Raw genomic sequence first — 60,948 nt, forward strand, 5'->3', positions numbered from 1 at the left:
ACGTTGAGTTTGCGTGAGAAGCCTGATCAAAAATCAAAACAGATGGTATTGCTGTAGAATTCTCACGCTAACAGAAACACTCCTTTCATGTTCTCAAGTAAAGAGGCGACGAAAAAATGATTATAGTTTCCAGATTTTGGAAAAGTGATTTTGATCATGTCAAAATGATCGCCTCCTTAAAATATAATTGTCTATGATCATATGATTGTCTTGTTAAATGTATCATAATTGTTTTCACAGAAGGGAGGTTCTTATACATTTTTATTATTGTAGGTCAATTTTTAACAACGAAAAGTAAATACATATTGATTTTTTATTACACAAATTGCATGAAAAATTAATAATGGACGCTAATTTTTATAGTTTTAATATTCTTAGTTTAGATTTTAGAAAAATCGTGTTGATCATACGAAAGTAACGAAATACAATGATCCTATTAAGAATACTATAAATGATTGAACTCAAATTATTGAAATTATTAAAACTATGAAAATTTTGGTAATTTTATATTAATTCAGGTTAGTGTACAACGATTAAAGTTAATTAAAAATATGAAAAAGCATTGAAGACACTAAACACTATAGTTTTAAAATTCTCAGTTCCGATTATTAAAAAAATACATAGAAAATTGGCAAAATGCGAAACTAAAACGTTATCCATTGATTCGATACAGTATATTTATTCAGAAATTTCGAATTGTACAGGATAACTTACGACAATTAGAGTTAGGTAAAAATTTATTTCCCATACTGGGCGCTTTACAAATAATTTATAGGGCCATTGTATTTCCGGATGTTTATGGATCAGAGTGTACCAACACAGGTTTAGCCGGGTGAACGTCTATAGCCGAGTGGGCACGTGTCACACGAACGGAGTACATATATACCAGTGCCGTTTTGCAGGAACCAACAGTTTACTTGCACTGTTTGCCACTACCTTCCTACGAATCGTGAGTCTATTCGTTTCGAAGACGAAGCTATCGTAACCAATTTTCGCCAAAGAGGTATATTAAAGCGGGACCGATCAACTGTCGCGCGGTTTCTCATTCGAAAATCGTTCATTTATAGACAGTCGTGTGCTTTTGGGCTGATAAGTGTATAAGAATCATCTAAAAAGCAAATTTATCGGTAAACGCAGTGTGAACTCTTCCATTCGATTTAGACAATGGTTTTTTAATATATTTACAGTCGTTAAATTTTTGCATGTAATTATATATTTTCGGAAAGCATCGATTCGGATACATTTTGTTGTTGTGATTTATCAGGCTTGATTGGCTGTCGAGTTCGTTAAACAGTTTGAATTTCGCGCGGATTTGCGTGAAACTTTTTGAACTATAAGCAGAAATTTCATCGAGATTTGCAGCTTTTCGTTTTACTCTCACGTCGAAATAATTATTTGGAAACAATTTCTACTTATGAAACAACTTTTACCATACAAATAACAACCCACACAGAAATCTGGTCACAATTACTAATAAAGATATTATTTATACGTGTTTCTTTTTTCTTATTATTGTAGTTTTGCTACATATCGACCTTCGTGAACAGATTTGTAAAATTGAAAATTAGATTGGATTTAGAAGGAAACAAAAATATTGTTAATCTTTGTACATTTCACTAAAAGAGATTTTGAACGGTCAGGTGTATTACAGATTCGTAAAATTTCTTATTCAGTTTCATGTCTGTTAAATAAATTGCTATTGCCTCATCAAATTACGTTGCATCACAATAAAAAAGGATTATGTCAAAAATCCTGCCTTTCTTTTGATCAAATATTCGAATAAGCATTTTTTTTATTAAAGTTTTTGAACGGGCGAGTGGCTGTCGTTGAGCACATTTGATTAATGACGTCGCAAATTATCCTACGTTCTGATCAGCTTGATCACACCAGAACAGAATTTGCTGAGAACTAAAAAAAACACCGTCCTGCCGTCGGGTATCGGTGTTAGTGCGAGAGTAAATTATTCATTCGAAATAAAACATTACCGAGTTAAGGGCCAGGGCAAATAACGGTTCAACTTTTTTCGTTTTCGATACTAACTTATTAGTTCGATTCGTTTCCTCCTAAATGATTATACGTATCGGATGCGAAATAATGCATGGTAGAAATCACATGAAATATCCTTATTAGCAATTATGTCCCCTGTTAGTGATTAATTGTTCCACGTAACGTAAGTCGTAATAGAACTTCCAAGGAATGTTTTAGTCCACAGTGCCACTTAAGCCCTCAAAAGATATTCTTTGAAGCAATCAGGAAACTGTTATGTAAAATATTTGAAAATACTTGATATAATACTAAAAATACTTAATACAATGAAATACAAAATACTAAAAATTGTACGAACTGCGCTTTTCTAAGTAGAATTTTTATAGAAAAAATGTCGTACCGATTGACGCGATTTTGATCGTTTTGATAATCTAAAGCAAAGAATTAAAGCAGCTATTTCATTAATATGATTGTAGTATGAATGTATTTAATATAATATTATATTTGATATTTATAAACATCTCACTTTTGTTAAAACGACGTTTCATGTGATCTGTCTTATTAACGAACACTAAAGTTGCAAGTTTGTTCATGTGATCATTATTGGAATAATCGTAGCATTTTGTGATAACTATAGTTTTCTTTTAAAGTGCAATACATATAAATCTTAGTGAAAAATATATGAAATGATCAATTGAATCATATTGTAGGCGTAACCGAATTCATAAATTTTTACAAAATGGTATCTGCGAGACATCTGTAGGCGTGTATTAGAACTACTGTGGATTTACTATGCTTTTACTTAACTTCTTCGCGTAATACGAAAATGATCATATTATTTTGATTAAAATTCAACTTCACAGAGATATGGTCAAACGTAAAACTGCGTCAGCACCTCTTAAAATAGTACAACTTTTTTAAAACTTCCATAAACAATTCGAACTTATTTTAAAACTAGTCTACTAGACTATAACCAAAATACTTTTTTCTTAATTTTGTTATTGCTTGAAATTACAAAACAAAATAAGTAATTATCTGTTTGCAATTTTAGTGAAATTTTTAACATGCATACAAGTTATCGAAATGCACAAAATATATTTCTTAAATTTTCGTTATAGACTCGGAAGGGGAAGTTGTGAAGCAAGAATTTTTCATTGTTTTGTCATTCCAAGTAAAAGCAAAATTTAATGGAAAATGTTTTAGTAGACTTGTATCTAATAGGTTTCTATCATCTAAAAGGAATCGAATTATCTTCGAATTATGAAATTCCACACGATTCTCATTCCACGGATTACTTTCTTCGCGAACCACATCAAAGTGCACGAATTCGTGCCGCTTAAAAGCGAGAAGATTGTATAAAACGCAGGTTAAGTAAAAAAATTATGGAATAGCTGGTTAGGCAATTATACGTGCAGGAAGTGTCTTGGAAGCAACGCCACCGTGGTCTGGTTCACAGGATGATTAGAAAACAAACACTATCTGCAGAATTAATTATGGTCTAGGAAACGAGTAATTAATAGTTAGATCGCGATGCCGGATGATCTGTGAAAATTCGTCCGCCACGCTTCGTGCATCTTCAATATAAACAATTCAATGAAAAATACTAAATCGACGAATAATATTTCATGTGCGTCGAGTGCACGGGTTATTATCGTTACGCGTAGTTTCCAGTACTCTTTCGGATTAGTGCACACGACACGCTTCTGTGACCTCATGCCCGGTAAATAAATAGATTACTTACCTCGATGACCACGTAGATATCGATCGCATGGTGGCTCGAATGAAAAATGTGATCGAATAAAATTAATCCTGCGCCTTGACGTGCAGAAATCAACGTTGAATAATGTATCAGTTTTTTGACAAATCGTCGACGTTTGAACCTTAAAATGCGTACGAGAGTGACAGTTAACGCTTTCGCTAGCACCGGTAGATGTGTTATCATTCAAGTTTTCATCGAGTTCTTATTGCTGTCTTATTTGCCATGATTAGAAAGTAAAGTTACCACACGATTTTATACACCCCCGCATGGAGCTGACGGGTCACTTATGAAAAATGATGCTGAGATTTGGTCTCATGTACTCTCAATATTTCATAAAATTACTATTTATTTTAAGTATTGATTATTAAGTTATTTATCACGAAGAGTATTACTCATTATTTTATGAAAATAATGATAACGTCATAAGTCATTTCTGTTTCTAGTAAAATCATTTTTGACAACCAGGTGAATGACACATAATATGAACACACTCAATCCATTCATGAAAAATTTCAAAGTGTCCTTATGTGATTGATAAAATTACTTGCAAGTGATCATATCTAGTTTGAAGACTGAAAATTTCAATTATTTCTTAATTTTATAAAGAAGTTTGTATCACATCATTTAAAGAAAAATTATATAAAAACTCGAAGCAAGTCATGATTTGTAAGATCCAGGAAAGAATAAAAACATATTATTAATATTGTGAATGCACAAAATATTATTAATATCATTTAATCATAATGACTAAAAGCCTTTATATTTGGTGAAAGATATCACAATGTTCGCCGTTAACACGTTGACACCGGCGCCGATATTCACGATTTTCTCTGTGAGTCGGCGCCCGAAATTTACAAAAATTAAATAATCATGTTAAGTTTATAATATTGAATTTCCATGTTTTTACTATTGAATACCTGTTTATAATGTTCAGATAAAATAACATAAACCTATTTTGTAGTATCTATTTTGTGAAATGCAACCAAATTAACTAATGTACGCAGCCCACGGGTCTGACACGTATGACCCACCGGTGGGTCAAGCCGTCGTCAACGTATTAAATAAGAAATTTAAGTTACTGTAAATAATAGGCGAATAATACCAATAGAGAGTAAAGAGTTTTCAAGTATTTAGATTTTTAGTACAATATTGCATCGAAATTATATTATAAATAAGATTTTCTAGATTTCAACTATTTTGACATTTACAAGCAATCGTTTCATAATTCTATAGTCTAATAGAATATATTAAATATTTTAATTGGCATGAACCTTGCCTACAAAGTAGCTCATTTTCACTGGAGGTCGTTTCGCGATAAATACAAATATTTTCTGTAACGCATTTTGTATGTATTTAATTTTACCATTACCTGAAATTAAATACGTTGAATCCTTTTTTAGCTACATTCTCGAACTGCTTAAAAACGAATTCAATGCTAAACGACAAATAGACTTGCCAAGATCATTCCATGTTTAAAATCATACGGTGTTCACCTTCGTCACACAACTATAAAGAACATTCTTTTACCATTTACACTTTCCAAGCTAAAAGAGGTCACATCATTCTTTTAAAAGACCACTAAGATTGTCATGAATTTTTGTGCAACACAAGATGCCATATCCGTAACACACTAATAGTTTGAAATGTTTCTTTTATCATACTTTTTATTTATCACAAACACACAAAGTATCAATGCCTATAAAACAATAATTTAGTAAGGATTACATACAGTTATTATTCCAGTATTAGTTAATTAATCTCCTCAATTTGAGATATAAAATTGAAAACAAAACGTAGCATAAAAGCGCACGATTTAATAATTGGAAATTTATTTAACACTTGGACAGTAGGACTAGGATCCATTTGAATCCAGTATATAAATATCGCTATTTAACAATTTAGTTCCTGACAACTAATTTCAATTTTCACTCATTCCATTAAGGTTTATAAAAAAAACTAACGTATACAGAAGAAGTATTACAAAATACGTTGATGCTAAATATCAAACTTATCATATTTTCATAATTAAATGATAAATAAATATAAAATTGGTGCAAATTTTAAACGTTATCAAATTTTTTCTAATTTCAAAGGTACCAAACCATAATGAAAATACATTGGGGATTACTTTGCGTGAGTTTGTTGTGTTTGGGAGCTGGAAAGGTGAAAGGACTCCAACGATGGGGTTCCAAGTACGGAAAAGCTCCTCTTTTGGAGAGATTCTTCTGGAGGGCGTTGGACTTCGCTTATCCAGACGAAGCAAGCAGACAAACGGCAATGATGAAGGGAGATTTTGTACCGGAAAATGCGTTGCCAGTTGGTATCGAGATATGGCGCAATAAACTCTTTGTCACCGTACCAAGATGGAAGAATGGTAAGTTTAAATTGAATATCTCTTTACTTTTATCTTTCTTTAATTAACACTAAATTTATGGAACAATAGAATTTCTAGCATGCATACAACTGAAATGTACAAAACGCATTTTTTAAATTTTCGTTAGAGGTTCTGATGAGAAAGTTAAGAAACGAGAGTTGAAGTAGTTAAGTCATTGTTTAGTATACCAGTCCGTCTATCATCTAAAAGTAATTCAAATAGTTTAGTTGTAAAAAAGTTATTGCGTTTTAAATGGTGAACGAATATTAATTTGAGTCATCGTGTTTCGTACGGATCATATTTTAGTTTACCCTCTACTCGGGAAAAAATCAGATATGAATCTCGAGTAGGAAACCGGAAACTGACGCGAACACAGTGTGTAGAATGTAGAAGATCACCGTGGTCGGTGCATGCCTCGAATCTCGTCTGGCCGACTTCCGGTTTGCGACACAAAGTGCCGAAACCCGCTCGAGCGATTTCAATAAAAGAACTTCTATCTCCCTCTCTCTCTCCCTCCCCCTCGCTCTCTCTCTCTCTCTCGACCTCCGCCTCCTCTTCGACCAAAATCTAGAAGGGAACTTGCGAATGAATGAAGCTTATTCACTTTTATATTCTCGTATTTCCGATTTTTTTTCTCGGTACTCTAAGTTTATCATAAGCGACGGCGCGCGCCAAGTTATTGTCCGCGAAGAACGACCGCCGCCAATGCTCCGCCATAATTATTATTTCGGGACTTAACTCTATACCTTTCCGATTTCCTTGCGTCTTCTAATCTCAATTAATTCTCTTGCAATGAATTTGTAATAAAGAAACTTAAAGCTTAAAAATTATTATAGTTCATCTTAATAAGCACTTGCCTGAATCTAATTAAAAATCGGTATGAACAATAAATTAAAAAGATCAAGAAACAATTTATGAAAAACATTGCAAAATGTCCAAAACCGAACTGCTTGAATAATATTAAAATAGTGCACGTATTTCTAGAGGAGAAGAAGAATAACTGGAATATTTAGTGAAACATGTCTGAGATTTTATTCGATCTAGAAAAAGATTTAGAATATATAGTATACTCTTTATGCAAATCAGTGGAAACTGCAGTCATTTTGAAAGTTTATTGTACCATTTATGGAAGTCACGTGTCCACTTCTGTTTCTAAAAGGTTACTTACGAAATGGAACAGACTAATCTATCTTCCTTCTACATTCGAAACCAGTTTAGATCACACATAAAATTGGTGCAGAATAAGAAGAAAATGAAATTGTGAAACTGTAACCGGAATGTAAGCAATAACCAGTCTTACGTGACTATACTGTTGCACTATCAATTATTTGTAGTCACCCGAATCGATATCTCTACATCAGACATTTCATTTGTAATTAACAATTAAACCGTTAATATGTTGTAACCAAATATTTTAACTTACACGTATCTTATGATAAGACTGAACATTTTATAAATCTATATCGTAATTTGAAGCGTTATATATTTGGAACACTACAAAACAACCGATATTAAACGATAAATTGAAACATTATAAACGATCTTATTGGAGTGAAATAAGAAAAAAAAATTCGGTTTCTGTTTCTTAAAGCCAATGCAGACAATTATTAGTTTGCGAAAAGATCCATAATCTAATTATTATAATAGAAAATTCAGGAGCAGATTTTTAGTAATATCTAATGAACTAACGTACCACTTTGCATGTTCAATTTTAAATAATTTACAACTGCTCGCTTTCAAACTGTTGCAACATTTTTTTCAAACGCAATGAATTCCGTTGGTACAAAGTATTAAAGGACATTTAACAAAGGAAAATTACGTTAAATATTTGCTTGATCATTGCGGTTTACATTATAATATTAAAATTAAAAATTAAAAGTTTTAATTCAAATTTTATATTGAAATGAAATTTTCTAAATTCAGATCATAATGATTCAGATCGCCAAATATCATTTCCGTTGAACGTATCAGCAAACATGTTCCGCTACTATCCATTCCGTGTATTTCGTATAACAGGTCCCATTGAGTTTTCTAAGAAACCTTTCTAAAAAAAACCTTACATAGCTCTGTGCAACTTTCAAATCACGTGTACTGATTTATCGTTGCATTTTAATGTAACTTCACTTTTAGCATAAATGTAAAAGTATTCTGTTCCGTTTTTTTCTCTTTTATCAGCACGAGGATTTGCATCTTAATTTACAACTTTTGCGTCACACATCGGGGTAAATTCACTTTTAAATTATAAATTCGTTATCGATTTATATCTAGAGGTTAATATTCAATGATTATAATATTAACCCTATCGAGCTCTAAAATTGTTTCTTTATAAAAATGACAAGATTAATTTTATTTAGACATTTTGTCATTTTTATTATAACATAAATTACTTTGGATTCCTATAAACGAATCCAGTTATAGAGATTATTTTTAAATTGTTCTAATTTTAAAGTGTTTTCCTATTGGAAATGATTGAATTGAACTTAATTCGGAGATTTTTATCACATAACAGTGACAAATAAATACAGTCTTGTCATCCACATAAATCAGCACACGTCGGTCAATATAATTACTCATTTTAGTGTTGATAAATTCGCTTTTTGCTCAAATTATTCATGAACCATACATAATTCAACTACAAATTCATTTTACCGACCGTTTCGAGCTAACATTCCTTCATTCTCCGTCTCCTTACGTCTCCCGGATAATTTCCACTTCGCTTCCGTTGGTTCTTTTTCACGTTTTTCTCGTTGTTCCGGTTCCGATCTTCCCAGCAGCCTTCTGAAAGTTCTCCAAACGTGTCAAAGACCACGCAGGTCGGCATTGTTTTTACGAGAAGGTTTTATTCGTCCGCGGCTTTGTTTGCTCCACTCTTTCTTCCGACGACAGCTTCTCCCCAAACAGAGGATATGAAATATTAAGAGAGAAAAGAAGAAAGCGGTTCCTGTCACACCGTCCGAGCAGAATGGATTCGGAACGTTCAATGACTTCCTTCCTGAGCTCGGGAAACGAATTGTTTTAGAATTCTGCGCCCAGTCAAAGCGAATACAATTCAATTCGAGATTCCCCGACCTCTGAATACCATTATCCTGGACGCCGGCGACCATTCGGTTCTCTCGAAATTGAGAACATGTTCCATCTTCAAAAGTCGTGCCGATTTTTCCTGAGTACATCGTAACATTTCCACCTAAGAAAAATGTTTGGGTGAAGGACGATTGAATCTAATTCGACCTTTTGATGCCGTTATCGTAGTTTTCGACGACTACATTGTTCTCCCCAGAACATGCTAAACCATGGTCCATTGATTTCATCTTTAAAAGTTTGCTGATTTTTCGATGCTTGCGGTGACATTTTCTTGGAAGTAAAAAGTTTTTGTAAATTACATTCGAATTCGAGTTTGCCACACCTCTAAGTGCCATTATCCCGGTCGCCGACAACCATTTTATTTGGCACGCGCGTTAAATCACGGTCCATTGATTTCGTCTTTAAAAGTTTGCTAATTTTTCCTACAACGAACCTAACGTTTCCTCTAAGGCGAAAAATTTAAGCGAGTGGCATGCCATCGTACACGAGTGACATGTCAAGGAACTTTTTCTTTGTTATCTGGCAATTTTCGATCACGCAACCTTTCCGTTAACCTTTCTGTAGATCGTCTAAATCTGTGTCTCTCAAACGTTAGCTGCCATTGTCAGGCATACACGTTTCCGATAAAATCGAATTGCGTGCATCAAGATTTCGATAATGTTGCTCACGCTATTCCAGGTTCGGAAGTAGCGTGCAAATATTCGGTTATAATTTCACGCGTTTCGAGTACAGATGTTTGACGCCTGGTACTTACGATTTTAGGAATTCCGGCGACTTTGAATTATATATCGCTCGATGCGAATCGTGGAGGCTCGCCTAGGCTCACACCTTATCCAAACTGGACGCTAAACAAAGCTGGAGCATGCGGTACCGGTCTAACCACGGCTTACAGGTCAGTATGAACGAACAATGATAAACATACATTTGTATCGTATATGAATATGAAAGCAACAAATGTAATCTAGAAGCATCATAAAAAGATATATTAATCCAAATTTAATTCTCAACAGATTCTTTAACTTAAGTAATAATTGAATGAAATTTATTAATTTAGGATACACGCAGACGCATGTGACAGACTCTGGGTCCTAGACACTGGTACTATAGGCATTGGGAACACGACGGTGCAAGCCTGTCCTTATACGCTGAATGTTTTCGATTTGACGACGGACAAAATCTTAAGGCAATATAGATTGAGACCCGAAGACATCAATATGGTATATCTTTCTTGAATTTTATTTACTTTTACCCTTTTTGATTTTTTTAGCCCAATACAATTTTACCATAGTTGCACTTACAGATTACTAAATGCACTATTTTTGAAAGATCATCAATATTCTAGTCTATAGATTATATGATGTTGGGTACAATCTTGTTATTGCTAGTAAAAATACTGCTACACGATTACTAACATGTGCTTGCCCATGTGTGGCTGATTAATCAATAATTCACTTATTGATTAAACTGAATTCTTAAGTTAATATCTTAACGCTAATTGCCTTAAATCTTTATACTTATTTTAAGAATTAGCCAGTTTTTATTTCAGTTTATCTAATTTATTTATTATTGCTTCCTTGTCGATTTCATACATCGTTCATAATAACTATTCTTCCCTTAGATTTTCTATTATTAATTCTGTTACACTGAAGAGTAACTGCAATGATAAATTTAATTCAATAACACTAATAGACCATAATAACAACATGTGATTACCAAAAAGACGTACTATTAACTGTTTAACAAAATTATTATTTTACTTTAATATTATAAGTATGTGATATAGAATATAATAATTTATTCTCATTCTCAATAGAAGAGAATGCAATCTATGTTATCGTTGCATAGTGTTTTTATGAAATTAGTATTCCGTTGATTTTTTAGATTATAATCTTTACTGAGTCATTAAAGAGTGCTATCGCAACTTCTTTAACGTAGGAAATAATTCCTTTCTAATTTACAAGAATTGACTTGATGGTTTGTTAACGTATAATAAACTTTCAAATTTCTTTGTATCTACCTAAATTGCTGAGCATTTTTCAATAATAACACTTTTTGTGTACTTTCTAATTTCTAATTTTTAATTTTTTTTTATTTTTCTAATAATACTAAATCACACATATCGCGCATTCTTATAACGTTCACTGTTTAGCATTTGATCACGCAAGTAAGTATAGGTGAAATATCCTGTAGGAAAACCTGTAACTTTCGCTGTATTAATGTATTAATAACTTCAGTGACTTTCACGAAAGAGATAATAGGTGACTATTACATTCGAATTCGTTTAACAACCTTTTTTAACTCTCTGCACTCGATTATTCCCCACTCGTGGGGTAGAGTTGTAAAAATGGTCCTTCCTCCGAAATGTAAAGAGTTAATGACTGCGCAACGTTATTGTAAGAAGAATTAACGGAATATATATTACTCAGAACACATTCATTGCCAATATCGCGGTGGATTTGGGGAAAGGCGGATGCAACGATGCGTTTGCCTACATGTCGGACGAGCTGGGATACGGCTTGATCGTGTACTCATGGGAGCAGAACAAATCGTGGCGCGTTACTCACAGCTATTTCATGCCGGATCCTCTAGCCGGCGATTACAATATTGGCGGCTTGAATTTCCAATGGGGTGAAGAAGGAATTTTCGGCATGAGTCTGTCCCCCATCAACGTGAATGGATACAGGACTCTGTTTTTCCATCCTCTCAGCAGCAGGAGAGAGTTTGCAGTCTCGACACGAATTCTCAGGGACGAACAGCTGTCGCAGGATAGCTACCACGAATTCCAGGTATCACCTTATCTGCGTTCAGTAGTGTACGGTTAAATTTATATCAAATCCGTACGATTAAATTTACTTCACCCAGCCCCATTCCTTTATTATCACAACACCTCGAACTCGACATTGCCTGATCTTAATAGACTGGTAGAAAGAATGACTATATCTTTCAATGTATGGTTAATAATTGTGAAGACAACAAACATTTTGGATATAACTTTATTAACTAAATACAATTTCAAATTTTGATAAAATTTCTACAATTTTGTAATGATTCGTAAATTACTGTGACTTAACTTGCTCAGGTTGAATTTAATTTCGCAATTATTAGTTCACCTTCAAATCATTCAAAATATTATTCTTTATTATAATGGACTCGAATTAGACGTACCTATATTTATTAGATAATTTAATTGAATCTACAGCCTCGGTATTTACAAACGTTTACAAAGAATAATATACTGCATCACTATATAGCACAATAGTTAGTGGTTAGATAAAAGATGGAAGAAAAACATATAAATAATTTAATGTAGGACATCAAGATTAGTGGAATAATTTGACTTAGTTCGTTGTGATTAACTATGCTTAACATACAAGTTACGAGACACGAGCATTTCCGAATTTTACATTTTATTATTATTAATATTGCTAGGTCCTGCCAGAAAGGGGGCCACTCGGTCATTGTACCGCTTCTGCAATGGATGAGAATGGTCTTCAATTCTTTAATCTAATTGATCAAAACGCTGTAGGCTGTTGGAATTCTTTGTTACCATATGGGCCTCAGAATCATGCAGTTGTTGTAAGACATGACAATGCTTTAATATTTCCAGCAGATGTCAAAGTAAGTTTTCAAAGTTTCATTCTACATATAACATTAACATTATAAATAGTCTATAGATTTCTATGGCTTAATTTATAATCTCAGATCTTAAACCAAAGTACTCTTCTATAGACTTTATTCATGCATGAATGAAATGGAGACTTTATTTATTTATTTATTGTTTATTGAATTTATTTCTTGCAACCTATAAAGATTCTAAAAAAGGACTAATGTAGAAAACGAGGCTCTTTTATAAACGTTAAATCATGCACAACAATTCATAGTCCAGCTATAAAATTGCTAAAACTGATAAACTTTCATTGATTAAAAATGTCTGTTTATTTATTTGATTTCGTTTTCCACTATTATCATAACTATCGTAGCCAGAAGAGTAAACTAGACTTTAAATCAGATAAATGGGTGTAGATTGCGTGACGCCCGAGACTCTCGTGCAGCGAAGTGGGAGACCCAACGGGTTTATACTGAATGATGACATAAAAGTCACTCGCAGTTGAGAAACGAGGGATTCCTTAGATCATTTGAAATAACTTCTTCCTCTGCAAAATTTTTCTCCGTGGCATCGTTAACGAATTATTAACGAAAAACACTGACCAATAAGAAGCGAGCTCGGCTGGCACGAAATAGCCGAGACAAGCAGCGAACGAAACTCAGTTCCGTTGATTAGCTCGACCGCCTACCATCGCGTGAGCTCGCCTCTCATTGGACAACGTTTTTTTGTTAATATCTCTTAAACAAAGCAGCGGATTGCATTTTGCACTTTCGCTGAAAAAGAAATTACTTCAAATAACTCCCATTTTTGCCATGTATAACCCCCATACAATAAGATAGAAACATTATGCCTCCCACTTCGTTGTACGAACATCCCGGCACTTTCTAGCTGATCTATAAATCTAGCCTATAAATTTTTGGCTACAATGATCGTAAATTTCTTTCATCGTGAGGAAATGATTGAAACATATTCACAATTTCAATGAACCGAATGAAAATAAAATAAATGGCAATAATAAAAGATTTCAGTTTAGACGAACGTGTTAAAAAGGACGTTAATATTATTTTTAGATAAGAGGGGGATTGTTATGGATCATATCAGACAGAATGCCAAACTTTCTGATAGCAAGTCTGAATTACACCGACGTAAACTTCAGAATATTGACAGTGCCCGTTAGGGAGGCAATTGCAGGCACCGTTTGTGAAAACGCGCCCTGGGGATACATCAGCAACTCCATTTGGTGGGAGTAATGAATTCTGTTAAATAGATTTACTAGAAATACTTGATTTACGGTCACATGTTGGCAAAACAAACGTTCGAACTGCGAAAATGTTCTACGATTTTGCACGATAAGAATTTTGTAAATCAAAATTTTGACAATCACGACTTTCCTAGAATATAATTCTACATACTGAACTACGTAGCACCATTTAATTCACTACCTTCTTCTGAGCTTCTGTAAGTTTATATATTCCATTAGCAGTTCAAGGTGTTAATACAAAAAAAAGCTCATTAATCATAACATTCGCTTAATCGCCACTTTTAATACAGTTTAATACAGTAGTCTGTTGATTTTCGATATTTACATAAAATGGAGATGCGTAGATTCTGAATGCTTACGTAAATCACATCTAATAATTGTGCACTAACTACGCAGCACGGAAACGAATGAACATAGAAATGCTCTTTATTCACGATGCTATTTATTGAAATACTATTAAACTAAAAATAAGAATTAGCTCCGAATTCATTATTCGTCAATTTAGATAAAAGATTGCACGTACTGTAGCTTGATGCTTTATTCTGAAGTAGATACAATGCTGTTCGTTTCTACATCGCTTATGCTTTCCAGTAGTTGTTGGTGATAATGAATTCGTGACGATAATAAGATTTTAAAGAAAAACATGTAAAGCGAAATTCCGAAATGAATGATGTTTATTTTCTATTTAGGTAGAGGTAAACAGCGAAATTTCGTTCTGGGTCCGGTTGGACCCGGCATCCTGCCGACACGTCTATAAAACCGTCCGTCTTTCATGGGTTCGCTGTCGGTACATTGGCTCGTAAACACAACATGTCGTTCAGCAGTAACAATAAAGAAAGAATCAGGAAGCACGAACCCACTTTCCTTCCACCTACCTTCTTTCACTTCATTAGACTCGCTCGAACATACTTGTTGTCAATTTACCGATCGTGTACGATCGTAATTAGTCGTTTCAGCAAATAAATTCCGATTGTGAGAAAACACATACGTACACGTGTCGACCGAGTTTCCTCGGTGTGCAAACGCATAATGCCAGGCTCTTACGCTTTTCTAAACGAGACGGGAGTCTGCAGTAGCCGATAAAAACGGCACCAGGAAGAAACTCGCCGCATTTCGCTTTGGTAGCTATTCCGCGTCGCTCATAGTTTCTAGAGAAGCCATTACAGCGAGCCATTGCGGCTAACAAATCTCACGGCCATTACAAAACGGATTTATTGTATATTGCTTTTAATCGAACATATTTTCACTTGTTTTGTCCATTTCTGGCGTTTTCTGGGACAATAGCCTGTTACCAACATTTCTCTATTGCCACCTCTATATTTGCGGTCGGCTTGTGGTTGATGAAATTGCGGAGCACACTATACTCTGCGAGATTGTTCGACGAGGCTACACAGGATGTTAACAATTTTATTAATCAACTAATATTCTGGGAGGCGGGGCAAACTAACAGTATGAACACAGAGCTAAATACGTAACATGAGATAATGGAAATACATTCATTCATTTGAAAACAACGCAATAATAGATACAGTAGCGGACAAAAGTTTCAAACGAAAAGAAGGAAAGAAATTGATGAAAAGCACTTGCTTTTATTAATCTCGACTTGATACCCATTTGTAATACGCACAATGAGGAATCGCGAGTGTGAAAATTGTTTTTAGTATAAAACTTGGTATAATTTGTATTATACACATAGTATAATAAAAAGTTTATATCGTTCGTCAAAATATACATTGCCATAAAATAAGTCAGACTTATAAATATGAATGAATTATACGAAGTTTCGATAGGGGATCCAAGAAAACAAAATTTAATTCAGTATGTGGTCCGTTGGATTAATTTAATGAAGAGTAACGGCGCATGTGGACCATTTTTGATGTAACATTTTATTCGAGTTAAGAACTGTTTCGAGCTTCATTTAGGACAAAGCGATCGCGGTTAACGGTGGTGCGTTTAGGTTAATTCGTCCGGTGTGAAAATGGTGAAGGAGTTGGCATGAATCAGCCAGCCCCGCGGAGCCAGATGGTCCAACTTGGCCCATTAGTTTGGCCCTTGTTTCCGATAATTTGAAGGCGACCGACCATTTCGTGCTCTGATATACGATCGGATATCGCTTTCTCCCTCCTCCGAAAATTATCCGTTTCACGCCGACGCCTGTAAAATATGGCCACGCGCCTCCCTTGTGTCTCGAAGTAACAGCTTAGAACCGTCTGCAGCAATTAGTAGAATATTTTGCTAGACTTTAGCCTCAATATTACAGTGATTCGCTACTCGGCAGAAATATTAAGCGTTACAGACAAAAGAAGCTTGCTTAAATCATCTGATTAAAGCATTAATAAACAAATAAATACATTCTAATTACTGAACGTAAAAGAAGCTTGTATAATATGTATAAAACAATCAATAGAACAATATAGACAGTACTACATTTGGATTTATTGTTTGATTCGTATCTTACAAAAATAAGACACGTTCATTGTAGATTGAAATCACGAAACAAGGAGACTTTGCTTTTCAATGTCCACAAGTCTAAGCCCAAGTCCAAAAGTTGTATTTTTCATTATTTTCGCTTTGAATGTAACATAAAAGAAGTGAAATTTTTAAATGATAGAACATTTCCTGCTTTAACGAAAACTATACCTCTTTCGCGTTGAATTATTCTGCGAACTGGCCTAGGTTCAATATGACATCTTCCTTTAAAGAAATCATGAAATTGGATATACTTAAACTGATTTTGAAAATTAAGGAACTCTGAGAAAATTTCTCGAATCAAAAAGATTAAAAGGAATACCCAGTACGTAACTTAAAATGAGCAACCGTGCATGAGACATAATGACACGTTGTAATGTAACTGTGTTCTGCTTCAAACCGATCCCAAGAAAACTAAAAACGAAACGACTCGTAGATTTCTTAAAGCGAACAACGATGGATGAAACATAATAACATGCTATAATGCAACGTGTGGTTACAATCAAACAATTGCATACAATTATTTCTATAAAGAATGAGTAAATAATGATATGTACTGGTATGTACATATTTAGTTTTCATCATTATTTGACAGATTTAAAATAAAATGTTAGAAAATAAGAATATAGCAAATGGTTTTATATTTGCATGCATTCAATGACCTGCCGCGAGACTCAAAATTGTACGACATTACTTAAAATAAAATATGGTTTCAATTTTTCGTAGTTTACATGATTTACATCTTACAGAATGAAACAATTAACTATTCAATTTCGCCCTTTACTTCGTATACCTATCTGCGTTGTCAAATGATCAAGATACAAATTATCAAATTGGAACATCGTAAGGTGAAAAATATAGACATATTAATACTTTATATGATACGACTTAAAAAAAATATAATAATACAATTTCTGTCAAACGCAATTAATGATACTGGTCAGAGCATTCCGGCGCACCTAACGTAGAGCATGGATCTCGAGAATGTGATCGCATAAATATTTCAGATGTACATGGACATGTGAAAAAATTGTTGGTAATACAAAAAATTGTTTCACAGCCTGCAAATGCATATTTATATGGACCGAGCCACGTGGGTTCGCATGAAGAATAATAATTGGTTACGTAAATGACAGAAAACGTGTGTACGTGTTTCTTCTTAACCCCTTTCAAGAAGTAACAAACTTCCTGATGCAACAGTTGAAGAAAAAGTTAATCGTAACAGGGAAAAAATCGATTAATCGATTATTTTACCGATTAATTATTTATTAATCGCTACGCAAACAAGTACTTATAGAATTTCTAATCTAGAGAAATTCTTATTCGATTGGATATTTCAATAGTGTCGAATAAAGTTTTATTCGTTAATCTGAATCTCTTATCCATCATCCAAATAAAAGTTTGTCACAAGTCTCGCCGTAAATGGAGTTCTGTTATATTTGAATGACCTTTCATTCACACTATCCAATTCACGCGACCCACCCAGTACATCTCCGTACATCCGTCCAAATGCTCCATTGAGTCGTGAAACTCGCGTACACGTCGGAGCCTGGATTAGAAACTTCGGAATGCAAAAAGACTAGAATTGCAAAAAGAAAAATGAACGAGGTCTATGCAGCCGAAAGTAGCCACGTGGAACACGTAATGAGTATCTCGCCGATGTCGACGCAACTCGTCTTCGAGACCCGTAATTACCGGTGCCGGTGAAAGAACCTGGGATCGGTGAGTAGCCACCTTTTAAAAAGGTGCTAAAGCGTGCCGCGAGCGCAGCGATAGGTGTTAATTTAAAACAAACCAAAGGATCGCCGCTATTCCCTAAGCTAGGACCGTCGACTATCCCCTGTTCCCGAACGCTTCGGTAACGTATCGGTCAAACAGTCCCTATAACTCCGAACAAAATCGTATGTTTGTTCCCGGAATAATGAATTATTCAAACCTTGTCGGCTATCGTTGTTTATGCGTAGGGCACACGTAAGTAATATGCAACGGAACGTAATATGGAACATCGTTGTATCGCGATCAATTGAATAACGAGCTGGATAAAAATATTTGAAAAAAAATATTGGCAATAGTTAATAAAATGTTTTTCTCTGTATAAAATAATATTTCAAGATTTCTTTAACATCATAGAAATAAATGCGCGTGTTGAAAATCATTAATTAAGTAGTATAAACTAGATGTTCCATCTAAAATAGGCCATTTATTTAATCTCATTTCGCTCGACCTATCTATTGCAATAGTCTGATAAAATATTTAAATTAACTCTAAAACTATTTCAGATGAGATATAAGGTTCTTGAAATATTTTTCATTATATTACGATTAGAGAAAATCATTCGATGGTCGGTTTTTAGTAAAACACCCCCCAATAGATTTTCAAAAAGTTACTGAAACTAGAATGAAAATAGTTTTGTGATATTCGAGCATCTGTCAAATTACAAATAACCGAGATAGACGCTCCGTCAAAAATTATAAACGCGAAATTAAAAATTTACACCTGCATGGAATTAACATCTTCTATCTTTGTTCAGTTAGATGGGGTTTCATTTCATTGCTCTTTTATGTTTCGGTGGAATGTATAGTCACGGTATGCTAAAAAAAAGGCCTTTCTAATCTTATCCGTCCATCAGGTTTGACGAGAAAATTACAGTTTTAATGTAGCGTTAGACATACAATGTATGTATATGTGTCAATGTTAAAAATACTACGTAATTATAGTTTATAACCTGTTTGGTATATGAAATTGTTAGCTCGACGGAAAAGTTTCAAGTCATTCTAAGATAGGGCTGATTGCATTATTATTCAATAGTTATTTTTATTCATTATCCTTCGATTCCAATGTGATAAACGTGTATAGAAACAGCTGTTTAACTCTTTCACATTCATTTTTCTTGTAAACTGCATGTTGTATAAAAAAATAAAGAAAAAAAAATAGAAAAAATAAAGATCAGGACGGAAAAAGGACAGTCCTAGCCGTATCGTCGTGCACATCACACGACTTTTCTTAATCTGTATTCATTATTGTTATATTTGTTCGTTATTAAATTCCATTTTCCGTTAAAGCGCGTCACTTATTTCCGCTTCCTGGTAACCCATCCTACATGTATAGAATAAGAGAAAATAAATTATCAAGATACATGAGTAAAAATCATCTAATTGAAAATTAACATTGAAAACATTCTACGGAATATTGCAATATAATAGCAAATTAAATTGCCGAAATCTGATATTAGTTACGATAAATAGTTAAGCTAACAATTTAATATGAAAAGCATTTTCGATATTAATATAGAGTGGTGCAACATGATATTTTGAAAACATGTAACGTCTAAATTATTGCATAATGTACAAAATCGTAGTCGACAGGTAAAATATTAAAATTTCATAAAAACAATTATTTAAATAATCTTGGAAGTAATTATTGATGTGCTTCTTATACTGATAAATCTATTAAAGTACGATATATTGTTTTTCAGATGATATTAAAATAAATTAATGACTTAAATTACAAAAATTCTTACGAAAATGTTTTTACCGCCACGGGTTACTATAAATTCGCAAGACAGCACTGCGGCTGTTGATTTGGTATCTACCATGTAATCAGCAAGATTTGCAGCAATTTTTTTAGCAACCCTTGGGCAGGATTATGGGTCCTCCTTTCCTTTGCACCTTCGTTTTTATTTCTTATTGGCGGTTGGTTCTTACGATGGACGACTGCAGACCATTTCAGTCTTCGCACTAAGAAACTGCCTGTATCCAAATACCTAACAAAAATGAGGTAGTAGTAAAATTACTAAATGGATGCATATCAATTTCAACAAACAATAACTTAAGGCATATCCATTTTTGGTATTAATAATTTAATAGGTTGACAATCATGCACAATATAATAAGGTGAAGAATAAACAGTATTTCTAAGTTATTTTGATGTTTCCCGTTGTTTTATATTTTACTTACTTATTTTTGTTACAAATATATAACCCAACCTAATTCTGGCCTGTTGTTACGAATAATGTAAATTTAACTAACTCGCCAAAGTATGATATGAATTCGATTTACTTTGTCGTAATGATATGAAAGTAAAATGAAATAGAGTATGTAATAGAATGTGTTACTGTAGAATCTATTTCATTTAATTTTATTGCTATCAAAGGGTCATATCCTTTTATATTTATTATTTGTCACGTATGGAATAACTAGTTTACGAATGCCATCCTCTGTATATACATGAAGGGATTTAATAAATGTCATAGTTTACGGAATAAACTATTGGAAGTAATGTTATATAGTATTATTAGCAAAATTACATTGGAGTAAACAGCTGATTCGTTGAAAGAACTATATAAGATATAAGAAGTTTAGATATTTAGAGTTAGATTGAATTCATATTCACTCATTTAAGAAATAATATTTAAACTTAATTGCTTATATCGTATGATTAAATATTTAATATCATAATAAGTGAAATAGAAATTTAAAATATTTGCTCCGCGTACCGACATTTAATAGTTTTCGAAAATCTGAACTGCTAGATTTTTATTTTGTTTCATGAACAAACAAAGGTGTAAAATCATCTCCAATCTGTAGCACAATCTTTGTGCGTAATTTGACCCTTAACAAGACAGCTCTTGAGCTCATTAAAGTTTTGCTTTATCACGATCGATAGAATGCTCTAAAAGGTCTGTTTTCCAAATTGAAAACAACGGCGATATCAAGTTCGCCGATCTTCTGCTCGTCCTTTAATCGCCGCTGAGGCGCGAACCATCGCGATCTACGATCTATCGATCGTCGAAATTAGCATTCTAGGCGTGAATATTTTCCTAAATCTGCACCATCGACATTTTTTTCAAGTAATTTACGGTCTATGCTAAGAACCCGATGCAATCTGCCGTGATATACGATCGCGCGCTAATTTTTAGGATAGAATTCGATACCCTCGTTATTCCAAAGAATTTTTGTTACCATTACTCGCGGACCTGCAACTGGTTTGTCAAAGGAAGATTTACATTTTACATTTTATGTTTCATAAAATTTAATTGCATTACATTTTTAATAAAAATTTGAATTATAATAGATTTTTATAGTAATTTGAATTATATCAAATTTTTATGCGAGAATTTAAATAAAAATTTAAATATACATTTAAATTAATATGAAATTTCATTATAATGCATTTTTATCAAAAAATTAAATTATAATAAATTTTTAACAGAAAAGCGAATGAGTAGACAACATTTTAAGAATACAACTGTACTTTCTACAGTTCTTGTACAAGCACAAATATTTGAATTTAAATTAAATGATTTCAAATATTAATAGTTTGTCCTATAAATAACTCGATTCGATGTTAGAACGATTACGTTTTCGAGAAAGTATCTCAAATGGTACATGCTATGATTTTGCATGTACTGAATATGTAATCATAAAATAGGAAATCGAATCATTAACTTTCCCTTATATCATGACCACAAACTGGATCAGTAAAACTCGCCTGATTCTATGTATGATAACTACCAGGTCAAAACGTTTCTCTCATTTTAAAATGGGTAATATGAAAGTTGTCAATGACGTAATTACAAAATTCAGGAAATAGAAAACTAAATAACAAATGGACACCATTAACTTGTATCATTTTGTCAATCAATTTTAGTAAGATAATCAGTTTTACTTAGTTGGTATAACTTATAAACGTATATGAAAGGTGAAAAATGTTAGACAACAGATAAATCTATCCAAATTAGTAATCTGTTTGAACTTTTAAGAATATGTAAATAAGCTAGAATGTACATCTTTGTGCAAATATTTATCTTCATAATTTATTTTGTAAATATTAGAAATGAAGGAAAATTGATTCGATTTGTTAGAATATTGTTAGTAATCAAAATAGAAGAAATATAATATCCAATTGTATTAGTGTATTAAAAATTTCTCTGGAAATGTATCGCTATTTGTGAAATAGTGATACAAATTAGTATTACTTTAACAATCGTTTGAAGAAGTCATAAATATTCATATTACAACTATCTAGAAAGATCTAGAAATAGATCAGATAATTGTTACGTTTCACAAATAAAGGGTTGAGATCAAAATTTTTTTTATCTTTCTTTAGTATTTCCATCATGATTCTCTCGTTTGTTTTGCCGTTACTATAAAAAGCATCTTGCTGCCATCTGCGTCGAACCTACGCATTTATAGAAATGAGCATATCGACAGGCGGTATTTATGAAATAATTTTTGTTGCGAATCAAGATACAGACCGCAAACTCAGGATCGGTACAAACATTGCATTATATAGACATTTTTTACCTTAACTTTAGGAGGCTTTAGAGCCCCCTTATCATTTCGATGTCACGCTCAGCGTTACCGATAGTTCACGAATTTAGGCGCTGCATTATTATTCGTTTATTTTGATCGGGAATCAATTGGCGATAATACTATTATTCAAACGTTCATAGTAAATAAAATTGGTTTTGATTAATGAAGGGATGTAAGCTGTGCATTACAATGTTGCCTCAGACACATACTTTTCTCTGTTGCCGTCAGATTTACTTAAGTATTTGACCGTTCCATTTGGTAGAGTCCGCTATCGTACCACAACATTTCCTACCGAGTCGGTAATGTAGACTCTGAGTCACAGTCATATTAAAAGTAATGTTCTCACAATACCTAATTTATCCACAATTTTTAAAAATTTTCAAAGCTTCTAATGTCCCGATTCCAGAAATACCAATACATCCCGTCATATACTTCCATCTCTGTGTTTCATCGTCGGTTGCAAATGTTTGGAACCAATTCATATTGTGCATATGATCTCACTATCCAATTGAATATACAATAATAGCTTATATGTAAATTTCATAATGTGTTTTACATCCTGTTTTATTTCATCAAGATAGGAATAAAACATTTTTATCGATAAATTCTTATATTTTGGAATCTGTACATGTGTACGCAGGGCATATCAAAACTATTGTAACTCCGGGAAATGAGAGACTTCTGAGGTCATTTGGACGTAAATTTTTCCTTAGCGAAAATGCAATCCGCGATTTTGTTTACGAGTTAAAACAGTGGCGACGGTTTCGGGTCGTGTTCGAAACAAAGAACAAGTCACAGAACGCGAGCTTGCGGAGTTTGTTTAAGAATTGTAAAGAATATCATTAATATAAAATAATTAATATACAAGAAAACTCGCTAATTTAGTCAATGACTTTATCGAGCAAGAGATACGATCGGAGGGTCCTCGTATGGTTAAAACGGAATTCATTTTTACAGTACTATCACCAAACACTGACCACGTAATTAATCACTGATAATTCGGAGTTGTGGAGATATCCGATGGGGCGTTTTCCTCTTCTACTGAACAATTTCTAGCGAATGAAAATTTTGGAACCTTTTCCACGTGCGATGCTTACTTGGAGAAATTCGAAAAGCAACTAGAAGTCATTGTAGAAGTTCAGTCGCAGTCATAGCTCCCAAAGTTCCACTGAAAAGTTATTTCATATCTCTGATTTTATCAGTTATTGTCACAAACAAACTAAATGGCAAAATAGCTAAGGGGTTGCTTGACCATAATTCTAACAAACAGAACAGTTGTAAATATTAAGTAGCCAGAAATAATAAATTTATTAGTGAAAGATATTCGATTGAATAATACGCAATATGAAAATCATTGTTAACGGTTACTTTCAGGTAAACGTTCAGCAGTATGTTATGGTTCAATTAGTCAGCGCGTCCTTGCATTGAAAGCAGTCGTATTTCGTAATGTGCTCGTCGCGAATAATCTTGCATAGTACAGTAATGGTTCGATGAATGTCGCCGACTAGGAATCGAAAGTCGTCACGAACTGAATCCGAAGGCACGGTCATTCGATCCTCGCGGCTCGTCTTTGTAATTGGGGACATCTCATAAAAGAGAGAGATGGAAGGAAACTCGGGGCGAACGAAACTACCTGGAAAGGCAGCCGCCGCATGCCGGTGTAGATTACTATGAATACGTTGTAACACTAGCATAAAAGCGATTACTTAACTTTCTTATTTCCAATTTTTTGTACATGAAAATTTGTTTAATATATTGGTCAGATTTTTCCAATTAAAATGATACCAAACACGATATACTTTACACCGTATTTATTCATTATACGAATCAAGTATTTTATTTTATTTACGAAAAAAAAACATTAAAAAAACGCCTTCATAAATATACATTCCACAGTATTAAAGTCAAAAAGATGTATTAAAGACAATGCTACATATGGTATTGTGTAATTCGAGGAAGAGCAAGTGTAGACATCTCTACACGCCATCGGCCACGCGGTCGCGACCGTAAGTGAATCAAATCGTCTCGTAGGTGCTGAGATGGCTTCGATTTCGAGACATTCAGAATTCTACGCGTTTGACGGAAAGTGTGGTGGAACAATTTACTGTATTTTTTCCATCAATCCTGGAATTTGAAGAGGCCTTGGAGTAAGGATGGTTGAACAGTGAGAAACTATTTAGATACGAGCTCCTCGAAACTCAGCACCGATAACGCAAAAGATGGTTTGCAGATTCATAGAAAGATGGTTTAAATAAGTGCTATGGGAAATCGTCCAGGTCAACCTCCTACGGTTTCGTTACCGTCGCGTACTCGACCAGGATGACCCTTCGGATTATGTTTAGTCTCATTTTAATCAGAAAATTATCAGCATTATGTTAAAAAAAATTCAGTTTTAAAATCTTAAAATTAAAAAAGTTTTGTTATAGTATTATGAGTTGTATTCTGGGAATTAGAGTCAAAGGAGCGGCGGCGTGTGCCGCAGCACGCGTGTTCATCGACTCCGTCGAACCTCGGCATCGGCGTAGCGAAGAAATCGATAAATTACAGTGGCGTAGTAATAGCACTGCGACAGGAGTTGAATCGAAAAGTTGCGTCATTCATCGAACCATTACTGTACTCTGACCTAGGGTGAACCTCCATGGTTTACTGCTGACCCTTGCTCCACCCTGTGGTCACTAGTGTCCATCGTACTGATCAGTTATACTGATTCAACTGATTATCAATGGTCATTCAAGTGGTCACTCAAATGGTTATAAGTACTCATTCAAGTGATTACGAGGTTATTCAGGTGGTTATCAGTGGTCATTTATCCCCTTGCGCTATAATAACGAGTCAGACTCGTGGTGAAGATTTTATAGCTCTACTAAATATGAATATTATTAAATTCGTCTACGTCGAAGTAAAAATAAATTCTTCTGTTAAGAAAGTATAGAAACGAAGGTAGAGAAAGACAATATAGGAAAAAAAATTGTCTGATCCTATTAGGAAAATGATCAAGTACAAATAAGTGCTAATCGTCACAGCATGAAGCGAGCCATGATGCAAGGGGTTAAGTGGTTATCAGTGATCGTCCTAGTAGTCACTTCTGGTCATCCTAATGGCCATGTCCGGCTATCCTAGCGGTCACTTCTGGTCATTTTTCCAAAAAGCTGCCTCATATCTGCACTTCTCGTTGCTGCTTTTTTTTCTTCTGCTGCCTTCCTTTGCCGTTGCTGCTGATTCCTAAGCCAACGCCCCATCAAAATGTGTCTCACGCTCTTTTTTTATAAGTAGCATTCTCAATATTACCAGTACAGTGTCTTACGTATATACATTATTAATTGGTCACTGTACTCTCTACAGTAGTAGTAATAACATTATTTAGGCTGACTTTGCCACCCCACGATCAGCCCAGATCGACATATTCACGACTTGCAATAGCGTCGCGAAATAATCACGCATTGTTTCAGTTTTTAAACATTTCGAATAAATATCAAAATTAGCTTCGCGAATAAAAAAGTCACGACTGATGCGAAATCAACTATCGCGGATTGTCCTTGAATTGATTTCAAAATCAGTGTTGCAAGAAAATCGCGTTGCGGTTGAGTCATTCGTCTTCCTGGGCCCATGCTGCAGCTGCAACCCTTCGCAGTGTATCATTCGCCATTCTTCTTACTGCTGTAGAAAGAATTAACGATGGTTATATCAATTTTGTGAAAATTGTCAACACGTTGCATCTTGCGTTAGAGTTGCGAATTAAATAAATGCCACGCTTCGTGTGGCCGTACATAAAGATCAAAGTGCATGAGAATCGTCACTTTTAGATCTAAGAAATAAATATCGACGTTAACAGTGTACTGTCCCGTTTCATTTGAGATATTTAACATAAAATTTTATAAATCGGTGATATAAAAAAATGATCTGTGTTTCCTACAACCTATTGGTTTTCTATTCCTCTCTACATGGAAAATATAATTATTCGCTCTGACTTTCTCGTGGGTCTCTAAAGCAGCAACCTCCTCGTGGTGAGACCCGGGCAATCGGTATCATCCTCGACTCAGGATACGTTTTCATTAAGTTTTTGAATATTAGTTTGGTTTTGCGATGTGATTCGGTTGTTCAGCGTTAGATTTTTTCTTGAAATTGCACTCGTGTGCAGGTTAGCTTGGCACTCGTGTGCTGATGTTGGATTCCTTGTTTCGCCCCGTCACCCTTTATATTTTCCAACTAACTAATCATTTATTTCAGATTATTACAGGTCTACAGGTATTACAGGTGGGATCATCGTTCGCCGAGGGATGCGTGCGACTTATTAATAAGTGCGTCTTATTTAAGTAGTATTAAGATCAGTCAGGGGCCTCTGTCACACGGGAGCATGCCCAGTGTGGGGGGAGGGGCACGGGGTGTAGCGTCCCCGAGTTATCCAAATCGCTAAGAATATGTCGAGTATTATTGCCTACGTTTCACTCGTTCAATATTCGTTGTTAATTTTCGAACCAGCCATGGTGGTCCGATTTGTGCAACCTCTCGGATAAGTCCAAACGTATATCTCATATTCGGCGAATTATCATGCGGCGTGGGCATCCAATCGTGGCACCCTCCTGCAACGGAGGACATTTTCCCTTATTGCTTTCAGCATGTAAGACGCTTTCAACCTCCTCATTGAGAGGGGGGGGGGGGGACGCGCGCGCGCGCGCGGGTGCAGAGGGGAAGTGTCCAACCGGGTGTGAGTGTGGATGTTACTTTTGGATCCTCATTCCAATTGATAAAACGTCGAATATTGAGATCTACGAGGCTCTGAGACTTGCACAAGCATTGTTCGCGTCAAGTAACTTTGGGATAATTGCTTAGGGACTGTGTGAGACATCTGCAGCCTGTGTGGCCAAATTTCTGTGGGAAGGAGTTTCCGTAATTTCCATCGTCAAAGTCTTTTCCCTCATTGTTTGATAAATGTGAAAAATATTAGGTGAAGAAAAAAGTTTCGAGCCTTTTTCGTTAGATGCCTTTAGTGTGAGCCATATCTCACGATATACGTTGCATCTTGTCATTCTATACGGCGATTTAAAGGCGACATAACGCGTCAAAAAAGTTGTGTAACAGTTTTTTGTTTAGTGAATCCAGTTGTGTGTTAGAGCGTTCCAAAATGGAGGTAAAAAAAGAGAAAATTCGATACATTCTTCAATACCACTACTACCAAGGGGAAAAAACAAAGCAGGCGGCCAAAAAAATTTATGCTGTTTATGGACCCACTACAGTATCGAATGCAACGGCAAAGCGGTGGTTTCAACGCTTGCGTTCTGGTAGTATGGACGTCGAAGATGAGACAAGTTCTGGTAGGCCACTCGTCGAAAATGTTGATAAAATCATGGAAATCATCGAGTCAGACCAGCATGGGAGCACTTATTCCATTGCACAGGAACTGAAGATTAGCCAGAAAACCGTTCGGAACCATTTACATAAGGTTTTGGAGCAAATTTATGCCTGCGATTCTTTGCTAAAGCGTAACGAAATCGATCCATTTTTTAAGCGGATGGTGACTGGGGATGAAATATGGGTCACATTCGAGAACAACAAGCGAAAAAGATCGTGGTCCAAGCGTGGTGAGCAGGCACAAATGATCGCCAAGCTCGGATTAACAACCAAGAAGGTTTTACTGTGTGTTTGGTAGGATTGGAAGGGAATCTTCCACTATGAGCTGCTCCCATCGGGCCAATCACTCAATTCGGACATATACTGTCAACAACTGACCAGATTGAAGCAAGCGATCGACGAGAAGCGTCCAGAAGCCAATAGGAAGGGTGTTGTTTTCCATCAAGACAACGCCAGGCCGCACACATTTTTAACGACGCGCTAGAAGCTCCGAGAACTTAGATGGGAGGTTATATCGCACCCGCCGTATAGACCAGACCTGGCACCAAGCGATTATCACCTGTTCAAGTATTTGCAAAATTTTCTAGATGGTAAAAGACTGGTCCCAAGATAGGCTTGTGAAAATGAGCTGGTCAAGTTTTTTACCAATAGGGACGACGATTTCTTCAATCACGGAATTATGAATTTGCCTTCAAAATGGACAAAAGTTACCGAACAAAATGGCTCATATTTGATCTTAATCGGATCATTCAAACTGTGTTAATTTCATCGTCGAAATAAAGAGAAGAAAGGCTCAGAACTTTTTACTTCACCTAACATTAATAATATGAAATTCACACATTTAATTGGAAATCCACGCCGTGCTCGGAGGACAGTACATGGACCTCTTACAATGCATGATGAATGACACAGCTGATCTGTATACGACAATTTCGATGAAAAACAGTTGAAATTCGCTTCTTAGAAACCGAAGCATCGTTGGCCATCGTGCAGTATCCCGCAGTTCCTTCTACAAGTCGACGATCCATACGTATTAAACAAGAAATAATTACTGTCATTCATAATTATTATTGAATTATTAGTGATCAATATTTAATGATAGTGCAGTGAAAGTGAACGCTAGAGTAACCTGTGCTATTTTACATACGTGGATTACATCTTCTAGTTTACAAGTTTTGAATTACATCTTCTAGTTTACAAGTTTTGGATTACAACATTTACAACTGAATGGGTAAGTTTTCGATTAATAATATTTATGAAATTTTTGAAATGAATAAAAAATTCATAAAATCCTTGTTCGTTACTTCGAACGCGGCTCAAAGCCGGAGCGCAGTCCCCTCCTTCCGTCGCTCCCCGAAGTGAGGTTTGCTTCAGCCCGCTGGCTCGCGCGGATAGCAGCAGGTTGAATTCTCACGCGCTTGTCTCTTATACGCTACGGTTTTTCATTAATAACTCGTTAACAAAGCCGCGGATTGCATTTCGACAAAGGAAAAGGTTACTTGAAATGGCCTCAGGAATCTCTCATTTCCCGGAGTTACAATAATTTTGGTACACCCTGTATTTAGATCTACATATGAGCCGCCCAGTGCACACATCGATTAACTCCACTTTTTGAAAAATCTTAAATTTAAGTGTCAAAGCACTTGGTATAGTCATAACTTTTTATATTTATAATAACTTTCCTGAATAATAAAGATTAACACCATTAAACGGCAAAATTTTTTTTCTTTTTTTTTTTGGCTATTCTTTCTTGTTAATTTTATACATTAAATAATATTAATTTTATACATTAAATTATACGTTAAATGAAAGCTATATCTGTATTTATTCATTCTACATTATATATGTGAATCTATGTTATAACAGGAATTTTAAAAATCAATGTACATCATTTCATCGCGTTTCTCGACTTTTTGTTTTATGGAGTTAGTCGATGTGTGCACTGAACGGCTCATATGCATGTTGTTACGAAGTAGGAAATACAAGTATGAACTATGTACGCATATGGCATGGACTACATTTGTACGTATAGTAATAAGCTACTGATAAAAATCTGTATTATACATACATCTCCAAATTTTACAAACATTAATATTGTACTTGCAATTCATATAATCTCGAATATACATATTGTATTTAGATTTCTCTGTCGAACTTTAATATTGACGAATTTACGTAGATGTAATAAATGATTTTTTTCCATTTAAAGTTACATCTTCTACATATATTCATATATTCTTTTTTACAGTATTCATAGAGAATTATTTTTTAATAAATAAATACTATATCTGTAACTGTTTTGGTGTAACACATAAATATGATATAAATGTAGGAATGAACTTAAAGAAAAGGTCATGAACTCTTAAGCTTTAATCCCAAAATAGTTTCAAAATTACAATACCGCCTCGTAACATATGCTCATGTTAGTATAAACTGCGTAATATAAATGTTTACACAAAGTTAGCCTATAATTCTCTCCGACCATCTGAATTCCACTTTCAAAACTATTATTAGATCAACCCATAATTAGACTTCCTTTAAATTGAACTTAGAACTCAAGTGAACAGAATTTCACTTGCTCGGGTTTCATTGATTACAATGGTTTATTATACGCATTATTTATTTTACATTTTTTAATTCGTTAGGCGCAATTAATACTATTCCTTTCAAAAATTATAAAAATAATATAGTTTAGTTTTAGTGTTGGTTTAGTATTCACTTGATGTCCTAATTACTTCAAATATATATGTATAATTTTAAATGATATTATGAATACCACCAGTTTTAAAGTAACCAATTTTTAAATAAAATAATACACGTATAAAAATTTCAAACGGTATAAAATATTTGTTCAGTTAATTATATCATTTCGGTAATATTGCAAATATGCATGTCATTTCTTCATTGCTATTAAAAACAATTGTCAGGTTTTTTTAAAAACAAGGATATATATGATACGGAAATAAAAAGAGAATATTATTTGAAAAAATATTTTAAGTACTTTAATCTTATGGTAAAAATACTTAAACAACATTTAACATAACCAAATAAATAATTCTTTGAATAATTTTTGGAATAAAAAAGATATTTCATAATTCATAAAAATGGAACTGCACGTGGTTACCGAATTAGGAACATGGTTTACGCATGCGCGAGAACTCATCATGGAAGAGGCAAAGCCGACAGTCTTGTAAGACCCATGGAGACCGAGAATAGATCCATTATTTTGTACCGCATCCTCAACAACATTTGTGCCAATTTAAGTATTTTTACTCATTGTCATGTGAATATAAAAAGAAATTTTTACAAAGAAACATCTACAGAAACAAAAGTGCCACAAAATTTAAAGTAAAATTCATTCCTACAGAAGAATATTATCATTATAACAAAGTGGTGATGATCCAGTATTTCATATTTTAATAAAACATTGATTCATCTAAGACTGACTGTGAAATATAATTATATATACTGATATATATACTGAAATATTCTACCAGTTATATAGTACACAATTCATTAATAAATAATTCACAATTGAATAAAAAGTTATTTCAAAATAAACAACAGTATTATGAGTATGATGGCAGGGAAACTTAAGTCAACAAAGAATACATAAGTTCTCAATGAAATATATTTAAAAGAAATTATTATTCAGTGAGAGTGATAGAAACATTGTGATAGAATCACAAAATGATGTGCTGCAAGAGTTCCAATATCACCTTGATATATTAATTTTGGCATTTAAGCATATTAATCAAATAAACTATTCAATGAAAAATAATTTAAATGATATAGTAAGATTCTTTATGACAAATTAAATTGTTCAATAACATACTATAAACAAAATCATCTTGTATTTTAAAACTAGTGTTTTACAACAATGAACAAAGAAAGACAAACTTTAATACATATTTTTTAGTGGAATTTAATTAATAAAATAAAAGAAGAAGTTTAATTTATATATAAGAAAAGGGCTATGTTCAAGGGCTCATGTTTACCGACCATCAAAAAAAACTTAAATTAAATAAATTAAGTTAATAATTTTAATAACAAATGAAAAAAACAACCATATCATTCTTATCATGTTGTTACATTTGATAAAGTTTAAATTTTTGACAATGCATGGATTATGTAATTCATTGATATTAATCTAAGCCTTATCATTAATATCAAACTTATTGAAAAGTGATTGCCAGAGAAAATATTAATATATAAAATACAATCTGAATTTCAATGTAAATAGAACAGTTTGTACATATGGGTTTCTCTAAAATGATTAAACGTTTGCTGTACGCAAACTTTGCAACTTGTAGTTCTAAAATAATAGGAGTATTAGCACCATTAACGATACCACCATTGCATATCACATTTTTGTATTACTTTTGGCAAGAATACTCACGAGATGTGGACAAACAATATTGTTCATGTTCATGTTGGGATACAGTGTTCAAAGGTAAATGAATTTTATTAATAAAAGATACTTGTAAAATGTATTAAAGATATTTTAATTTTCAGGATCATATGAATCTGGCATTGCTTCTTATAAACACATGTATTTCAATGCCACTACAAATACTCTAAAAATATGGATAACAATTGTAATAGGAATAATCCTGTTTTACGAAACAGTGAAACATTTAACATGGCTAGCATTTCAAAATCGTCTCAGATTTAGCATGACGATACTTTTTTCCACTGCTATTTTCTCTCACTACTATACTTGGTGGGTTTATATGAATTATTGGAACGATGAATTTTATTCTCAGTGGTACCATCAGTTATTTTTCTCCATCACCGAACTGGTATCTACAATCCTGGTTATACATTTGGCAGATACTAAGAATCCAATCACACATAGAAAAGCCTTTGGCATTGCTGCAATAGCTATTCTACATATTGTAGCAGGTGGTTGGGATCAATTTGTTGCTAATGTTGTTAGAGGAGAAGGCTATGCGCATCAGGTATTACTCTTTATAATGTACACTGATTACAAAGTCCTAATCAGTGTAATAATGAAGACATTTCAAAATTAATATAATTTCTGCAATTAGTGAGAACTGAATAAATTGAATCCAGAAGAAATTTTATTTCATTTCATTTAATCTATTCAGTGTTGATTTCATTCATTAAAATATTAACTTTTAACCACAAGATTAATCAGTTTTTATCATGATTAATATTTTTAATTAATTAAGTCTCCGCTACACTTTTTATGATGTAATAAAGGAATTTTGATAAATATTTAACTCCCAATATGTAGAATATTAATCAGAAATGTCTTCAAATACTGAGTACAAACTAGATATTTGAATACTTAGATAATGATTTATGTTTAATAGGTGGTGCGAGATCTAGGATTCATGATCCCAGATATTCTGCATGTTGGTATTCCTTTATGGGCAGTTAAGTGGAAAAATATATATAATCTTCCAGGCTCAACGAAAAGAGATCCTAGTATTAAAAGGGATTTGGCATATATGTTAGGGATGATATGTATAGGATTATGCATTTGTGCCATATTGTAAAATTTAAACAATTCCAATGCCTAAGAATTGTGTCTTACAGATTAATAGAAAATATTTCACTTGATTTTTCTTATAAAAATTTACAGGGTGATTAAATAATATCAAGTGAATTTTATTCAAAGATAAAAATTAGCTTCTTGATTTTTTAAATAATGTCAGCATTCAAGTGTAGAGTAGTCACTAATTTAATTCAATCTGTTCATGCAGTTAAGACTACTTTCACTGAAAACAAACTATACAATGAACAAAGCTGTAATATTTTTATCGACAGTAGACTAATAGAATTTTTATTTATCATGAATAGGATTTAGGTCTTAATATTATTAAGCAATTGTTACGTAGACCTTTTTAAATACTTTGACAGATTTTAAAGTAGTATACACAAATTTAATGTGACCTTAGAGTATTTATTATATCAAACAAACTGTTTAAATCGCATTATTCACTGTAGTAAAATATCAACTGATTGATGAATAATGAAAAAACAAATTCACTTTGCATAAGTAACATAATGTTCTAGAATAGAGCTTTATTTATTTGTTCCCATTTCAATTTATAGTCTGATTAGAAATTAATTTACTAAATTAATTCATTAATTTTTCAATGGTTTATTGGTCATAACAATTAGTAGCATTTACATCAAATACTTGTAGCGTAAAATTTTTTTTAGTTATAAGTAGACCCTCTTAGATTATCCATTCCTCATTTTATTTTTTCACACAACATAGCAATACTCTTTCTCTTCAATTATAAGAGTATACTTCTAGTTTAAAGCTTAATTTGAAACAAACGTACTTATTTTGAATATGTGTGTTTTGTATTTTTTAACATTGCAATTTATATAAATTACTTATCAACATTAATTAGTGAAATTGATACAGAAATGGAAATTAATTAGTGCTTACAAAACTTGTTACGCATAATGTGAATATTTTTTAATCACAATCAGTTCATATTTTTGTAATCAAAACATTGAAGCAGAGTACATATTTGTTTTTATAAAAAAACAATCACTTTAATAACAGTTAACATTGAATAGTAAAATATAAAAATATGATTACAAATTCAATAAAGTCATATACAATGTGTCCTACGTAAGTAATATCACTTAATTTTAGGTCCTAGTATAATTTTTCTAAAATTGTTTGATAGAAATGGAATGAACTATATTTATCATGTTCGGGACTGGTCTGGTATATCTACCAGAATATATGTAATATGTGTAGACGTTTTAAACCAAACTATATATATATATATAATTCGATTAGAGTATAATCTGTTATAATAAACTATGCAAAATTTGACAAAATAGCTAACTAATAGGAGAGTTGAGAGTATTCCAAGAAATGCTTAATACAAGAACATTTTTACTCTTATTCATTATAGAAATCACGATGATATGTATTTTTTAATACTTTACATACACTTTTTTCATAAAATCAAAAGCAATATTTGTACCCTAAAAAATATAAACCGGCCAAAATTATAATATATGCATATAAATACAGTTTAATTTAGTTCTGAAATCTCTATAGTGATACTTACGTGAGGCACATTGTATAATATAAATTTGTATATTACGTTTTAGAATAACTAAATTTTATTATATTTGTGATACAATATTTATTATATCAAAACGCCTACGTACATTTTCAAAGAACTACATATACATACAATTATTCAAAAATTGCCTAATTTAAAATATTAATAAATGTATCGTTAGTTTAGAGATGTTACTTACAAGAGCCTAAGATGCGATTTAAAAATTTCACAAATGAGATTAGAAAAGTATTTATTCCTTTATTTCTGCATGTCGAATGCAATACTTAGATATCAAACATTTTTATGCCTTTATAGTACTTAATGCATTTGTTGGAATTATTAAATGAGATATGATTAAAAATTGTATCAACAAAAAACATATCATATATAATATTTGTAGCATATTTCTTAAAACTAAAGACTTATTATGCAAAAAAGCATGTGTGAAATGATTATTAGTAGAAATGGAGTGTCTTTGCTAATGAACATAAGGCTATAACAAAGTGCCTATATGCAACATGAATTACGTTCAGGAATGTTATTATTTAACATATTTAATACAATATTAAATATAATTATAGCAAACATGAATTGAGAATTTCATTTTTAGAGATAAACGCAATTAACCATATACATATACAAAGTATCCGTTTTATCTGGAAATCTATATTATTTCAGAAGCTGCGAAAGATAGCAAAGAAATGTTCTGACAAAAGTGTCAGAAACTTCAAGATCAAGTTAATTTTATTAAATGGAACAGTATGTTTCTTTAATTCTAATCTTTAAACATTTCCAGAGACAAATTCAACGATATACTATTTTTTATCATTCCGAGCGGTACAGTCATAAATTAATGGTATGTAATGTTACACTTTACCGCTCGGAAAAATAACAAGTAATATGTCGTTGAATTTATCCGAGAAAACGTAACAGAATATAAATAAAGGAATAAAGTATTTCATTTTTAAAAATAAACTGGATCTTAAAATCTCGATCATTACTACACCTACGTAAGAACTGTTAAAACTACATAATCTGCCCCAGCCAATCCAACAACTTTTGTAAAAACATTTTTACTATCTTTCATAATTTTCGAGATATTCCAAATTTCCAGATAAAAAGAACACTGTATGGAAATCAAACACGCCTTATTCTTTTTATCAATGATAAACACAAGCTTATAGTTATTGTATCATCAACATAATAGCTAAATTTATTAATGTTCTGGGTGCCAACTTTTATACATAGCGTAGTAATATATTCTGTTAGTATAGCATACAAAATTGTATTTATTGTACGAACGTATCATTATTTAGAAATTAATTGTTGTTGGATTAAACATTCGTATTTAAAATATAAAGTAAGATAAAATTATCACCTCACATTTAAATATAGTTTTTTATCAAACTAATACATTCGTTAACTTTGGGTACTTACACATTTGCATTAAAACGCAACAAATTGAACAGTTACGAAAAGTTTAATGAAACGTGTATTTCATGTTTAAACAACTAAACCTATACACACAGGTAAACGATTTCTGTAGTACTGATTTTTATACCATAACGCATAAATGTGTGAATTAGTATAACCACTAATGGTCTAATAATTATCAATTAATATTAGTCTCCAGCATATCAAAATTTGTAATAGAATCCCATTCTCACCACATAATCCTAACATTTTAATAAGTTTTTCGAATATCAAGTTATTCTAACGTGTTCTTAAAGTCCTACGTTTTTATATCTTTTGCATTAAGAAAACATTATGATAATTATAAAACTGAAATGAAATTTCAAAAATTTGATTTCGAAACCTTAACAAAAACGATATACAGGATGTTCCATTTTAATAACTATATGCGATTATCTCCTGTACTATTTGTTATTTGAAAAAATGTTTCGTACGAAACTTTGTTTAAAGTGGAACACCGTGTATATATACAAATAGAATGTAATAAACATTACTTATTTGAAATAAGTAAATATGATTTACCTTAAAATATGTTATGCAAATTATTGTAAATAAGTTCTAACTGTAATTGACAATTGTAAATAAAATTTGTATAATCTGATTTTAAAAAATTGGTGAAGTAATGTATTTAAATATAATAAAATTTATAATAAACCCTCACACTATTTATTTTATATCCCTCTATTCTAATTAATGAATGAAATTATCCAAGCCTGTATTAGTAAAAAATTGTATTGTATATAATAATTTTAAAAATGGTACGAATTCTATTTAAAAACGCAATTAACCAGCTGCTGCAGTAGAGCACGATTAAGCTTTATAAGACCACGAAGTCTGGCGTAGAAGATCAAAAAGAGTTATTTCTTATAGACCTATTAGTTTTCCTGTAGCATCTAGTGTAACATTAATTTATTCCATATAATTTTTAGAAATTGAGTAGTAAAACAATTTAAATGTTTCGGTTCATAATAAGCCGGTTATCGCAACTCGATGGTTAATTATCCAAAGGAGAAGCCGCTTCAGAAATAACAAACAGGTGGCGGTACTGTTGTGATATAGGCGCAATAGACTACCTTGGACTTATCCAAGTTCATTCATATAAAAATGGACAGAGGAATAAATTTTCTAGATATCGCCAATATGCAAGTAAAAATATGCCCATAATATAACTAAACGAAAGTTTTTATTTTCCGCAATAGCAATGCAGCTTTACATAAAATATACATTGTAGATAGTACAAGCGAAAGGATAGATATTATAGACTTAAATATTATAAACAGTTATCGAAATATACTACCTAATGAAATGTACTCTAGAAGAATATAATTTGAATGTCAAACAATAAAAAATTCTCTTATAGAGAAGTGAAAATGTTAAGAATAAAATAGGATTGGAAGACAGAAATTTACATCAAAAAGAATCATGTAGATACTATAAAAAATGAAAATTACGAATTACATTACAATGACATATAAAATATCACTGTGTAACGTGTACTTACTTAACTTTATCGTTTCTTACTTTACGATTCTTCTATAATACATTTTTATATTTCCTTTGAAAGATACTGTCATAAACAGTGTTGTTAATTTCATATTTAATTTTTAAGAAAGAAAGAAAAATCGCTTACGTCAAGAGTATTTATATTACAATTTTCAAAAATTAGGTAAGACATACTTTAAATGATCCTTAGCTGTAGAAGATCTAATAACTCTCGATCGCAAATGAAATCCATTCGCTTGTGATTGGATAGGTGTGTCAATACACACCTATTGAAAGAATTGATACAATTAATGAGAAATATTAATAATACCTCAAACTAAATAATACAAGGTGTTAATACTTATTTTACCATAAGTTAGAAAATATTATAGAAGTCGAAAGAAGTTATCTGCGATCATGCTTTTATGTATAATTATAATACAGATTAGAAGTTGTGTCGTGTCACAAATATTATTGAGGAAGGTGGGCTTGTTATCTTCTTTAATTTACTCATTGCCTCGCTGTTTCGATAACCGTGGTAAATAAACATTCAGTGTGAGCAAAATATACAGGAAGTTTTAAGATATCTTAGAAACAAAATTTCTCGAACATTCGCGAAAACATTACGCTTGCACCACGAGGTCTACGGTATTTAATTTTCCTAAATTAAATTTAAGAATGAAACATTCTTAAATTATCATAACTTGAATTACAGATTTCAAAACGATATAACATATTATATGAAATTTGTAAGTTGTTATAAACAATATCCTTAATTTTAAATATTAGAATCACCCCAAAAGCTTTCTTCTATAGCATCTACGAAAGGCATCTTTAGAAGCACATAAATACTATGTTGAAGCATTGATAATTGCCAAAGTTATAAATGTTCATTTTTACACATGACAGGTCCGCGCGCTGTCCTAACTTATTTATTACACTTGAGTCGTTGCTTCAAACTTTCTCACACGACCGCTTGAAAAAAACCAATTCGACTGAATAATTTACTTGGAACCCTTAGACAAAGATATATTAATACCTCGAGGTTCCATTTTGTGTTAAACAGATTTAGTTCGATTTGAGAGAGCAGTGCGTACAGTACATAACATAAAATTCTGCAATGTTTGTGCATCATTTTTATTATATATTATTGTGTTGGGTTCCGTAAAATTGTGCGCTAGTGAAAAATAAAATTGTAAGAATGTGCGTGTTATTACAGTTTCATTTCAGGAAACTTAGTCTCACGTGATATCGGAGGGAAAATAAGAAATCTCAAAAAACATGTTTTTGACCATCAACCTGTTTTCACCCCTTTCATAAGTAGTAAAATGAAATATACCGAATATTTTTCTAAAAACTATTCCTCACATGAGTTTTATAAAAACTTGTGTAACTTTAATATGCTGCCTTGTTAGATCAGTGCCCAGAGCAATGCTTGAAGGAAAATAACGTTAGGGAAAGAAAACGCTTCTTCTCTCTCTCTCTCTCTCTCTCTCTCTCTCTCTCTCTCTCTCGCTCTCTCTTTCTCGGTAGCATTGCTCTAAATTTCAACGAAGGTAGGGCAGTGTTCTACAAAGCAATCAGAGCTTGTATTTAGTCTAAATCATCATTTCCTAAACTCATCGTCAATATTTTAATAAGTTTTTTACTTATACACTTTAATAAAGACATATGAAAGTTATATTAAAAAGATACACTAATCTTCGCTGGAAGAGACAGATAATACAATATCTCGTTCTAGAAACACTAAAACTATTTTGTACTTCAAACAAATGAAGAATAAGGATAATTTTTATTTATGAAATATGTCGACGTTACAGTCAAAAATGGGAAAACTTCATTCGATTATATGATTTCGATCATTTTGATTCCGTCAATTTTAAAGAGTCCATATTTTGAAAAATTAACTATAAAGGGAACACTTGGAATAATATCCTGAATTTTTTAAAAATTTTTAAATATTTTCGTGCTATAAGAAAACCACATCTGTTCAAACCAATTGCAAAATAAATAGTGAAAAAAATCAATTTTTCCAATTAAAATTATCTTTTTTTAGATACGCTTATGTTTTTACTATAACTACCTAGAAACACATATTTATCAATGTTGTAATTTAGTAGCTATGATTTAATGAAAAAAGTTTACACTTTATTTTGTAAGCTACTAATAGTCGTTTGTTAATTCTAAACCTCCAGTGTTATTATTATAACAACCAACGTCATCGTCGAACGGTTTCTTTAAAATGACCTCATTAAACGCTGCTTAACGTTAGGCGTGCATACATAGCGTATTGAGCATACGGAACACTTTGTATACTCTGCGCATATCTTATACGTGAAGGTTTTTGTGATAAAAGCTGACGATTGGAATGAGTCATCCATTGCTCGAAAGTATTCCATGGATCACGTGTCGATTTCGAGAATCATGCACCTTACGATTTAATTACGAATAGAGCAAACCACAATAACAATGGCGACGCGTTTCGTCACGTGACGGAGCTCTCATTGATCCATTTTATGCCAGACAGGACTGTACCTGCTTGCAATAAACCTGAGTAAGAGCTATTACCGATTCTTCAATTTTATAAGCGAAACCATGTCTTAAATACCCGCATCTCTAAACTATGTAGCAAATAACAGACACATTTTTATTCTTACTGAATGAATTAGTAAGTAAAAATTTAAAAAAAAAGGTTTTATTAAACTGTTTAAAAGTTGTTTTTCTTGACCGCATAATATAGTGTTGCACATGTTACTGCAAAGGTCACGTGGTTTTGTTGTGGTTTGCTCTATTCTTAAATTGAATAAGCATGTAGATAATTTATATTGTAAAAAACTTAGTACTTTACAATTCATAAAACTACATATCTCATTCATCGTTTGTTATGAATCATCCACGTATGCAGATGATATTTCGAAACAATATTCACTGATTAACATGATCTATACCCATCGAATAATGAATCACAAGTTGCGTTTCGCGCGCACGTTAAGTCACCAGTAGGTTAGCATGCGCTTTACTCACTCACAAATTGCATCTTGAAGTCTTGAAGTTCATTCGGGTTTGGTGTCCAAGATGGCCGCGATGACAGATACGTTGAGCTGTCCATTGTATGCAGGATACGCCTAAATTTGCAGTTTTTCATACTTGATACATGTTACAGTAACATGAACAGAATTATTCGGGATACCGTCACGATAGACGAAGAATGCACGACGGACAAATGACTTTTTCAGACACGCCTCATACGTATGCTACATTTTGTGTTCAGTCTGTGTTTTCACGGCGAGTAATTCGTTCTGGAAAAGCAAGAACCTGCTACAAGGAAAACGATTAGAGGTTCCGTATCATATTCTTCACGTAAATAGACTCTCCAGCAAAATGTTCTTTTTTAAAGAAAGCAAACTAGTTTGATCTATTTCATAAATTTCAGTGTAATGTCAGTTATTGTTATTCCTTCAATTGTGTATATTTTTTGCAGATAGAATTGTGATATTTATGTATTAGAGAACTTTGGTAATAGAAACAATGGAAGCAATTGTTGAATACAACTACGAAGCTCAAGAGCCTGACGAGTTAACTATAAAAAGAGGGGACATTATCCAAGAGATCAAAGTGATTCCAGGTGGTTGGTGGAAAGGAACTCTGAGAGATAAACGTGGCATGTTTCCTGATAACTTTGTCAAGGTATTGTCTTTGACACCTTAAAGAAGTGTGAATTTGTGAATCATATAACGTGTTAGAAATTCATAATCCAACAATCGATAAAAATTATATGGTAACGATTGATGGTGGTTTAATAACAAGTTGTGTCTTTCAAGAAACTTAACATTCAGTGCTAATGTTTCTGTTATAAACTATTTTTACAATTATAATATCTTATTAATCAATTTTAAATTAAATTCGCGTATTTTACACAAAATATAAAACAGTGTTCATCAACATGAAACGGGTAGTGAGTATTTTAATTTTGTGTACTTAGATAAGGATATTTTTAAGTTACAGAAGAATAGTTTTGCAATAATTTTGCATAAAATAAACTCATTTTAGTATTGTCATTTTTATTCATCCCAGAATGATTGAGTTCTAACAAGTTAAATGATTTATTCTAATTATATCTTATTTGATAATAACAAAAATATCAATTATAAATATTGTATCGTTTTACAATATTTAGTATTCAATTGAATGTAGGTTTTAGATTCTCCATCAAGTAGAAGCACAGGAGAGAAAGTACCAAATAATGTAACTGAAGAAGTTACATTGAGAAATGGAGGATCCAGAAAGAAATTTTGTAAAGTACTTTTCGATTATGAGCCATCTAACAAAGATGAACTAACATTGACACCTGAAGACACTATTGAATTTTTGGGTGAAGTAGAGAAAGGATGGTGGAGAGGTAGACTTAAAGGCAAAATTGGAGTTTTTCCTTCAAATTTTGTAACTCCTCCATTTTATGAAGATTCCGACAAATACAAAGATGAAGACAAAAAAGAATACTGTAAAGTATTGTTTTCTTATGAAGCTGCTAGTGAAGATGAATTAACGTTAATGGAAGGAGAAATAATAACACTCTTGTCCAGAGATGCTTCTGATAAGGTGGAGTATAATTATATGAATATTGTACTATTGCATAAATGTTGGTATTCATATACATACACGATATTCATATATTTTTACATTCATATACATTCTCTAACAAATGTTCAATATTTTATAGGGTTGGTGGATAGGAAAACTGAAAGGTAAAGTGGGTTTATTTCCTGACAATTTTGTTGAAGTGATAACTGCTACGTCAGAACTACAAGACCATGAACAGAAACATGATTCCAAAAATAACACAAAGCTTTCTCAACCATCGACGAAGAGTAAAAAGGCGCACGTTAGAAAAAATTTAGATGTAGAAAATGTACATGCAGGTACATAACTAGTTTCAATCATTTTCATAACATTACATTAGAAGAGAAGGTAAATATACTTATAGTATCATTCTATCAAAAGTAGAAACAACTAAGAAAGTCATATCAAGGAGGAAGTCTCGAGAAGAAAGTAGCGGAGATATAAAAACTATAGGGGAACATTCAATCATATCAAACTTGAAACGTCTCGTAGGTGACGTGGAAACCAATAGTGGTAACGGAAATACCAATACTTCTTTGGGTGAGGAGTTAGATGGGGTGGAACGAGGAGAAGGGGCACCGCTTTTACATTTAACAGCATCTCGAGCCAAAGCACCTCGACGACGTCCACCTTCTTCTCAACGTTTACTACGCCGAGCTGCTGGACCAACCCCTATGACAGCAGTTAATGTTCGTTACACTATTTTGTTTTCAAGTTACATCAAACCTTTGACAGACAAAATAATATATAATAGTCCAGTAAAATCTGAGTAGCGAATTTTCATAGAAATTAATATTTATAGTGATTAGTTTATAAAAGTATACTTAATTAAACGTTTTATTCACATATAAGTAATATAGAAACGCTTTTATATTTTTTTCTGATTTTCATTGTATTTACATAGAAATCACTATCTACTTAAAGCATATAAAATTATTATACTTGTTTATAAAATCATGCCTTAATTACTATTTTTAAATATATAAAATATTTCTCTATTTATAATAGGAGGATAACGTAGCAAATGAGAGTATAGACACTGTATTAGAGTCATCACATGAAGATGAACCTGAAGGATTAACGGCGAAAGCAAGAAGAAAAGCACCTTGGGTTATTGAATACATTTTCTTTTTCATCAATTGTAAACATATAATGTCTAATATATGTAATGATAAATTAATTGTTTACAGGTGGAAGAATTAAAATGGAATCGATTTGAAAGATGGAAAGTTGCATACGTTGATCAAGTTGATAAATCTAAAGTTAAGAAAAAACGTAATGTCATGAAGTAAGTTATTCGGAGAAATAGTAACAACTTATCAATTCTAAATATTGAAGTATCCTACGAGTCATTTTAAAACTATTTTTAATTATTCCACAGACCACCAACAATAGAAATTTCTAGAATGACATTTCTGGAAGCCATTAGTAACTTAGAAGCTGAACTACCTGATGACAGTAAATCTAAAGACAAAAATCAGAAATCTGATATGTCTCCACATTCTGAGCAGACATCACCTACTTCTGGAAACCCTGCTTATGTTCCATATGCTGTGTACAATCAGTTATTAGAAAGGGTAAGTACACTAATTTAAAAATAATCAAGTGCTATTGTAATATCTTAATATCATTAAATCTGTCATTAAACATCTTTCTTACTTTACACACTCAGTCAAAATCTCATGAAACTTTGCAAACATTTTTATTGTTTTAAAAGTTTCTTTTTTCTTATAGAATGATCGCTTTTGTTTCTATAATCGTAAAATGTTAAAACGAAAATTTTTTGTATATGTCAGAAGGTTTAAATGCTATACTCTTTAAAAAATTTCATTGCCATAAGTTGATATGATTTCGAAAACTTAATGCATATAAAAAATAGTATTTATTTGTCATTTTACTTGAATTTTCGTCATTCAATAACTAATAATTTTTTATTATACCTTTATTCAGTATTGACTATTGAAGGGCGGTACTAACTAGCATTGATACTTATTTGATTAGCAACATAAAAGGAATTATACAGAAACTGTACAACAAAAAGAAAAGAAATATCCTTATAATATGTATTTATTTCTTTTTTCTGCAATAACTACTCTATTTTTTCTGACTTTTAATTGACTATTAATTAATGAATATAACTTTTACCTAACAACTAAAATAGTTAACATAGAATTTATTATAAAATTAATATTTCTTTCACTAGAATCTAACATACTGCAGTAACTTGTTATTGAATAAGACTGACTAATATGTGTAAAAAATATACAAAAGATATTAAAAAATGTCTAATTACTAATAAATTTTATTTAAAATAGGTTACCACGTTAGAAGAGAAACAAGCAACGATGTTACAAACTATGGTAAAGGTATTACAACAATTTGTATTTCTTCAATTTTCAAACGACAGTCCAACAGATCAATAGATGTCAACGCATAAATTTAGCAGTATGTTTTCTATGTATAGTAATACAAATGCGAAGTTCTCCAATTCAATAAGAAACAAGCTATGGTTACGATACTTCTAATCGCACACTTTTCACATTTTCAGTATATATTTTATACAATACAAAGGCCTTGGTTTCTCTTTCCATTTTAAATGGAAATGTTAGTGTAATTTATATTATATCATTCGTCTATTTATTCGCGTACATAACAATATTTATCTGATATTGTTTGAAACAAAACATTCTACGTGTTATTCCTTGTGTATGAAAGTATTTTCTTGATTTGCATATGATCTCATTATAACTGCATAATTTCTTTATTACTCTGATATTTAACCCTTTTAGTGCCGAACGAAAACCGATGCCTATGCGAAGATAACCGCACGAATTTGAGGAATTTACTAGGGTTCGGAAAAAGCCCATAAAAATCAAAATAAGAATGATAATTAAAAAATTCAAAATGCAGCATACTGGGGAAGAATGGGAGAGTAATGTAATGCCAATTATATTACAATACTAATTGAAAATCACATAAATAATGACAGTATAAGGAATCATCAAAATCAAAAAAACTAACTTCTCTTTTGCCTAAAAAATACAAATTCTTCATTGAGTTCTAACGCGTCAACAATTCGGACTAATTCTTCGTCATCCATGTCCGTAACAGGGTGTAGTTTTTATAAAATAGTAGCAACAAAATGCACAGAACTTTCTGCTTCTAACTTTACCACTGACACTGAACAAAACGTTGACGGTTTTCGAACACTGACTACTCACTCAACTGATCAAGATATATCGTCGTTCGGCACTAAAAGGGTTAATATCAATAGAGTAAAAATCAAAGATATAGTAAAATTCATTCCATTTTTATATTTTCATGACTTATAATCAAATAATATATTTTTTCTTAATACATATTTAAAATTATTTTTTAAGCATTAACGATATTTATTAAACACCTGATAATATATCATTCTGATACGCCTTCCTAAACTTTTCGCAATAGCGGAACTGGCCAAAAAAGTGCTATCACAATGGAGCACCTGGAAAATTTATTTCCTCATTTTAAAGATTTTATCAAGAGAGCTATTTCATAATTACATGTTCCTTGCTAAAGTTTCTTTAAATAAAACTTTTTTGTGTTAATTAAAAAGAAATGTTGCTACATAATATTATTACATTTTAACAATGGGCTGGCTATTCGCGCGTGGTTTACTATAGTGGCATTTTCGTACTTAAGGGAAAATTCATGGGGGTCGCTCTAGAGACCTGTTGTAGCGAAAGAGCTAAACTATATGTTGAAACCATAAAAAATGTACTTGTACTTAAATCGTTATTAATGAAAATTATATAATTTGTTTTCCGTTAAGGAGCTGCCTCGCAATTAATCATTTTTAAATCAATTGTATAATTCAAGTGCCAATATACAGGGTGGGGCAATAACTATTGCTTCAATAACACTTCAAGTATCTTCGAAACTATAAGTTTCACAGAAATATTTGCTGAAACAAAATTGCACAGTACGAAGGGGGGCATCCGGTGGCGATAATAGTTTTTTTTGCAGGTGGAGGTACTTCAGACATTTGAAGGTCACCTTCATTTTTTTAAATGGATCAGTCTGTTTTTGCTTTCGTATCATGATAGAGGATCTTAAAACGAGTTCAATGACCTATTACACAAGGTCATTGAAGGTCATAGAAAGTAGAGAAAGGCGATAATACTAATAAGCAAAAACAGAGCAATCCATTTAAAAAAATGAAGGTGACTTTCAAATGTCTGAAGTACCTCCACCTGCAAAAAAACTATTATCGCCACCGGATGCCCCCCTTCGTACTGTGCAATTTTGTTTCAGCAAATATTTCTGTGAAACTTATAGTTTCGAAGATATTTGAGGTGGCAATAGTTATTGCCCCACCCTGTATTTAATTTTCTCTCACATAATTCCGTAACTTTATTATAAAAACTGTTTAGTTCTAATTAGTTATATTTTAAGAGATATTCAAATATCTTTAGCAGAAAATGTAGAAATGATTTCTTAATCGATTAGCGAAATATATTCTTTCTCTTCATAAGCAACGCAAACTGGTGCTACACAATAAAATAGTTGTGACATACCGTATCGCATACATTGTAGTACGACTAAATGAGGCAGCGAAATATAATTAATAATTTTTATCCTAATTAAAATTAGTAACATCAGAGCAACAAGGCATATTGATGCTCTTTTTTTAAGAAACAGAAGAAAATACATAATGATAACTTTATTCTATATAATCACGAAACTGTTGAATATTTAAAATCTTTTTATTTTTTTAAAAGAAACAAAATTTTCAGTAAATACGATGCGATTAGAGATATATATGAGAAATATGAACCAGAACAATATCTAATTTTTTATATTAGTAACGAATAGAAATATTTTATGCTTCACTTTCACATATATTATTTTAAACTCTATTTTAGTTGTATATCAGTATAAATACATACTATCCTAAATAAAACTACTATTGTAATTCGCAATTTAGCTGTCATCTTGAAAAGTCATCTAGTCTGAAAGACACAGATTGCAGTGATTATAAGATTAAAGTGCCACGGCCAATGAAACTAACTGTCACAATGAATGTCATTGTTAAGAAGTATTTCCTTCAAAAGGTAATAATAAATTATATTGAAAACTATGTTCACTTATCAACATGTTTTCATTTACAAGAATTGTAAATTGAATTTTAAAAGTACAGTAATTTGATTATCTGGTAATGAAAATTATACCTTATTACATTTTGAAGGACACTGGATGTAATATATAGTATAGAATGTTAGCATTGTGTAAAATTTTTACATATTTCAACCGGTTATAGCTTATTTAAGTGGGGTAAAACTTAAGTGGGATGGTTATAACTATAAAAATACAAATATTCATTTGCATACAAGGAGAAAAATGTCTTAGGTGCTGTTCAAATTTGGCAGCTTTAGAATTATATTTGTATGCTTTTTACAAAATTCATAATTTTCAATTAATATACATTTATCTTCAAGACTAACTACACATAGGATATAACATTTATAGACAAAAGAAATTCTTTGAAAATATCAATTATAGAAATTTATTTGTAAATTAAAAATTGAGAGCTATGGATATGAAGATACAGGATGTTTCATCAATCTTAAATATCTTTATCATCTCTGTTACTTTTCATATTATCAAGAGGAATAAAGATATTGAAGATGTCCGAGTTAGATGAGGCACTCTGTGTATCATATTAGTCAGTGTATTACAATTTATTACGCAGTTTAGTTTTAAAAAAATTTTCCATGTTAAAAAAATTCCATTTTGGTACATTACTCTAATGTATATTATTTTTTAATAAATTAAACTGATATTTGTATTATCTGCACACGAATGATTATTTTTTATTCATTTTTTTAGATAATGTATCACCGTATATGTATATACATTATATGTTTTGTTTGTCATATTTATATTGATATATGTAACCGCAATTCTTGATGTCTGATGATTTTATTAGTTAAATGTTATAAATACATAAACTAAATGTTTAATTTTTAAGTTGTATATGTTTATAAGACATTTGTAGTGAAAATCATTTGCAATGCTTTCAACAATTTTTAAGCTCTTTCATACTTTTGTAAAAAAAATGAAAACACTGCAAAAACTTTTTAAAACAATCAAAAAAGAAATATTTTGATTGTATACATACCTACATCATTAGTTTTTTCATAAATCCTCTAACCACCTTTAAAGGTCCAATAACTAATATCAGTCAGTTTATTCAAGAGAAAACTAGTTTATATGGGTATTACCCAGTATCATTAATAAATTTCTTTCCACTTTTAAAAATATTATAACTTCTATTTACAAAAATAATTTTGTGACAATACTAGTCTTAAGTAAAATGAAAAATCATTTTTCCAATTTTGTATATTGTATACTGTTAATTGTATTATCCCAATTTTACACACTTTTTTTAAATTTTTTTATAACACTGAAATTTTAAATATTTTTTACATGTTCAGGACAGCATTGAATATTTACAACAAAATAACTCAGTGTTAAACCAATACCATTTTTAACATTAGCTGTTCATATCCTCGTATTTTACAGACATTTGATTAGTTATGTAAAAGCATTTGTCAAAGCAGAAAGAAATGGTAAAATTATACAGAATTATATTTTATGAATTATCAGACTATTCTATTTATAGATCATCATATGTCTGTTATAATTTTCTTTTAAAAAACATATATGTATATTTTGCTATGTGATTGAAAACCTTCAATAAAGGTATTATTGTTGTAAAGGTTTTAAAGGTTTATGAATATATAATTATTATGTATTATTAGACTTTTTAGATATTTCAAGAAAGATATTATTTTAGTAATGACAATGTTCCATTTCCTAATTATCGATAGAATTATAAAGCTGTTTTGAACATGTATAAACTATTTCTTGATCAACTATTTACTACATTATTGAAGCGAAATAATAAAATGTGTGCCATTAACATGCATTTTTAAATCAATTAGAAACTGTTATTAAAGTTTGGCTTATACAAATGGTCTACATTATGTTTTATTTACAACAAAGTACCTATTTATATTTACAAAATCTGGTATAAAATGCACGTTAATTGCTTCTATTTGAAAAGATTATAATTTTTAATCTTTTATTTGTAGCATGTGTATAATAGTTGATTTCTCAATAGAAAATTGCAGAGCATGTTATGATTATATGTCACTTTTAGACTATTTAGTAATATGGAACCAATAATTTTGTATAAAACTAAAAACTGTAAATTATTTCGTCTTTATTTAATAGTGTATGTGCATTAACCATATATGAAAAAATAAATGTTCAACAAATTAGAGAATAATACAAATGTTTCTAATGAATTGTAGTATATATAAAACTGGATTGTTGTTTGCCATTCTTTATACATATCGCTTATATAATGCAAGAATATTTTCAAAAATTGACCTTTTTCATTTGTATTACGCTTACATTATATGTGAACCATCAAGATATCATTAATGTAGTCAAATTGTAGCACCATTATACATATAATATACTGCAGCTCCGCTAAAACTTTTAACAATTTAACAGCTGTCTCTTAGGTATTAAGCATACAATAAATGATAAGTAAATGATTGCAGAAAGCACACTTTCATCAGCAATATAGCCTTAAGATTGTATACGTGTATATAATCTTTGAAGAGTGAAAATTGTATATTTTCTCTTATTAAGCATGTATCGAGATCAACTCAAATTTGTATATAATTTATTAGAATATATCTTTCATTGCTAATAACAAAACAAGTAAAAATACTAAAAGTCTTCGTTATTTAAAGTTTTATGGAAAAAACTTCACATCTGAAAAATCACGTTATTTTCAAAGAAGATATTAGAACGTTAGAAATTTTCTTTACGTTTAGATTGGAAGTTCCATTAATTAAGCTTTTTTGAATTTTTGCATTTGTAAGTTAATGCCATCTTTGTGCACGTTGTTGCCTCGCACACTTTATAGTATTTTACGTTTTGTTATACTAAAGATGAAATTTTAAAGAATTTATTGTAACAATCGATTTATGTATACGTAATAATTCAACAAAAATTACGATATTTGAAAAATTATAAGGCAGCTAATTTTCAAGGAAAAAGTTAGAACATAAAATTTTCCTTTTATAATAAAGAAATATTGCTTTTGATCGAATCTTCTACTTAAATTTAAATGAAACAAATGAACCGATTTCGATAAATAGTTTCTGACTTAGATATTTAATCTTTAGGGAACGAAATCACCTTGTAATATTCTTGAAGTTATTTTATTGTAATATATCTTAATAATCTACTTTAGGATCGCGAGTACATATTAACGTCGGCTAAGATTTGTGCGACGGCGGTGGATGCCGAAAACGCTTGATGATGCAACATTATTAACAGACTTGCCAGATCTGTCATCATCTGTTTTTAACTGTTTGAAAATCCAATTTAAACACTCTTGGTGTATCAAAATTTAACAGTTTATATTAAATATTTCTATGAAACCGGTCGGAAAATTCTATTTTATTGCTTTACATTTACAGCTTATTTATAACTTTGCAGTCAGTATATTCATCTAAATTTCTATAAATAAGTAACGCAATTTACGCAAAAAGGATAAATTTTACTTTATTACCCGGGTAATAAATCGTTTAGACGTTTTTTATAGCGTGTAATTTTTATAGCGTGCGTACAGCGAAGATGAATAATTGTTTCAATAATATTTTGTTAATTATTAATTACCTTGAAGTCTTCTAAACATCTCCATCCACAAAAAATACATACTGTATGTGGCTATAAAGCCATTTAATTTGCACGTTTTGAAACTTGTTGTAAACACCCTGCATAGTAATACATACAGTGTATAACCATCGTGCAATTAACACATTGCGTACGGCGCTCTGCTCGCGTGACAAAAAGTTGACATTCATTTTTTTTGCTAACCATTTGTTAAAGGGATACGCAAGACTTCGTTACCCTGGTAACATAACAAGAAAGTCTATATTTAGTTCCTTAAATCGTCGATTGAGTCGAAAAAACCTGAAAACGAGATACATATCCCGTTTCCCGGCCACAACGTTCGAATTGCTAAAGACGAGAAATCTCGTCTCCCGTACGCAATGTGTTAATATTGAAAAATACATTTTACAACGTAAAATGCATCTTGTTCATGATAAAAATATATGGTTTATAAATTGAATCTTTTAATAGTTATTCGTGGTAGTAGAATTAGTTGAATCGCTTTGTTTAATACCACTATGCAATATAATACTTCTTATTTATAGAACAAAATCGATTTTAAAAAAAAATCACTTCTAAAATGTCATCGCTAAATGTCCTTGAGAAGAAGTATTTTCTATTATTAAATACTGTATAAAATAGTGCGCCTTTGTTACACTATTGTGTGAAATGGACATATGTATTTAGGTATTCTCATTCAAATACTATACCTGTAGGATTAGTGTTTATGCTTGTATTTCATTCATTTCCCCTTGGTCTTGTAAAACAAAGTGCACAATGTATGTGTCATACATATGTTTTTTATCGTCACAAATCTGTTATTTTTAATATATTTTCACAAATAAAATTTATCATAGCTTATATTTTAATTATTTTATTTAAACGTTTTTTCTGTATAATTTGTATCTCATAGCTACGCCTGCGTAAATATCTTGTTTCATATGTTTTCTGTTTTTAATTATGTAAAGATTGATACATTGGTGAAATTTCACAAATAAAGTGTAATAGACTGTTACATGGTACAACTTTCCAAAAGGGTCCATGTTCTGATTCAGATGGTTTTATAATAGTAACACATCCTCTTGTGTGCGATGGTTCCCCCTTTCCCCATGCTCGATATTTGAAACACGAAAGCGGTTCATCTGAAAATAATTTCTTAAGGAGATTAGAGTAAAATGAAGAAATTTTATTTCAATTAAACTATTTAAATTCTACTGTACGGAACTTGCAAATATTAACTTATTTCCGAAATTATAGTAATTATTAAATACAATAACATTTAACAATTATTAACAAATTAATCGTTCTTTTAATATTCAAAACAAATATCTATAAATTAATAACTGAAAATTAAAGCATTCATTAAAACTGATAACTACCAAATTGATTTTTCCAAATTTTCTCATGATCACGGCTACTGAGTCCAACGAAGGTGGGTGTATTTTCGGAAATATACTTTGCCAGACCTTCCGTGCGCTCCTCACTAATTATGTGAGCAAGTGTAGAATTTATCTTCTGGCAAGAAATTTCTGCTTGGCTATAATTCAAATAATTGTTCGAAATTACGAAAATCCCTGTCTTCGGAACACAAGTTAGCGTAAAATTCGTGCCTAAAAATTAATCACAAAAAACTGTATAATACATATACCCCAAATATTTCCTAACTTTTATCGTGTGTTTAACATCTGAAACACTTTGTGATAAACTTTGTCATTAAATATTGATTAGCAATAATAAATTTATGTATTATATATGTATAAGTACCATTATATTATAAATATCATATACTCGATGAAGCAGAATATGTAATTGGAAAACTTAATTTATAGTATACAAGATCATATAATTCGACGTAAAATAATTGCGAATAATATGTTTATTTTAAGCTTTCGTTATTGCTTGATATGTATATAATACTATTTAAAATAGTTTTATTCCTAATTTACCGGATGGAATATAGCTGGCGTACATGCTATAGTATCTGTAATTCTTATCTCTACGGAAAACAGTAAAATTATGAACTTCTGGGCACTGAAGAGCTTCGCAAACCTTTATCGTACCTTTACGCCGCTTGTTCCCTGTATTCCAGATCCATTCTATATTAACAAATAAGATATTGATTTTCAATCTTTGTGGTGTTACTATATCCTAGATGAGATATAGCATAAGTGAATTCATCCGAATTTTATTTTTAATATAAAAATAAATCTGATACGACTTATTATTGCAAACGGCTAATAATATCAACAGCTCAATAAATACTTAGCTAGCAATTACTTTTCTTCCCATGATTTTCTTAATTTATTATATATATCTATGTACTATACTTATAATTATCTATTCGCTATTTATTTGTAATCAAATTAAATTGTGACTTTTTTGCACATACATATATGTAGAACTTACGAATATATAAAATACTGTAATATAAAAATTTAAATAAATAAATGGGTATCAATATTCTATCGACATAATTGGAGTTATTAAGTATTTAGCAATTATAATTAAATTAATTGTTCACTGATTTTTATATCGATGGCGTGTATTTAAATTACATTCTTAGAAATATTAATATCTGTATAACACCAGGACTGTAATTTTAGCAGCTTCTAATTCTTAAAATAAAAATTTGTAGATTGTTGACTACTAGCAACGCATTATCTTACCATTATGGTTGCTTTCTAAGCCGTAATTAAAGGCCAGGGCTTTCTTGGCTAGGGCAAACTGTCTGCACTCGTTTACGTTACGCACGACTGTCCTCGATAGTAGTAAATGATTTGAACGAACATTAGACTTGATTAATTTATAATACGGTAAAGGTTGTAAATTAATTCTATTGCAACGGTCACACAAAATTACGTTCGCTATCAAGTATATTGTTGAGAAACTAAACAATATGAACAGTTGATTCATATTTGAGACCAAGCAGCGATTCTACTTGACTGAATGATTATGATTGAGTAGACCTGGTTTTATTACACACATGTATTTAAAGCCGCATTTTAACTGACCGCGGAAGTGTATTGTGTACCGGTAATTAACTTGTATGTCAACGTGATGCGTACATAAAGCAAATTGAATTTCAATTTATGCAAATGGGGACTATTGAAACGTAACACAATAGGATTCTAGTATTCATTTTGTACGACTTAACTTTTATTCAGTGCCTCTAATTTAAGAAATAAGCGAACAGGAATGAAGTTACTTAGACAGTATTCTAGATAATTACATTCATTAAGCATAATTTGTGAAATTTAAACACTAAACCGTTGTACTAATTAAAAATGAGCTACATACATTCTCATATGTATTATAAATTAATTACAAAATAAAATATATCGAATTAAAATTTAAAAAAGAAATAAAATTTCCTCTTTTGATTTAGCAATTATGCAATTTCATAGTTTTGGTATTTTCGTTTCTTGATTTATCTGTCTCGAACGTATGACTCACTCATTATCCGTACAATAATTGAACAAATTATCGCTAAGTTGGATCCAAGATTGTTTTATTCATGATACCACCAACCAAAGTATTTGAAATTGTAGAGAAAAGTGAAGAATTTTGATAAATTCTTGCATATCATGTTTTCTTGAAACCAATTTTTAATGTACAATACGCTTGGAATACACTTTCCCATATTACATCAATATTAACAGGTATATATCAATTCCTACAAAATATTAAGAGCAGCTTTATATATTAAATATTATTGAAAATGTATACTGTACAATTTTTACTGGCACGCTAGTTCTACACGTAACGACAAATTTTATTTTATTTTCTTTATTAATAATCATCAAATGTTTTGTTCTACTGTCATTACACATTAGATAAAGAAGCATTGAAGTACATGTCTATGCATGTAAGCGCTTAGTCATTTCCGGGTGGACCATCTGCCCACGACAAAAGTCGACCAATCAAAGAACCTCTGTACTTTACGAGGTTCGTACAATTCTACCAGACATCGATTTCAATGTCACGCGAAAATAGCAAAACTCGTTACGGACGTGTTACCTTCAAATCACTGACACGTTTTCTGCGTTGAAATCACCGACAAATGTTTACATCGTCCCTCGTTTCACCGAATGAAAATTGTAGTAGAGTTAACAATTCAACTTTAATTACAGAATTATGTGTCAGTTTTAATTATTTATTATTTAGCGTTTCTATCAAATATATATGAATATTTAAAATACAAAACATAGATACATTGGAATTTTTATTTACTATAGTAAGTCTGTACTATAGCAATGATTTTTGTATTTATAATTTCTTGATATTGTTGGCGTGTATTATATTTATCGCAGAATTAGAATAAGTAAACTAACATAAAAAAATAGACAGGAATATTTTTAAAGAAATCAGTTGTTAACATCATGGAATATAGATTTTAATTAATATTCAAAACAGTCGCTAAATTTATGAGCGACCTAACAATAACATAACAATAATACGAAGTACGTTACGAAGTATGTTGAACAATTTTATACACAATGTAATTTTATACTATTATTAAGAACAGGTACTTTAGATTGCTCCGTAACTGGTATCAAATTAAGTCAATTAAGACGCTCACAGCCCAATAGAATTTGTCTATAAAATGGTAGATAAACTTGTCGATTTAGTAAAGCTGAGAAAAATGAAACTTATACTCGAAATTCCAGGACTGAAACCACTAGAAGTCACTTTGAGTTTTTAGATGTTTTTAAGATAGATTGGGAAGATTCTTTCAGGATCTAAGCTACTATCGGATCAAGTGCTTTCATTGCTTGTTCGAATATGGAATCGATGGTTCCTTCAGCAACGATCTGTATAATAATGATCAAAATTAAACTCAATACATATTCCGAACATTTTTCACTTTTTAATGAATTATCGTGTATTAACTTACTCTGACAACTTTATCCTTATAGTGTTCAACAATCTCCCCGTTCTTGACATTAAATATTTCGATTCTCTTCTTGATCGTTTCTTCATTATCATCGGCTCTTTGTGAAATGGCTGCACGTCCCATCAGCCTCGTCTTCATGGTTTCGTTCGAGACGTCGAAGAAAATGATTAAATCAACTGGGCAAACCTAAATTACAATTTTGTATTACGTGTCTGTATTAACTCGAATGATCAAGCATTTACAACAGTCAAATTAAATCTTATTTCGAAAGTTTCCTCACGAGTCTGACACGATGTTATAATGTAAAAGATTAAGAAAGATTACTGGATGTTTATAACGCTTACATTCTTCTCAAAGAGAATTCCTTGCTCCAATTCACGGGGATACCCATCGATAAGGAAACCACTTTTTGTTGATCCTTCCGCTTTCACTTTTTCCATCCGTTCCCTGATCAGGTCCAGCACAATGTCCTGCCGGAAACCATATGATCTTCACACTAAGAAAAGTGGGATTCGTTCGTACAACACGAGAATCTTGTGTTACGTAATATTACTCTATTTTAATACTTTTCTATCAATCAGAAGACTTCAAATCAGATCAACAGTGCATGCATTATACTACCTTTGAAAGATATTTACTTAAAGTATACTATTTTTCTATATTAGACATATTTGCGTAAGTAATTGATAATTTTACACATATACATATTTATTATATATATATATATTATATTTGATATATTTTATACCTAAAATTAGATTAGATTATATGTGTAATAAATTAAATATTGATACACTTTAAATCGTAATGAGCATGAGTCTACACACCATAAATAATTAACAACAGTAATAATACATGAAATAATGTTTCTAAATTTTGCGGACAATTTGTGTTAATCAGAAATTAACATATTTTTCTGAAACTTTATTTACCGTGGGAACAAATAGACCTTTAGACATTAATTCTTGAAGCGAAGCTCCTCTAGGACTACCACTGGAAACTTCTTCTCTCAAGAGATCACCGCTGCTTATGTGATAGAATCCATATTTTCCGATAATACGTTCACATTGAGTCCCTTTGCCACATCCCGGTCCACCGATTATCCAAATTGTCTTCATTTTTTTATTATACTGTGATGCGGTTTCTTCTTGCGAATGTACGTCACAATAACACTGTGTAAGTGCTTCTTTTCCGTTGTCCTGCCAAGAAAGCATACACGCGTATTAATTGATTAGAGGACTACGGAATGTGGGGAAAAAAATATTATTAATAGGACTCACTTTTTAATTAAATTATTACGTTTAAATTTCAAATGGGATGAATTCGAACTAGAGAACAGGAAACAGACATACTTCCAAAAAGACTATGGTCATAAGAAATAATTATTCAATGAAATTAAAATTTAAAATTGATGAGATTTTACTAACTGTAATGAATCCGAGAATGGCCTAAGTCGGACTAGTTTAATTTATTTTAATTTATTATAAAACTAATTCGATTTATATAGTATGTATTTTGACTTGTCTTATTCCAAAGGATCCCAACAATCCACTGCATTTGGAAAGATAAGACAAAAATTACAGAGTATGAATTGTTCATGGCATCTCTTTGAAGCACAGAGGTTCCGAAAAGAATTCATACACTTGCAAAATAAAATAACTTCTTTCAAATTTAACCAAACGACTTGAATTTAAATCATTTTTTTTAAGTTCTGGACACTGTCTAGTAAACTAGTCCTCTTTAATATTTATAAAGAATTCAATCATTCAGTCCAATTTTGTAATAGTTAGTTTACTTCAACAAGTACGTAAATATTTTTTGGAGCCACATATATCTGTTTCGTTTCCCCTAGTTGATTCTATTATCTTTCCTCGTCTATTGATATAAGACTACCTGGAATCCTAAGTATAGTGTCAGTGGTGGGGCAAGTGTGGGGATGAGACAAACAATAAGATAATGGTCGAAAATAAAGAAATTGAGATCCTGGTTTCATTGTTTAGCTAAACTTTAAACATTGAAGATTACTGTAGTAGAAATTTACTAAAAATATTACTAAACATAACTTTTCAACCTTTTTATGAATGATTAGCCACTTTTTAAAATCACATTTTCTCATTTTTTCATTCTACATATACTTAAAGAAACAAACATTCATTTTTATATTAACATTTTCTAGGTAATTTAATGGGTAAAGAAAATAATAAATAATAATTAAATGTGCAAAGAAAACAACGATTATCAAGATCAATAAACTTACTTCCTCCATATGCGATTATTAGATTGTGACTAAGACTTTATGCACATTCAATTTTTCAATTTTTCATTATCGTGGACAGGGGAATGAGGGAACATTGATTCTGGTAAGTAAAATATTTCCTATAGTAAAAATAAAAAAATTATAGTAACAATTTTTGTTAATATTATAGCTTGTTTTACATCTCATAAATTCACCGTTCCTATAAATACACAAATGTTCGCAGGCTATTGATTACGTATATAGAATGATAAAATTAGTATTATTATAAATATTATATGTTCATCATTATATGTACACAGAATAAGAGAATGTTATTGTTGCAGTGTTTTGATAGATCAAATCGCTACTTTTCTGAGTATGCATATGTTATCGGCAATGTATGAAAAGCCGATATTCTATAGAATGCCTAGGCATTGTACATAATGCCCGGCGTTTCTACGCAATGTATAAAATATGAGAATTATTACATACTTTCCCTAAGCATCGTATATAATATTTAGGCATTCTATTGAATGACAAATGCTATTTAGACAAAGTATGAAAAAAGGTCCTGATAAGACTATGTCAAGGTTATGTTAATAAAATATAAATCGTTCATACATTGTCTAAAAACGCCAGACTTTATATACAATGGCTAGGCATTTGCCGGTAGCACGTACACGTAAATATGCAATGTTATGAAAGAAGAAATTGCAAACGGTGTTATGCAAGGATTGCCATTTGCAATTTGTGAATAGCGTTACATAAGTACTGCATCAAAAGAGGGTCGGCCTTATGTTCATATGTGTATATGTACATATGTATATGTATACATATATCCAAAAAGATATTATTCAAAATAATTACTTTTAGCAAAGTCGAAAAAAGTTTTATTCAACTAAATTATTTTGTTGTAAAAGATATAGAATCTATTATTTAAATTAATAATTTCAATTTATACATAATAATCGAGATATTTTTAAATATTCTTAAATGAAAAATTAGTATCTCAATTACTATTTCCAGTATTTTTTATCTAAAATATACTCACTCATATACAAATATACTCACTGAATACAATACAATTAGTAATAAACCGATGTAACTCTCCCATTAAACAAGTAACTTAAACAATATAAACCACAGGTAACTATGTTCGTAGATACCACAACCCACCGATGACGGTCATGTAAACGAATATAAAACTGACAATCAATAAAACTCGCATGCGATCGCATCTAATTGATAACAGATTAATTGATAAGACGCTACCCATGGTAACGGTATATCAGTAACTGGTCCGTCATAGTGCGGATCAATAATAATAAATGTACTAAAAATGTATAACTGTAAATAGTACTAATAATCATGTTTCTATTCCACAATGTTTAACAAAATCTAAAACAGAAGATGAATCAGCAGAAGCCACCCTAATAATAAATTAATAAACGAAAATATAATTTTTACAAATTACGGTCATTGATGATAAGGATATACAGGATAATATGATCCACCAATAACCATAGAGTCTTATTAACCATATTAACTTGGTACAAAAATAATTGTCGATTTTGGAAGTAACTTTGGAATACTGTAACTTAACTTTGGTAACTATTAGAAAAATTATTTTAAGGGAAATATATTAAGCAGTAAATATATTTCGATCAAACAATAAACAAGCGTAAAAATGACATATAACAAATAATACAAACGATAAGATTTAATTCGGATCAATATATGTAGGACACAGAACGAAAGAATTCAGTCATTATTTTACATCAACAAAATAAACATTTCTAAAATGACGTGATCCATTATTGACCGCTCTATCACAGTAAAAAAACCGTTAAATACGCACGGGGTTGTAATGTAAACATGATTTTACCGAGATTTACTAGGCTACAAACAGACACAAGGATTGAAAAATTATTCATACAATGTTTAATAGATTTAATGTTAGAAACTCTTTTATATATCTTAGCAATGAAAGTTCCACTTTGATATTTCCATCTTATTGATCGTTATATTTTGTGTCTTATGGTTTCCTCTTCCCTCGAACTTTAAAGCAATTTTCATACTTGAATGTTTCCCAATAAAACTAAACGTTATGCGTTATGTGTAACTCAGTGACTATGTTGAATTACTTAATAATGTTATAAATAGTTGATCGCATTAGTTTATTGTATATGCAAACAAAATTTTTCATGTAGGAACGTTTCCATCGTTAAAACTCG

General features: G+C 31.4%; 5 protein-coding genes and 1 pseudogene across 9 annotated transcripts; 4 read left to right on the forward strand and 2 right to left on the reverse strand.

Moving 5' to 3' along the window:
• Positions 1-927: 927 nt before the first annotated feature.
• On the forward strand, positions 928-14,057 carry Y-y (yellow-y). Its single transcript, XM_078189994.1, has 7 exons — positions 928-1,003; positions 5,839-6,119; positions 9,963-10,092; positions 10,255-10,417; positions 11,627-11,986; positions 12,630-12,818; positions 13,878-14,057. The coding sequence occupies exons 2-7, from the start codon at positions 5,852-5,854 to the stop codon at positions 14,055-14,057; spliced, it is 1,290 nt and encodes a 429-aa protein (XP_078046120.1). The 5' UTR covers positions 928-1,003; positions 5,839-5,851.
• A 14,013-nt stretch (positions 14,058-28,070) lies between these two features.
• On the forward strand, positions 28,071-28,524 carry LOC144475421 (uncharacterized; annotated as a pseudogene).
• Positions 28,525-31,378: 2,854 nt separating this feature from the next.
• On the forward strand, positions 31,379-37,380 carry LOC144475086 (uncharacterized). Its single transcript, XM_078190657.1, has 3 exons — positions 31,379-32,653; positions 32,716-33,161; positions 33,540-37,380. Exons 1-3 carry the CDS (start codon positions 32,458-32,460, stop codon positions 33,723-33,725), a joined length of 828 nt encoding a protein of 275 aa, XP_078046783.1. The 5' UTR covers positions 31,379-32,457; the 3' UTR covers positions 33,726-37,380.
• A 3,887-nt stretch (positions 37,381-41,267) lies between these two features.
• LOC144474702 (uncharacterized) lies at positions 41,268-48,681 on the forward strand. 4 transcript variants are annotated; one of them, XM_078189851.1, is made up of 9 exons: positions 41,268-41,561; positions 41,704-41,909; positions 42,417-42,821; positions 42,943-43,141; positions 43,224-43,531; positions 43,851-43,952; positions 44,033-44,130; positions 44,224-44,419; positions 45,158-48,681. In XM_078189851.1, exons 2-9 carry the CDS (start codon positions 41,751-41,753, stop codon positions 45,263-45,265), a joined length of 1,575 nt encoding a protein of 524 aa, XP_078045977.1. In that variant the 5' UTR covers positions 41,268-41,561; positions 41,704-41,750; the 3' UTR covers positions 45,266-48,681. The 4 variants fall into 4 exon arrangements, with proteins under 4 accessions (XP_078045977.1, XP_078045979.1, XP_078045978.1 ...); XM_078189853.1 differs by having other exon boundaries at positions 43,227-43,531; XM_078189852.1 differs by having other exon boundaries at positions 41,708-41,909.
• Positions 48,682-52,379: 3,698 nt separating this feature from the next.
• LOC144474703 (uncharacterized) lies at positions 52,380-54,582 on the reverse strand. Of its 2 annotated transcripts, none has more exons than XM_078189857.1 (4): positions 54,251-54,582; positions 53,645-53,680; positions 52,964-53,194; positions 52,380-52,726 (listed from the first exon to the last, which is right to left on the reverse strand). In XM_078189857.1, the coding sequence occupies exons 1-4, from the start codon at positions 54,495-54,497 to the stop codon at positions 52,539-52,541; spliced, it is 702 nt and encodes a 233-aa protein (XP_078045983.1). In that variant the 5' UTR covers positions 54,498-54,582; the 3' UTR covers positions 52,380-52,538. The 2 variants fall into 2 exon arrangements, with proteins under 2 accessions (XP_078045983.1, XP_078045982.1); XM_078189856.1 differs by having other exon boundaries at positions 53,531-53,680.
• A 508-nt stretch (positions 54,583-55,090) lies between these two features.
• On the reverse strand, positions 55,091-57,677 carry Ak1 (Adenylate kinase 1). Its single transcript, XM_078189858.1, has 4 exons — positions 57,411-57,677; positions 56,823-56,948; positions 56,479-56,664; positions 55,091-56,395 (listed from the first exon to the last, which is right to left on the reverse strand). Exons 1-4 carry the CDS (start codon positions 57,594-57,596, stop codon positions 56,324-56,326), a joined length of 570 nt encoding a protein of 189 aa, XP_078045984.1. The 5' UTR covers positions 57,597-57,677; the 3' UTR covers positions 55,091-56,323.
• Between the last annotated feature and the right edge of the window lie 3,271 nt (positions 57,678-60,948).

Source organism: Augochlora pura, chromosome 9, assembly GCF_028453695.1.
Source record: "Augochlora pura isolate Apur16 chromosome 9, APUR_v2.2.1, whole genome shotgun sequence".
In the NCBI taxonomy this organism is placed as follows: Eukaryota; Metazoa; Arthropoda; class Insecta; order Hymenoptera; family Halictidae; genus Augochlora; species Augochlora pura.

Bases quoted from the DNA above. Each gene is read 5' to 3' on its own strand.
- Y-y (XM_078189994.1), top strand. From the start codon at position 5,852: ATGAAAATACATTGGGGATTACTTTGCGTGAGTTTGTTGTGTTTGGGA. The intron at 10,093-10,254 runs GTCAGTATGAAC...TTATTAATTTAG, and splicing joins GGTCTAACCACGGCTTACAG to GATACACGCAGACGCATGTG. The intron at 11,987-12,629 runs GTATCACCTTAT...TAATATTGCTAG, and splicing joins ATAGCTACCACGAATTCCAG to GTCCTGCCAGAAAGGGGGCC.
- LOC144474703 (XM_078189856.1), bottom strand. From the start codon at position 54,497: ATGAATCAACTGTTCATATTGTTTAGTTTCTCAACAATATACTTGATA. The intron at 53,681-54,250 runs GTAAGATAATGC...TTGTTAATATAG, and splicing joins CTTAGAAAGCAACCATAATG to AATGGATCTGGAATACAGGG. The intron at 52,727-52,963 runs GTAGTTATCAGT...AATTATTTTCAG, and splicing joins AATTTGGAAAAATCAATTTG to ATGAACCGCTTTCGTGTTTC.
- Ak1 (XM_078189858.1), bottom strand. From the start codon at position 57,596: ATGAAGACAATTTGGATAATCGGTGGACCGGGATGTGGCAAAGGGACT. The intron at 56,949-57,410 runs GTAAATAAAGTT...GGTTTCCGGCAG, and splicing joins AAGGTCTATTTGTTCCCACG to GACATTGTGCTGGACCTGAT. The intron at 56,396-56,478 runs GTAAGTTAATAC...ATTATTATACAG, and splicing joins ATAAGGATAAAGTTGTCAGA to ATCGTTGCTGAAGGAACCAT.
- LOC144474702 (XM_078189851.1), top strand. From the start codon at position 41,751: ATGGAAGCAATTGTTGAATACAACTACGAAGCTCAAGAGCCTGACGAG. The intron at 41,910-42,416 runs GTATTGTCTTTG...AATTGAATGTAG, and splicing joins TTCCTGATAACTTTGTCAAG to GTTTTAGATTCTCCATCAAG. The intron at 44,420-45,157 runs GTAAGTACACTA...TATTTAAAATAG, and splicing joins ACAATCAGTTATTAGAAAGG to GTTACCACGTTAGAAGAGAA.
- LOC144475086 (XM_078190657.1), top strand. From the start codon at position 32,458: ATGGGTTTCTCTAAAATGATTAAACGTTTGCTGTACGCAAACTTTGCA. The intron at 32,654-32,715 runs GTAAATGAATTT...TTTAATTTTCAG, and splicing joins TTGGGATACAGTGTTCAAAG to GATCATATGAATCTGGCATT. The intron at 33,162-33,539 runs GTATTACTCTTT...TATGTTTAATAG, and splicing joins GAGAAGGCTATGCGCATCAG to GTGGTGCGAGATCTAGGATT.